Source organism: Gopherus flavomarginatus, chromosome 14 (genome assembly GCF_025201925.1).
Source record: "Gopherus flavomarginatus isolate rGopFla2 chromosome 14, rGopFla2.mat.asm, whole genome shotgun sequence".
NCBI classification, from domain to species: Eukaryota; Metazoa; Chordata; order Testudines; family Testudinidae; genus Gopherus; species Gopherus flavomarginatus.
Window position 1 is genome coordinate 27,638,116 of NC_066630.1, and position 54,329 is coordinate 27,692,444.

Below are 54,329 nucleotides of genomic sequence, written 5' to 3' on the forward strand. Positions count from 1 at the left end.
CCTGCAATTTAGCAGTGTAATATTCTGCATCGCTAATAAACTGGTTAATTTGTATGTGTTCTTCTGCAATGACTCAGAAGTTTATAGTTCACATGCCATGAAAGGGCCAGATAATTTAATTTCTACCCTCATTGCTGCTGTGTAGTCCCATTTGGCCCTGGGTTCAGATTTGTTACAGTATTTTAGGAAGTAGAAACATAGTGCTTTCAAAAACCCACCAATCTGCATGTTTTATGGAATTAATTATAACAAAGGAAAAACATATTGAAATAACTATCAAAGCACATCTTCCTGTATTACCAAACATAACATGGTTATAACTCAGTAATGAGACTGGACACTAGGAAAGTAAAAAATATTTTAAAAACTATTTTAAACATTTAAAACCACAAAATACCTTTCTCCTGTTACTAATAAGGTAATCAATTTTTCTTTGTACTATTTATGCAGTTTGTTTACTTTTTATATTTAATTCCACTTTGTTTTTAGTCGGATTCACTCTCTCATTTTCAGATACTATTGCACATAGGGCGGGGCGATATTTAAATCCAAATAAAGATCTTGATTCTGAGACTGGGCCCATGTGGCCCCATCTGTTCAAGTTGCTTCATGGAGCAAAGAACCATTTGGGCGAATTCCGCTGCAAGATTAGACACAAGAACTGTTTTCACTGCAATGAAACATTTCCTGGAGTGCTTTCTGTTCACGAAATCTGACTTGGCACCTGAACGCCCTAACAATTTCGCTGTCTCGCGTCAGGTCAGAGGATAGTGTAATTAATTTATGACTGAATATTGAGTGGCTCAAACACACGACAATGAGGGAGAGCAGGGGGCCCGGGGAGAATGGGGCGGGAGGGGGTAGCGATTGCCCTGTGAGAGGAATGGGAGGATAAATGGGGTGGAGGGGACGGGGGTAGGCGCATGAAGATGGGCAAAGCGAAGGGCACTAGAGGGGAGTTTGGGAGTGAGGGCTGGACGGTCACAGGGGCGCCAGGCGGGGGACATAGTCCGGGGTGTTAATGTGCTAGAGGGGCCGCGAATAACGCGGCTCAGGAGCGCCCCTCCCCGAGCAGCCACCGCCGCCTCCTCCCCTTTATTACGCGCGGCCCGTCGGCCAGGGGCCCGGGCGGGCCCCGCCTTGCTCGCTCGCCCGCCCGCCGTGAGGGGCGGGGCTGTGTGGAGCGCAGGCAGGCAGGCGCAGAGCTGCCTTTCCATAGGAGCCGCCATTAGCGCTGGGACCCGGTGACAGGGTCTTGGCGACGGCGGCCGGCGCGGAGCGGGAGCGGAGGCAGCCGGGGTTGGTCCCCGTTTGATGGATCCCCGGATCGCCTGGTTCCAGCCAGAGCAGCTCGGCCCCTCGAACCGCCTGTGGATGCAGATCTGGGAGACCACGCAGGGGGTCCGCAACCTGTACTTCCCGCAGCAGCGGCAGCAGAGCGCTTCCGCCGGGGTGGGCCCGGCCTCCCCGCCCGGCATGTACCGCGTCCCCCGGATCGAGCCCCAGCCCGACTTCCTGCCGCTCGAGAACGCCAACAACCAGCACAACCACAGCCGCCACCAGGCCCCGCCGCCCCCGGGGCCCACCGCCTGGGCCCGGCCTGCACGGGGGGCGCCGCCCGCCGCCTCTGCCTCGGCCGCCGGCAACAAGAGGAAACGTGACAACAAGGCCAGCACCTTCGGCTTCAACTACACCATCCTCCTGGGGCCCCCCGAGCAGAGCGGGGCCCCCGCCCCCGGGGACGGGCCGGCCGCCAGTGACCAGGCCCAGCCGCTCACCCCTTGGAAGGGGAGGAACTACAGCCCGGGAGTCGTGGGGTAAGCGCCCCGGCATGGCCGGGAGCGGGGCGGGCGTTGGTGGAGCAGGGAGAGGCCTAGGGCATCGAGAGGAGGCGGGCGCGGGAGAACACAGCCCATGCGAGGAGAAGCGACCCGTCTGGGGCCGGGACTGGCCGGCTCTTTAGGGGAATCTGCTCCCCTGGTTCCGCCTCTTCTTGCCCTGACGGGACGCACATGGGGTGGGAGGGCGAGCAGAGCATGCTCCGACCCCATGTCCCGCTGTCCCTGCACACACACGCATATGTGGGGATGGGGTGGGGCCTGATGCCCGCTCTCCTGCTGTCATTGCACAGACACCCATATTTATTGGAGGAGGGCACTGTTCGATAACCAACTTCTGCTGTCACACGTCAGGAGCATCTTTCACAGGCATCGCTCCCTGCTGCTGTTTTACAGATGTGCACTCACATGGGAGAGGGAGGGGAGGCATGTTACCTACTCTGTCATCTTCTCTTGCTGTCATTGCCCGGAGGCAGGCTCACATTTGGGGGAAGGGCGAGTTATTTCAAAGGCAACTCCTCTTCATCTGTTTTCTCTTACGTGCCAGGGCAATAGGCTTGTTAGAAATATCTGAGAGAATTATACAGGGAAAAGTGGAGGAGTATATTGCACAGCCAACATGTTATACACCAATGAGCAGGAGTAATCACTTTTTCTGCTTTTACCTTTTAGACATATATGCATCACCTTTTAGACATATATGCAGGATAGGACTGCTCGGAGGCATATTGTTCATGTGAGGTAAACAACCATAGTGGATGTAAACCTCCTAATTTGATTGTGGACATTCGCAGGGGTTAGTATTTAATTTCAGAGTACGTAAAGAAAATCTGTTACAACAAAATGTGCGCAGTTCTGGAAATGCCCAGGGAGGTGTCTGTATGAATACTAATATTGCAGACACGCCTATATGCAGGAGGGAGGAATTGCCTTGCAGATGACTCCTGTTGTCACTGCATGCACTCGTGTTGTGGGTTTCATGCTTGGTTTAATTAATGAATGTCTGCAAAGCACTTTAGAGATGGTGGGGCAGGGGAAGCTTTAGTATATATATGTTTATTTGTAGAAGCCCTTCCTAATGTCAGTGTGAATGCACATACACATGGGAGGGGTGAGGCATTTTTCTCAGACATCACCTGTCATGTGTATCGTGCATGGTGGTGGGGAAACACTGTGAAAACAACCTGCTATTGCATGTATGTACACTTGCAGACCTTTTCTTCTGGCACTGAGTACATTTCCCTAGAGAGTATATTTTCTGAGGTCTGATGGTACAGATATGAGTGCTATTTCTGCAATGCTCTCCAGCTGACGCTGTTTCCCTGAGAGGCAGAAACACACAATCTAGGGGAATATCCGTGTGAGGTTAGTTGTGGTTTGCATAGACCTCTTCTAAATCTGTGTATGTGTGCATGTGGATGTCTTGCATAAATTGCCTTCTGTGCTGTATATATATTTGGTACTATGTCTAACACAGCCCGCACCATTTGGTGATTGGTGAACATATGGAGGGGAAGGGTAGATGAACAAACATCACCTGCTGACATATTCCCATTTTCTATGTGAAGGTGACACTATTTTCATAGATCCACCTAATGTTATATGTATGGGCTTACAGTGAGAGATCTGGGGAGAACCACTTGGACGCTTTTTACTTCATGCACACATTCACATACTCTCTGGATGGAGATTGTATGATGATGGATGGCTCTTTTTTTTTTTTTAAGCTTGTATGTTGCAAAATATAATATCTAACTTTGGATAGTTGTCTTTGTAGTTGCAAGACAAGAGCATGTCAGTTGGGGAGTGTCTTTGGCTAGTTCAGCGATATCCTTACCTCAGTTCTTTGCACAAAGTGAGGTTTGGTTGCATGGTTCATGTGCTAGATGTAATGTGAATGGCCTTTCTTAAGGCCAAGGTGCACTTTAATTGAGCAGCCAGCTGTTGAGCTCAGGGTCTTCCAGGGGCTCATTGAGTTGGGCCTATATTTTCAGAAATTGCTAGTGCTTTTGGGTGGCTCTGTTTTTGTGTGCCCATCTTGAAATGTCTCAGAGGGTCCTGATTTTCAGAAAGTGGTGAGCATTTGCTTTTTCAAAATAAGGCTATTTCAGGGTGTCTCAAGTTAGGCACCTAATATTGCTGGTCACTTCAGAAAATATTAACTGTGTAACCACAGGCTTTCCACTGTGTCAATTCTTGTATTGCCCTCTGCTTCTAATCTTAGGCTACTTAGTTAAAATGTTACACTGTAAGTGATGGGATCCTGTTTAAAGTTCTGCAGTCCTTACAGAATGAAATCTTCCATAACCTTTGTGAAGAGTTTTAAGTGCTGGATAGTTTTAGTTGGGGATGGACAGTTTTTTTTTTTGTTTTGTTTTTAATATTAAATTACTTGGTCAGAACATGTCCAACACAATTTTGGGAAAAAAACTCAAAGAAAGCTAATCTTCTGTTCTGTCATATATTTACTTTGAGATGGGAGGATTTTTTTTTAAATATTTTTCTCCTTATAAATCCAATGTAATTTTTCCCACTATTGATGATCCAGAAAACAATGGATGGGCTTCAGTGAGATATAAGGAAATTATTACTTTGGTCTTATGAGTGACATCAATCATGAGAGCTGAGTTCCAGTTGGATACTCAGTGTCACCAGAACCCCCAGATGGAAGTGATGTAACTTGAACTCAGTGCAAATTGTATTTTTTTTCTATATGAATTAGGAGAGTTAGTTGGTTTACAATTTAAATGCTAATTAGATCAAAGGTGTTTTAGTTGCTGTCAGGGATTTAAAAAGATGCTGTCAGAGGTATACAGGGTCCATGTTGAAGCTGCCCTAAAAATAACTTTGTACAAAAGGGTTCCAAGATAGAAAAAATCACAGCTTCTTATCTTAGCAAAGATAACTCTGATCAAAGCCAGGCCATTGGAATTGCTCGTGATTATGGTACACAGATTATTGACATGAAAATAGAAAAGCCCTGACATTGATGTTATAAAAAAGTATGTCAGTTGAAGGTTTCTGTTTTTTCACTTTTGTGTTAGTTTCTTTGGTATGAAGTTATGGAATACATAATCTTAATTTTCAGAAAGATTTGATCTGAGTGATTTCCAGAACTCCTTTACTTACACAGTTACCACAGTTGTAATGTGATATTTACATTCCTCATGGGGTGACACCAATTGCATGCATAACTGCATAAGCAAAATGGGTGTACAGGTGCGAATACAAACATGTATGCATCTAGGGTTTCAACATTCTGAAAATCAGGTTAGTAGTTCTTACCTTCAAGGACAATATGGGTAGACACATAACATTGATCACTGAAGTTTAGAAGGCTAAATTAAATTAAATTAAACATGCATGTTGAAATATTGGCAGTACTTTGGTATACATATTTATCTCTTAGGCAGTCATCATGTTCCATCAGGTATATCTGAGTTTCTGTTTTGATGTTGGATTTGGGTTGGGAAACTTATTTCTGTTAAAATGTTTTACATACGTAATGAGTTTAAATGAATATTAAAATGATACACTTGTGATTTGTAATAAGATTCAGAAATTATTATGGTGTCTTCAGTGTACTGTTCCTTCATACAATTTTTTGCATTATCAAGGCTTAAATATTAAGCATTCAAAAGTCAGTCAATTCTAAAAGTTAATGCTGCTCCTGCCAAGTTAAACGAGCTGTCGTGTACATTCTGTGTTATATGGTATATGTTGCTAACAAACAATAATATATTATCAAAGATAAAGGGAATAGAAAATATCACATGGCCACATTCTTTTATTCCCATTTTCCATGCTCTGGAATCCTTAATTTGGCAATTTCTTAACTGATCTCGTACATTTCTTGACATTAAAGTGACCTGTGAAATTTATAAGTTGCTTTGCACCAGAGATTTAGCTTGCATGTCTTACCTGCTTTTCAGACTTTGCCAATGGTGATGTTAAAAAGAATAAAACCAAAAACCTGATCTGAAATGTTGTAATCCATATATGTGTGAGATTAGTGGCATATATTTGATACTGGCAAAAGCTACTTAAATGAATTTGCTTTGCCACAGTACCCTTAGCAGAATAGTATGTTGTTTTGAGCTATAGTGGCAAAATAGCAGTAAAGTAGTCTTAGTGATGTATTTTTTTAAAAGGTATGAAGAAAATCAGAGAGATTTTTGTAGATTTCAGTGAGTTCTAGTCAAGGCAAGCTAAATCTGGAGTTTCTGGTTTATACAGTTAAGTGCGTTTAAAAAAAAATTAGATTGAAACATATGAGAAGTGTATTTTCCTGTTAGTGTAACTGAAATGTCTGAGCCAGCATTTCAGATGCAAAAGAATGGGTGTAGGGAATTGGACTAATCATGGAATTCATTCTGAACTTCAGAGGCTGCTATCACAACTGGAGTTCAATGGAGCTGGTAAAATGTTTACAAAAATGAATCTTCTCATCCTTCTAATTCAGTATCTGATGTTATAATACAATGGCATAAGAACGAAGGCAGAGAAAGTAAATGTTGGAGTTGGGCAGAACTGTTGGAGCATATTTTTCCTGTGCTGTACTCTAGACTGACTGAAAATACACTTCTGGATGAAATACAAGTAGCTGGTCTCTGTGTATGGGCTAGGCTTAAAAAGATAGATAGTGCTCTGTTACAAACACTACTCAGTAATGTTTCTCAAGACTGACGGTTGTGAGCTGAAATTTGGACTTCCTCATTAGCTGTCCTGTTCCTTCAGAATTCACTTGTATTCAAAATACATAAAACCCCAACAGTGGCCGCATTTGAGAATGTCTTGCGAGACACATCTTTGTCCAGGTTTTCCACTATCAGTTCTGAAGTTTTGGACACTTAGCTGGCTTTTTCCTTTTATGCCGCAGAGATTTGTGGTGTATTGCAGTGTTGTTGGCCTAACCCCACCTATGACTCTTCAGTTAGGTCTCAGCTGATGCTATGAGGGTAGGGACCAGGTACTATCTTGAAAATCACCTAGTCCTCATGAAAACCAGCAAGTAACTAAATTGAGGTGGTGAATCGCAGGGTGTAGGAAGGCTCCTGCAGGTGTCCCAGGATCAAAGAATCCAGTTTATGATCCTCAGGTGGATGGCCTAAAGAGCGTAATCCTACAGAGAGCAGGCTAGGAAGGAGAATGGAGTAGAGAAGCTCATATTTACCCCCAAGCAGACAACATGCATTGTATAATCCTGTTGGGAGGAGATCCATGAGGAGATCCTGGATCAAGGGGAAAAACATGTTTGATATGCTGAATATATTGTTTGTTTTGAGCAAGTAAAATTGAAGCCGGGAAGAGAAGAGAAGTGACATTTTGTTGCTGGAGAATATTCTTAGGTGCACAGGCCAGTGAGTTAACTCACTTGGTTATATGGTGTATTTGTTCTTTGTTTGGAAATGTTATAGATTTCAATTTAAATGATGTTAAGTGCAGTCAAGTAAAATGGAGAGTGACGTGTAAATGTGAACCATAGTAACACTATCGAAAGGGAATAGCTCTAAACCATAGAAGAAGTCATGATTAGAATTCAGACCGTCCTGATTTCTTTCATAACTAGATAATCCCGTCACTGTTGTACTAAAAGATGTACCTCAAAATCCACATAGATGAAGGAATTTTGGACATCTGGTTACATAACTCGTGATCCATGATTTCAGAAGATTACTTTGGAAGTTCATTATTGTTTGTTTTTGTAGGTGTGCATTGTTTCTTTAGGAAAGGTGACCGGAAGGCTTACAAATTGTCTAGTGGAGAGGTGGCTATCATGGCATCATTGATCGTAAACAGTTCCATATCTTGTGCAACTAACTTTTTTTAACCAGATGACTTAAAAAGTTGTTGGTGATTAAACATGGTTTGATGTTGGATTAGCTTTGCATATTAGGGGTTTGGAAGTCCTTCATTTTTAGTAATAAACAAAAATTGTAATAACTTAAAAACCTGTACATTTTTAGAGGCAACTAAATTTGAGAAAAACATTTATAGCAGTTGCATTGTTTTGCTGAATAGGTGGAGAAATTGATTTCAGAATATGAAAGTTGCAGTTGAATGTACTGTATATGTTTTAATGTATAAGAATAAATTGTTTGAAAATATCCACAAACAATAATTTGTGAGCTTTGTAGGAAGGCCTCATCCAGTTTTTGGTAACCTGATGTGTATTAAAAAATGAAAGAGAGTGAGGAAAAAGAGCAAGAATATGTCTGGGTCACAAATCCTTTTCCTTTATACATCTGACAAGATCCACCATCGCTTTTGATTTTGTCACTTCGCTGCTATTGGAATTAAAGTGAATTATAGCTTGTTTTGACAGTGTAGACTTCTCAGGGTTTGTCTACACAGACAGCAGCACAGCTTCACCAGTGCAGCTGTGCTGCTGTAGCACTTCACTAAAGATACTACTGTGCCAACAGGAGAGCGTCTCCTGTTGGCCTGGTTAATCCACCTCAACGACCTAACACTGGGGGTTAGCTTGGTATAACTACGTCATTCGGGGATGTGGATTTTTCACACCCCAGTGATGTTATGCAGATGTAAGTTTTTTATAGTGTAGACCTGGCCTCGATCTATTAACTGCATTTTGTGGAAGTCAGAATCGGAGCTTTGCCCATAACCTCAAGAGGCATGTGGTGGTGGTTCCGCTGTTTCAAAAAGTGAGTTAAAGGAAATATGCTTTGGGGCATAATTCAAAATGTAATGCAAAAGGCAGTTTTGAGAGACCTTTTTGAAGTATACTGTAAATATTATGTAACCATTTTTTAGGACATGAAAAATCTTGGAGTGCGGCCAAAATGTTCAACATGTTTATGTAGATGATTAAAGGGGATTCTGAGAGGCCTGCAGGTTTCTACACATGCAAAGAAACCATGGGTTATTTTTGTTCTTGTGAAAAAGTACGTACTTTTAAATTCTGTTTTCATGACTTTGGCATTTTGTCCCCTGGAGGTGTCTTAGTTTAAAAGAACAATGAAACAACTGGCATTACGTTATTTATTCAAATCCAGCTGTTACATATTAAGCAGTGTTTTACGGTCACAGCTCTTGTGGACTTTGGTGATTTCTCAGACATGTATGTGTGGACTCTTTCCATAGCAATGTCTGGTTCAGAAAGGGGTTGTAGGACTTTCATTCCTCAAATCCCTTCACCTTGAATCCTCTATTACTGTCATATTAGGGCTGTATCTTTGTCCTAGTTTTCATATAGTTTTTGTCACATTAAGACAAAGTCCAGCTCAAACTGTGGCATATAATTTCAAGCCCAGGAAGCTAAATTAAAATGTACAAATAGCCATACTAATTGCTAAAAATTAAAATGACCTGCTCCTTTTTAAAGAAACCACTGAAAGAATTTAACCCATCATCATGTAATATTTAACTCATTTAACCCATCATCATGTAATATTTAACTCCTATTAGGTTTAGAAATAATAAGGTAAAAGTCAAACCAGAGAGTCCTAACTCTGAAGCCTTTTTTTTAAAGGTATCTAGTTTAATTTTAGGAAGATGTACATGTGATTTTTTTTTTTTACTGCCAAAACATGCAGTTTTGTAATATTTCATACTTGTTTTAAAACACTTCTTATCCTCCTAATTAACAGAACCAGAATAAATCTTGACTTTTCAACATTGGATAGTTAAGTGTGTTCAAAATTAGTGTGCCAAAAAGCTGTAGAGTTGGCTTTAACGTTTTAGCTTTTTGTTTACATATGCGCGTGATGTAGAACTCTTAGCTGTAAGAAAACAAAATGAAGACCCTCTATTATATTTATAACAACACTGCTTTCTTGTTCTTAATGTGAACATTGTCAGAGAGCATATTTTAAATGCATGATGGCTTCTTAAATAAGATAAAATCTTGTAATCTTAGATGACATGTCTCATGTAAGAGAGACAAGGTGGTGAGGTAATATCTTTTGGACTAACTTCTGTTGGTGAGAGAGACAAGTTTTCGAGCTTACACAGAGCTCTTCATCTGATCTAGGAAACATACTCAGAGTGTCACAGCTAAATACAAGATGGAACAGTCTCTCTAATATCCTGAGACCGACATGGCTGCAACAGCACTGCATACACGTCTAATGTAAGTTGGCTGCAGGGAAGGGGAATTTTGTCCTCCCTGAAAATGGCTTTCTTCTGATTTATCTGCATGTTGCTCGGATTTATTGATTTATCTGCATAGTTTAATGTCTCTCTCCTTGGGAGGGTGGGGGGATATCCTGATGACCAGGAGTGCTGCTTTGGCATCCTTTCTCAAGTTAAATAATTTTACTGGTGTAGCAACTTGACCTTTAAATCATCTTGAAACTTGAATCTACAGTAGGAATCTTTCCCAAGAATACCGTGACTTTTCTCACCTTAGAACAGGACAGATATCTAGACTGAGGCAGAGAAACTCCTACTTTTAAGGTAGCACTGAAAGCAATTTAGGAAGCATTCCTCTGGTTCGGTACAGGAATACTGGCATTTACTCCATCTGTAGTTACAGTAAAATGTTGTATATTGCTTGGCTGTGTCATGCAGAAGCCTTTACCCCCAAAAGGTACATTAACTAGATGTTAATCCTGTTGTTAGTAAATATATAGCCTGAGGGTGGATCTTTAATCATAGTTTACTGATCACTCTGACCACCCAAGACATTGCCCTTGGAGCAGCCAAGTGAGCCCTAATGCCTCTGGTACAAGAAAGCTCTTATTTTGGCAAGGTCTCTTTTTTTTTTTTTTTTTTTTTTTTTTTTAAACTGGTCACTAACTTTCTAATCCTTTGTGGAGGCTTTAGAAGCAGCCCGCGCTTTCTTGGCTGTTCCAAACAAAACAGACAGTCTATCTTTCTGAACTCTGTAGATGTGTGTGCAACAAGTTATTGTATATGTGTATCAGGACAACAATTTTGTTTTCTTTCTAAGGTTTTGGTCTAAAATTGATACATAAATTGTCTCTGAAAACTCTTTAGTTTAGTTTTTACTTGAACTTGGACCATCATGGTAGAATTATTTTATCCTTGTCGAGTCAGATATTTTTGGTAAACTGAAAATGCATGAAGCTTACTAAAGTATTGAGCTCAACCTAATGCAGTGAGGAAAACTGTCTCCAAGATGAATAATGATAGTGACTGCAAAGGCTCAAATAGAGCATTGGGTCAATATTTGAGCCAGGCTTAAAATCACTGGATATACAGCTGGATTTTTCTCTAATTGTTTCCCAGGTTTTTGACTTGGACTGTTGAATTAATGTATTTCAAGATGTCCATGCAGAAAACCTCTTATTGACTTGGCTTGATGTTTACTTGGATTGTGGTTTGGACTTCAATATCTGTTCTTCAAGTGATTGCACACGCATGTTCCACTCTTGGTGTCAGTGCACACTGTACAGAACCATCGGAAACTTTCTCCCTTGGTATACCTGTTGTGCAGCTTGGAGACCTGCTGCTGCTGAATGCCACTGCATGCAGTTATCAAGGGCAGAGCCATCCTCAGCCTCACTCTGTTCCTTCTTTCTGCCTGTGATTTTTGTTGGAACTCTTGTCTATATGAGAACAGTTACTTCTCTCAATCTTTGTGAACTGTGTGTAGTTAGTTAGTTAGTCTGGTCTTTAGTGTTCAGATAGTAAGTTTTAGCTGTATAAAAATAATTTAAATTAATTTTATTTTTTTGATTTGATTTTCTCGTTTGGAGTTTTCTATTCAAGGTATACCCTGGTCACTGGGTTTCAAGCCTTCTTGCTTCAGGTCTGTGCCAGTGAGTGACCTGTACAATAACTGCCTGAAGTGCTTGGGGGAAGCACATATGAAGGGCCAGTACCAGATTTGCAGGGCGTTCAGGACTTGGACGAAGAAGGGTAGAGAGGATAGGTTGAAATTCCAGCTGGTGGAAGTGATGCTCCAGCCACTCTTGGAGCCATCCTGGTCTGACTCTATGCCAAGTACTGTGGCTTTAGTGAGAAGTGATCTCCAACTTTAGTGGAATCCCAGTACTGTTTTTTCCCTTGTCTGAAGAGAGGAAGAAATACAAAGGTTCCAGAGAGGCACTGGCCAGGGGAAGGTCTCCACCCTCTAAGTCTGATAAGAGGGTTGAGGGAGTTGAGTAGAGTGCACCTGAAACCTAAGCACTCCTCCAAATTGGTGCCAAAGCCCAGTTGGCTCAGGTTATGCAAGGGGCACTGGCTCAAGTCCGGTGCTGGAGGCAGCACTGTCAACTTTTATGGTGCCACAGCAAGAGACCAACTTGATGCCAGTTGTCCTGGATGTATTTATGGCAAAAAGAAACCTGCTCTCCCTCTTGGTGCAGGTATATCCTTCCTTACAGGAATCTGGTCCCTCAGGACTGCTGCCACTTGTGCCTGCAGTTCAGCCTCCTGTACCACAGGAGGAGGAAGCTCCTCAGTACTATCAAAGGGAAACCTGATCACTCCCACCACCCAAGACATTACCCTTGGTCCCTTTCTGGTGGCATTGCTCCATGGACTGGATCAGCCCTGCCATGGTCAGAGGAAGGGGAATCCTCGTTGTTGGACTCAGACATGGGATCTTACGGATCACAACTCCAAAGCGGGACCCACTGGTCTCTGCACAGATTCTCTCTTCCCACTGTGATCCTTCAAGGGACTTGCCGTAGGAATGTGGCCAGAACAGTGGTGCCCTGCCCCATATCAGTGTTCATTTTGGAGCTCTTAAGGTTTTCCCCCAGCTTCCAGACCTTTCCCACAGCATGCATACTCAGTGTCCTTGTCTAGAAAGGCTTAGTCTATGCACTGAGTAGCTCTGTCCCCACAGTTTACCACACACAATTGCTACTGGCAGCACACAGACATTATCACTGCTGTTGAAGTTGCACTTGCTCAGTCCAAGTGTAAATTGTTACATCTGCCACTACTGTGCCAACTTGTTGATGTAATTGCTGGTTAAACTGCTTCAACAGTACACTTGCCCCATCCATTGCAGTCTGTCAGTGCTCTTGCTCACTCTTCAGTTACAGATTTTGAGGCTTAGAATACAGGTTCTATCCCATGTCAAGATGACTGCATGTAGGCCCATGAGCAACTGAGGTGGTATTTGGCTGATCTCTCTTCTGCTCAGCTATCTCCACTAGCTCCTGAACCCCTAGAGCAGCAGAGAGGGACATGGATGGAATAAAAATAACTTTTTAGTCTCATGGTATATCAGCTGGAGGGGAAAAAAGGTCAAAACCCAAAGGTTGGTTGGTTAGTTAGACATGTATGAGTTTCCCAAAGTGTGCATATTGCCACAGCTTTCCACTAACTACCTCAGTAGCATGTAAGACCTGAAAAAGAGAGTAGAAATAGATCACTAACTACAGTGAGTAACAAAGCTTGCATTCATCTACCGTCTTACTCATCCCCAAGAAGAAATACATCTCCCCATGTCCCACCTGCCTTAAGAGGAAAGGGAAGAGCAACCTTTAGTTCAACCATAAAACCAGAATGGAGAAAAAATAATTGTTGAATAAATGAGTGAAATTGAAAATCTTATCTTCTCAAAGCACCGGTGCCTTTGTATTGGCAGTGGTTATCAGGCCTTCAGATCCAGATGTGGTCCTGCAGTTTGAACAGAGGTGTGTGACTTGTTCCTTGTGCACCAGCAAGTGTGAGAGTGCAGGAGAGCATATCCCATGCCTTTCAGTGCACGTTTCTTCCCTTCCAGGATAGAAGTCTTGAAGCACCTGTTGGAATAAATAAAAAATGTGAACAGGTGCAAATATGTTTTAGTTTATCGCTTTGTCTGCTTTACTGAGGCTATTGTGGGAAAATACACAGATCTTGCCTACAGGTCCCAGGGTTGCTGAATGTAGATATGATGTGCATATCTATGATGTGGACATACTGCACTGGTGCAAGTTGCAAAAATACAGTTCTCTATCTGTTGTTATATGTATTTTCTAATGTGGCTATCATAGTAGCACTGAAGTGTTGTCAGATGATTAAGAAGAGGAAAATAACCTTTGCTTTGAGGTTGGATTTTAGAGAGGATAGGCTGACTTCACCTCTTGTTAACATTGTAAACTGTCTCTAGATAGAGCACTGGATGTAAATAATATATGTATGATTAAGGATTCTAGTGTAAAAAAAACAGTTCCAGTGGGGCTTGTTGGTATCAGAACTTTTGCTTGTAACTTAAATTGCATATGGTACCTTGTTAGATTTGAAACTTCTTGTAAAATCATCTGAGATAGCTTTACATCATTTTATAAAAATCTTTGACTGAACATTTTAATATAGCGAATCCAATTAGTGATTTATAGGGACTCTTTTGTAGATCACTTTAATATTTCAAAATGTAATGCAGAAAACGTTTCATAAAGCTTTGACCATTGCCTTGGTTTTCTAAGTAGCAAAACAGTACATCTGATTTTATTGGAAACATTTTCATTGGCTATCTGTACAAATAGTGGCTGTTAAAAAGACATCAACATACTGAAAATATTTTTTTTTGCAAATTAAACATGAATTACTTGTAATTTTGCCCTACATTTACTGAAGTTTAAAAAGATCAAAATTGCTGTGACAGTCTTAGTGCAAAGGCTGAGTCTAGTTTAACTTGCTCTGTGAAGTAAATGCCATCTGATGTTTTGTTTTTTTGTTGTGTAATCATAACTCAAAACAGTATTCATTAGTGAAGTTGAGACTTGCAGCCATCTTCAAATTTTTGGTCCTTATATAGCTGTAAAGCAGATCTACTACACAAGCATACATGATGCTGTTTGTTAGTATGAGACAGTATGTTCTGAGGTACGACACACTTTAGTTTGTGGTAGTAACTATCAAAGTGATAGCATTTTAATAGCTTTGGGAAACCAGCATTGGCATTTTAATTATGAACAGCCTAACCCCAAGACTGTAATCACTTATTCATTTCCAATATCCCAACAGACTAGCGCATTTTTGAACAATTTTACTACAGACTCCTGTCAGCAGAGATTTCACTGGTGCCACATTTGAGATCCCTTTCCTTGAGGATAAATGGACCTTTCAAGCTAAACCAGTCTTTTGTTCTTGTTTAGATGTGATGTAATACGTGCCAGACAGGCTTTGCAGACTCACTTGTGCCTTCATGTACACTCTTATTATCAGTAATGAAAACAGATCTATCCAGAATCTTTTTATCACTAAGTTTTGATAAATGGTTTTAAAAACCCCCCTCTGTAAATGTGGAAATGGCCACTAGAATTTACTGGCAGAGCTAGGTCATGGGAAATGGTTTGAAAGGCATTTGTTTTCAGGCATAACTGTTGCAGCATACACTGAAGTAACTGACAAAATGATCAACACATTGGGTGCCTTCCTCTTGAGCCTCCAGAACTGATGTCTGTAGCTTAGTAAGGGTTATTGTTGATTTTTTTTCTTGAAATGTGATGGTGATTTAAAATAATGTCTTTAAAGGACGCTGTCAGAAGTAATCCCACTTCATCCTCAGTCTTGATCTTTTAAAAAATGTGTATAACTCCTGATGTTCCATCCCACCATCTAAAATAGGAGCAACAAAAATAACTTCCTGAGTGATAGTTGTAATGTTACAATAGCAGTTCCTCACTTTGGTATCCCATCCTCAATAGTACAAGATATAATGGACCTGCTGTGGACAAAACCTCTATAGCCTCAAGGCGTGATAGTGAGTCCTCTTGGTCTTGTATAAGCACAAGTGCTGCTTTATCTGTACTGGTATAGTTTGAAGTATAAAGGTTTGTCTACTGATATATCTTTATACCAATATAGCTATTTTTATACTGGAAGGGAAATAAGCAATATGGGCATAAGGCACCTCCATACCAGTACAGGTGTGTCTGCACTCTGGATTCTAATGATATAACTATTTTGGTTAAAAAAAAAACCTCAATCCTAACTGACAGTTTTTATACTTGTATGGAAACTGGTGTGTAGACCAGTCTCTTGCATAGTACTGCAAAACCACCAGCTAGTCTTCAGCTAGGACTTTTAACTGTTTCAGCTCTAGATTTGGAGAGTTGATGCTTTTCAGTATCAAGGTAGATTTTTTTTTTTTAAGGGATATTGTCAACTTAATTTTTTTTTATCAGTTTCTGATAACAGCACCCTTTACATAGCAAGTCTTGGTTTAAAAACAAGTTTCTGTTCCCTTGTTGTTTATGAATACCTATTTCAGCAAGGGAGAAATTGGCACACTTCAGCAGAAACAGTGAAAATTATACAAAATGTGGAGGAAAAGAAGTATCATTTACTTCTTTCTGTTAGTAATCCTAACTGCTACCTATAGACTCATAGGCTTTAAAGTCAGAAGGGACCATTGCGATCATCTAGTGTGACCTCCTGCACAATGCAGGCCACAGAATCTCACCCACTCCTGTAACAAACCCCTAATCTATATCTGAGTTATTGAAGTCCTCCAATTGTGGTTTGAAGTATGCACAAGATTTAGATAGAAATGTTTGGGTTTTTAAATTGACTTTGTTCCTCTAAAGTGAAACTTAGTTGCTTTTAAAATGTTTGGCTTGTCAAACTTGCTCTAGTTGCTTTTTGAAGCTAATTTGAACACCAATCCTTTCCACAAATTGATCTGAAAAATTTTGTAAGCTAGCAACTTTCACTTATCCTCCCTAAAGAAGATGGAACAGGTTATTCAGAGAAGATAAAAACAATTGCCCATAATTTAAACTAATATTACAGATGTTCTAGAGCAATTATGTAGTTGATGTATTTAAATACATTGTATTTAAACGTACTGTATCTTTCACTGTTTCAGAACAGAGCAAACATAAATTTTGGCCTTCTATGGTGTCTGTACTGAAGGCATGTAAGCTAGCTTGAAAGTTTCTATGCAGCATATAGAGCCTATTCTTGCTACCTCTGACATTAGTTGCAGAATTCCCATTGCCTTCAAAGGGAGCAGGTTTAAATTTGTGACTGAGGCCCTGATTCAGCAAGGTACTAAAGCTGGTGCTTAACTAACTTTAAGCATGTGACTACAGTAGTCCCATTGGATTTGGTTTTTAAGTTAGTTTGGCATATGCGGGCAGTTAAAGGCTCTCTGTTATCTAATGTTTAAATTGCAGCCCAACTCTTCAATGGGGAGTATAGTTTACACAACATCTCTGGCTGTAGTAGCTGTGGGAAGCCAGAAGTGTCCTTTAAGGCTTAACCAAAGGCTTTTTTCCTATGACCCTGTTCCCTTCTAAATTTTTTAGCAGTGAGAAATGTCAAAATCAAAACTGTGTAATGTTAGCCTTTTAAAAAAAAGCTGTCTTAATTGTGATTATGATTGTGTATCAGTAATGCAACAATTTCCAGTGGTTAAAGCCCCCCTTTCCGTAGCCTATAGCACTTGAGTCTCCCACAACACCATAGCCACATGATCTGCTTTCTCACATTCCTATAATTTGTTTTTCTCTTCTTGTCTCACTTTTCTTGTCACTGTCTTTTGTCAGGTTAACTTACATTTTATGCTTTTGTTTCCCTTCCTCTCTCTGACCAGGTCCCCCCCTGCCCTTGCTCCTGTATCTGTTAGGAGTGTTTCCCATCGTATGTCTCCTTTTCTGTCTACAAATTATTCCCTGCTTTGTTGTTTCTCTGTTGGAGCTGTTCCTTTACCCCACTCCTGTTTATGAGCTGTTCCTTTTTATATTCCTATTCTCCTTGTTTTGGGAGAAAGCTGTTGCATATTCTCTCACTCCTCTTTTTTTTCTTTCCCCCTAACCACATCTGCTATACAGTGCTATTCCTTGCTTGGGAGAATGCAGGGCAAAGACCTGTGTAGCCCCACCTTAGTGGAGGAGGGAGAACAGAAACTGAAGATGCAGGCACAGTTTCCAGGAGACTGTAGAGAATCAGGTACACCTATATGTTTAGGCGTGTATCTCAGATTGGGAATCAAAATGCTGTGCAGTTTTCTTGTTGGCTTTGGAGAGTTAAATAGACTCATAGACTTTTAAGGTCAGAAGGGACCATTATGATCATCTAGTCTGACCTCCTGCACAGTGCAGGCCACAGAATCTCACCTACCCACTCCTGTAACAAACCCCTAACCTATGTCTGAGTTACTGAAGTCCTCAAATTGTGGTTTGAAGATCTCAAGCTGCAGAGAATCCTCCAGCAAGTGACCCGTGCCCCATGCTGCAGAGGAAGGCGAAAAACCTAAATGTGGAAAGAAGGAAGAAAATAAAAGACCAAAAAACACCTAATTATGGACTCAGCAGTGGAATATTCCACTGCTGTATTGAAAGCTGTAAAGATAAGTGAAGTTGCATGATATCTACTAAAGAATGTTAGCAGAAGTGATATTGTTTAGATTAAATTATTTTTAGATTTGCAGATCTGTTTTGTTTGAAACATCAGACTATAGAATAAGTTTTAAATTTGACTATTAACTGTTGTATAATTGTTTTCTGCGACAGAACTAGTTTTTATACCCATCAAATCTATGATTAAGGCTATGTTTTAGTCACAGGTATTTTTAGTAAAAGTCATGGATAGGTCAGGGGCAATAAAAAAAAAAATTCACAGCCTGTGACCTGTCCATGACTTGTACTATATACCCCTGACTAAATCTTGGGTGCTCTGGGGCTGGGGCTGCTACGGGTGCTGGGGAGGGTCTTGGTGGGGCTGGCAGGCTCCCTACCTGGCTCCACGCAGCTCTCCGGGAGTGACGACATGTCCCTCCATGTGCTGCCCCTGCCCCGAGTGACAGTTCTGTAGCCCCCATTGGCTGGGAACTGTGGCCAATGGGAGCTGTGGGGGCGGTGCCTGTGGGCGGAGGCAGTACACACAGCTGTCTGGCCATGCCTCTGCCTAGGATGGAGCTGAGGGCATGTCACTCCTTACGGGGAGCCCCCCGAGGTAAGCACTGCCTGAGCCGTCACCCCTTCCTGTGCCCCTACCCCAGCCCTGAGCCCGCTCCCATACCCAAACTCCTGCTGCTGGAGGGAGGGAGGGGTGTGGTCGCCTGAGACTGCCTCAGCAGCAGCCAGTGTGGCTGGCCCAGAGGCTGTCCTAGTTGCTCAGGCAGCCCCTGGGCCAGTCACACCAGCAACTGCAGAAGTCACGGATGTCCCAGAAAGTCACGGAATCTGTGACCTCCGTGACAGTCTTGCAGCCTTATCTGTGATTATTCAATATTTAATAGAGATTTTCTCTTTTCAAAAAGAAAGCAAGAAAGTAAGTTGTGACTTAACAAGTTTTTAAACTCAACTCGGAAATTTTTTCTGAATTCTTTCTAGAAGAGAAAGCAGACATCTTCGAGAATAATTTTATTCTTATCCTGTCAGTGAAAGACGAGGCTTCTTATTCACTGAAAAAGTTTGCCTGCGTTCTTGAATTAAAATCCTGAATCTACTAAATGAACACAACTTTCATCCTGATTGAGGCAAAGCTTATTCTAAAATAGTCTGAACAGTATTTCATATCTTTTTTCAAAATAAAATAGGAATAAAAATTGTCCTACAGCTCATGTTTTCTCATGAGTCTTCATTAAAACTCTGAGAATGAGTCTTTAGATCAGAAATTAATCCTCTCTCTTTGACACTTGCCAAATGCATAGCAATCAAGCAGAATTATTGCTTATTTTGTTTCTCTACCACTTAATTAGTTGATTTGAAAAATTCTAAAAAATTGTGAATAATTGGTTCATTTTTATGGTGTTTTGAGGTCATACTACTCGTATACTGGCTGTCATATGAATATTAGTGAACATGAAAACGTACCTGGTACAAATTTGTGAATGTCATGTCCCCCACCCCCTTCTGTAGCTAAGATAGAAATGTTCAGTAGAAAGCAGAAAACATACTGAATAACCAATCACAGACCATGAATAGTAAATAGTTCATCAGCTGTTCACTGACTATCTGGAATAACTTTCAAAAGGCTCCTAAATCAGTTAGGTACTCCCAAAAATTCTACTTGGTTTGAAAACTTAATCATCTTAACTGTTAATCAAATAACATTTTGAGCTGTAAGGATTGTGAATCTCTTCTCTCCCCCCCCCCCACCTCCCCGCCATACCATATTGTAGCCTCTAGCTTTCCTATGAAAAATGGGGTTCCTTTTTTGGGGCATCTGGTTTTTCACCCATGTAAATCCATAGTAAAGCCTCCTTTGATTTCAGTGAATACAGAGTTCAGCCTTTTGTAAAATCATTCTTAAAGGTAAAGCTAGTTTAAAAATTATTTTTAAAAAAATCCTCGCTTACAAATAAGTGTCCCCAGAAGGGATTTTAACAAAACTTAAAAATCTAAATGATGTCTTTAATTGAAGATAGGGTTGACGTTCAGTAACAATGTACTTCTGCTCATGAGAATGTGACATCGCCCTCTGGTTGGTTGGTTTTATTTATTTATTTTCCTTCCTATTCTGCACCCAGAGACTTTCAACTGGTCTGCCTCTGATTGAAGTCCAGAATGAGATAAGTAAATCTGAATCCAGTTACCAGATTTGCATGACTGCTTGAAGATGAAAACTGATAAGGGTATGGCTACTTTCCAAAGTCAACTTAATCTCTGAACAGGCTGGGTTGAACTTTTGCTCAGCCCCAGGATTCTGGTGAATAAAACATACTCCATCTATAATCAGTATCTTCAGTTTTTCATGAAAACAGTATAGCCCTTAATGTTTCTGCTAACTTTCACTGATCCCAGTGCTGGATTTACAGTACTGCAAGTGCATTATGTTACTTAAAATTGTCTTGATCAATTGGAGTAATAGGTGAATTTCTAATATATTTGAATGTAAATCCAATTAAAAATACAGTAAACTGTACTGTGAAGAGTGTTTTATTGTTGATATATAGCAGTTTCTTTGAAGAGAATTGTTACTAGGTGCACCACTCCTTCTCTACCCCCTGCGGGAAGCACTGGCACCTGAAGAAAGAGGAGCAATGAGTTGAAACCACTGAACAGACTATTTTTTGGTTGTGCAGTTTAAAAAGACCAGGCATCTATTTTTGAGTTGAATTTGAGTTTTACAATTAATTGTTACTGCATTAGCAAGGGACTTGCTGCACAGGACTCCTTGCTTCGATGAGTTTTGACAGTGTAACAATTATTATTGCAGTGTAACAATTTCTTTAAAGGAAAAAAAAGGCTTTGTTTTATATCCAAAGTAACTTAATAAATGCAGTGCCATTAAAAAGTAAGAAAATACTGTCATTTTGCTGGAACTAATTGGTGGATACTTTTCGTCTTCATAGATTTAGACTTCCTAGAATTTAGATTTGAGACACTTGCAAACGCATTCAGTATTCTCTTTAATAGTCTACTTAGGGTACATCTACACTGCAAACCATTGGCAGTGGTGTGTGGTGTATGCATAGCTACATGCATCTGTGAACAGCAAGCTGTGTCTATACCATAGAGTGTAGCTACACAAATCAGTGAAAGGCTTTGCTGCTGCCTTCCCCCTGCCCAGAGCCTTTCAAAGCAGGAGTAGGCTGTGGTAGTGGAGAGGCAGCAGGACACTACACAGCTAAAAATAGCAGTGTAGACAGGGAAAGCACTGCTTGGACATGTAGAGAACTGTGTAGGGTACATACCCACAGGGTTCAGGCATGGCTTTACTTCCAAAAGCAGTGCTTCACCATCTGCTATTTATACTTTTGCTGGGGGACGGTGGTGTAGCATATGTACTCTACATACCACCTTAAGGAGCGTGCAGTGTAGATGTATTAAATGGTCTTTTATTTATGCATTTACAGTAGCTCAAATATTTTCTAATGTCATTCTTCTAGAAATATCAGTTAATTAGCATATCTGGTACAGTAACTCCTCGCTTAAAGACGTCCTGTTAATATTGTTTCGTTGTTACATTGCTGATCAGTTAGGGAACATGCTCATTTACAGTTGTGCAGTGCTCCCTTCTAAGGTCATTTGATAGCTGCCTGCTTTGTGCACTGCTTGCAGGAAGAGCAGCCTGTTGCAGCCAGCTGGTTGGGGATTGGAACCAGGTTGGACTGGCAGTCCTGTCAGCTCCCCGCTCCCCTAAGTTCCCTGTGCCTCAGCTACCAGCAGGCTATCAGTTGCAGCTATCCCTCCCCCCACTGCCATGTTGCCCTTTGCCTTGAAGCTGCTCCCCAGTCTCCTGCTTGCTGTGCAGGGGAGGGGGGGGGGCTAATGTCAGGGTGTACCCCTCCCCCTACACCCCGCTTACCCCTTCTTCTCCATATAGAGCATGGTGGGGACACAGAGGGAAAGACAGAGAGAGCCTGGGGTAGCAGCTACTGGTCTCAACTTCCTGATCCACTTAAAAAGACAATGCACTTAAGAGTGGGTCAGCTTACTTAAAGAGGCAGTGTGTATTTCTCTCTCTCTCTCTCTCCTCCCCTCACAAGGTGTGTGTCTGTCTCTGTCTGCTATGCTCTCTCCCCTCCCTCCTGTTTGTGCTGCCTTGTGTGAGAGGCTGCATAAGAAGATGTTAACCTTGAGGGCTCAGCCAAGTGCTAGTTCATCACTTAGCACAGGGGTTCTCAAATGGGGATCGGGACCCCTCAGGGAGTTATGAGATTATTACATGGGGGGTCGTGAGCTGTCAGCCTCCACCCCAAACCCTGCTTTGCCTCCATCATTTATAATGGTGGTAAATATATAAAAAAGTATTGTCACTTATATTGGGGTGGGGGGTCACACTCAGGCTTGCTATGTGAAAGGGGTCATCACCAGTACAAAAATTTGAGAACTATTGATTTAGCAGCAAGGCATTCCCTGGAAAATATTCCACCCTCTAACTTCACCACCTCAACCAAGCTTTACAATCATAGCTGTGAACAATATTAAATTGGTTGTTTAAAACATATACTGTGTGTGTGTGTGTGTATATATATATATATGGGGAAATTGGATTTGCTTAACATCATTTCACTTAAAGTTGCATTTTTCAGGAACATAACTACAACATTAAGTGAGATGTTACTGTATCTGTTTTGGAAAATGAAGCTTTAACTAACTTTCTCAGAAGTCTAGTGCACTTATGACTTAATGGCTGTATATCCTTGTGTGTTTCTTAATTGCCTGTCTCTTGGCGTTGTAGCTTGCACCATTAGCAGTTAGCAAAATCAGACATGCTAAGTAAAGTATTGGGAACAGGAATGTTAACATTTTAAAGGAAAATGAGATTTTTTTTTCATAATTTTGTTGGATAAATGACAATGTCAAACAAATACAACGACTTATAGAAGGTCTCTGATCAAGGTCAGGTGATGCATCGAACAATTGTTGTATATGGATCAGTTGGTATTCTGCATCTTATTCTGTTTAATATATAGGTGTTTTTACAGAATTGTTGCAACTTGAGTTAACAGGAATGTAATGTCCATTAAGAACCATAAGAGACCAATTTGTAACAGGGTAATCTTATTTTAAAGCAGAGAATTAACCTTCAGTAAACTGAGTGACAATCAAGTAACTGTGTTAATGGACAGCTCTCTGCCTTTTCCTATAACCTCTGGAAACATTCAATTTGTAATTTTTTCTTTTTTAAATTACAAACCAGAAGAACTAAGTTATCACTGTTTTTTTTATTTGTTTTTGGTTTGAATTGTGGTAAACTGACTGTTTAACTAGCACCCTCTTCCTTTGTCACTGCAGGCTGTACTTAACCGTAAATCTGTACATTAATCTCTGTACTCCTGGCCATTAGCTTGGAATCTCAATAGTAAGTGGTAATGTGACCCAATGACTGAAAAATCAAGCCTCTCTGTTACATAAAAAGCTCTGTTGTTCCATGGAGTGTTCAGACTAGAGTTCCCCCAGCATGTGCTTCTCACATAAACTTAATTATCATGACAGGGTTGTAGTGATAGAACTTGTAAAATATTACCAACAGACTGAATTGCATCAGGATTGTTAAGAGGAAATATTAAGTGATGGACTGGGAGACCTTTTGAGAAACCAAATGATTAGGCTAGCAAATACCTCCAACTAGCAGATCACAAACAGTATATTGAGGGATATGTGTTTTGGTCTCATGTTGAAGATTTTTGAGTGACGAATATAAGTGGGGAGAGGAGGAAGGAGGAAGGCAGTAGGAAGCCAAGTTTTATAGTAACAACCAAGTAAACACTGAAAGAACAGCCATTCAGTTTTGCAGATTTGCTGTTAGAAACACTCTGTAGCAATACCCGAGGAATAGAAGGTTATGCATAAGCATGTCCTAGTGATGCTAGTGTAAGAGACTAAGAAATTAAAGTAGTTATACAAAGAGTATAGATAAATACTAAGTAAAAAATAAAGAAAATATTTGATCCTCTAATCTCTTGTCAGTTTTAGTAATCTACAATATTACTTGTAACAGGAGAATATTAAAATGTTTCAGACGGATGAACTTTAAGTTGCGTATCTCTTTAGTCATAATACTTACTGTCATGTCCCTTTCAGATGTCCTTCATCTATTTCATGACATCTGTGGTATAGCTTCCATTGTGTGTGTGTTTGGGGGGAGACAGGGACAGTGAGGGGGAGGCTAGGAATACTTTTTTCATCTCCAATCTGAGGACCTCAACTTTGTAAATCATTCTTCTTGGCAGTCCATCAGAGCTTCCAGGCAAGATGCATTTGTTTTGACAATTAACTTTTTTAAAAAAAAATTCTCTTTAAAACATCTAGCTGCTACTATAATGGCCACTGTAGGAAACAAGTGAAATAAACTCATCAATCCTATGTCAGGGATTTATTTAGTCTTGCAGGAATTCAATGACTGTTTTTAAATTTGGTGGTGGTGACAGAGAAAACCTGGTGAAAAATGGGCTTTAGTCTTCTGGTTAGTCAGGAGGATGTTGCTATGTGCTAGTGCAGATGAATACACGAATTTCCTGGACTTGTGGATCGAGACTTGTGTTAAAACAGCTACACTAAGCATAATTTATTAAAACCCCACCCAAAATATGGGAGGACTTATTTTTAAAACAATGCAGCTGATCAGCTGACTGCAGACTTCATTCTACCCTGCGTTCCACTGATGTGTGCACACAACTCCTTTTTAACACTAATAGGAGAATACAGTGCTTAGTGTGAATGTTTCTGCTTAGGAGTGGGCAAATAGGTACATATAACCTGAGATGACTCTAACTACAGACAACTGTTTATGTTAGTTCACATTTGTTTAAATGTCTCAGAATTGATTTTGTGTGGATTAACAAATCACTTGTGCTGACACAGGCGATGACTCAGTTGATGACAAGGGACTAACTGAAAAGGTTAGCTAAAAGGCTTTTGTTTAAATATTTGGATACTGTGCATACCCTGAACTCATCATTAGAGACTTCTTTGAAGATTTAAAGCTTTCTATATCATGCTGATGTTAACATATTTAGTGGTGCTATTTCTTTCACTTTTAGTGTGACCAAAAGCAGCTTTGATTAACTTCCACATTCTTCATGAACATGATATAAGAATATCCTGTTTTGCAGATTGTGTTGAAATTAAACTTCCATAAATCTGAATTTACTTTTGTTGAAGGCAGATAATAGTTTTGTTGAAAGTTAATGTTCAGTGTCCTTGAAATATTTCTAAACCATTTGAGATAATAGCAGCCATTTTAATTTTTCTCTTTTACCTACTTTTCTCTCTTCAGTCTTCATGAAGAAATCATTGATTTCTACAAGTACATGTCTCCCAGACCGGAAGAAGAAAGAATGCGAATGGAAGTGGTGAACAGAATAGAAAACGTTATTAAGGAGCTCTGGCCGAATGCAGATGTGAGTAGGACTTGGCATGCTCTAATGAAAAAGCTTTGTTTCTGCTTGTGTCTTTGTAAACAGCTTTTTTTGTTACACTACCACTTTTCCCCATTATGTCATATATAACTATATGCTCAAATTGTGATATAGAAGATAGTCACTATTTCTATGGCATCATAGTTGAGCTTGATACTTTAGACATGTACAGTAACTCCTCACTTAATGTTGTCCTGGTTAATGTTGTTTCGTTATGTTGCTGATCTATTGGGGAACAAGCTTGTTCAAAGTTGTGCAATGCTCCTTTATAACTTTGTTTAGCAGCTGCCTGCTTTGTCCACTGCTTGCAGGATTCTCTGGAAGAGCAGCCCCTTCTTGCGGGGGTTAGAATCAGGGGTGGCCAGCAGCCCCCTCCCCCATCAGTTCCCCTGATGTGCTACTCCAGACCTGCCCTCTGCCTTGGAGGTGCTCTCAGGAGCTTGCTGGGGGAGAGAGGGGTGCTAATATCAGGATGTCCCCCTGCTTCTCCCTCCTTCCCTGCTCTGTACCCCCTCTCCACAAAGCTGAGGTGAGGGTCAGAGAGGAGGAATCTGACTGGAAGCTGTTGCTTCCTGTCTGAACTGGCTGATCTGCTTAAAAGGGCAACGTACTTGAAGTAGTGTCAGTGTATTTAAAGGGGCAATGCACGTCTCTCTCTCTCTCTCTCACTCATGTATCCACCCCCAGCACTTTGGAAAGTCAGCACCTGCGCAGCCGTGTGTGTGCTGTCTGGAGGAGGGAGTGGTGTGCTCCAGCTGGATAGTGTGGGCTCATCATCATGTTTGGTTTTTGCAGGGAAGTGTTTGCAGCTACTGCCCTGCATCGGTTGTGTTTTCTTCCTCCTGTCTCAGTCCATGCTGCCTTGCAGAGTGTGAGGCTACATTAGCAACAGCCTATTAACCCTTGAGGGCTCAGCTGAGTGCTGGTTCATCATTTAGCAGCAAGGCATTCCCTGGAAAATATTCCACCCTCTTACTCCACCGCCTCAACCAAGCTTCACAATCATTCATTGCTGTATACAATATTAAACTGTTTGTTTAAAATTGTTTAAAACTTATACTGTATATAATGTCTTTTGTCTGGCAAAAAAAAAAATTCCCTGGGACCTAACTCTCCCATTTACATTAATTCTTATGGGTAAATTGGATTCACTTAACATCGTTTTGCATAAAGTTGCATTTTTCAGGAACATAATTACAATGTTAAGTGAAGACTTATTGTATATGAACACATGCCCTGGTCAGGGTAGCTAAATTAGATATACTACCAACAAAGGAAGGGTATGAGATCTAACCAGAATTATATTTGGGTGTTTGTTACCATGCATCTCATTAGTTCTTAACTTTTTTTTTAATGTTACCTAAGAGTGTGAGGTAAGGCACAAGTGTAGAAGAACATGACTGGTTGGGGAGGCCTACCTGATTGCATTGAGATGGCTTGTCCTGCTGGAAAAGAGAAGCTTATGTGCATACAGGTGTAAGGGAGGGTGTAGGAAGGAACCATGACTTAGATCAGGGTTTCTCAAGACAATTTTTTTGGTGGTCTCAGAGTGCAGCCACCAACTCTTGCTGGTGGCCGCTCTCACACTTTTCCCTAAAATACTTATTAGCTTTAGGAAAAACAAATATGCACATATTCATGTCCAAAATCATTGTACTTTATTTATTGCTAGCTTGTAAGTCCTGTTGTTAAAAATGATATTAACAAACATACAAATATCACTTTTCACAGCATACTTACTCAGCCCCAGTAAACCTGGGGACAAATTAAGCCCTGGATGCAGGGGTCAGGGTAGACAGCAGAAGCCAGGGGTGATTCAGGTGGGCGGTTGGGAGAGACAGTTGTGGGCCAGAGCCTGATGCCCCGTAGCCAGAGCCCAAAGTCCCGTGGCTGGGGGATGGAGCCCGAAACTGCATGGCCACAGCCTCGGCCTGTCATTGCACAGTCAGAGGTGTAGATAGAACAGGAGTACTTGTGGCACCTTAGAGACTAACAGATTTATTTCAGCATAAGCTTTCGTGGGCTACAGCTCACTTCTTCAGATGCACAGAATGGAACACGCAGACAGGAGATATTAGCTCATGACTCAAATTATTGTTATAGTTATCTTGTAAAATCTTTGCATGTGCTTTCAAATTTAAACTGTTGACTCTGTTGTTAATTTTAAATAAAGCATTACTACAATAAATTAACTCCATAGAATGTAATTTAGAAATACGATATCATTTCACTTGCCCCAAGGATATTAGTTGCTTGGTGTTTTACTGGGGGAAGCTTGAGTGGTGCCTGGTCTCTGTCTATGGCTCTAGCCAGTGCTATTCACATTAACTTCACATGCAAGTTTTTGTTTGTTTTTTTTTTAAATCCTGTAAGTCTCAGATGTGACAAATCTAGATACAGTGTAACTTGAATTTGAAATTAACTAAGATTAAGTGTTCTTGTATACTTTGACACCAAAACACACAACCAGTAAGATGTAAACACTATGAACAAGCAGGTTGAAACCATTTATGAGCACAGACAATAAAATAACGTGTCACCATGAATGAAACTTTAAAACAAGATATGGCACATACATTGTATGCATCCCCCACAGCATTTAAGAAAGGGATAAAAAGTTGATTGGGTAAAACTGTTACTTGATTTATAGACTTCAGCAATTGCATTTGCTCTCTTAATTGAGGAGGATGTGCTTAGAAGGAAACATTCCTAATAAGTGAGAATTGTTCTTGGCATCAGCTGGGGTTCCACCATAAGAAAGGCTTTAATTACACTGAAACTGAACAACATTTAGTGATTTTTTTTTAAATGTGAAGGCATTTAAAATAAAATAAAAGAATTTGACGACGTGAACATTAAATCTTGCTAGTATTGTATAAACAAAAGTTGTCATACAATGAAATTCAGAGGAAAGCTTGTCACATTATCGTTAACTGTACTTAGATATTACACAGTCCTCCACGTTGTCAGAGAACAGTTGATGTTGCATACCTTGTGCAGTTATGACAATACCATAGTTGGACACAAGATGGGCATTAGTGAGCTTAAGTCTATTTAAATTGGCAAACATAAAATTCACTGTTTTAAACATTGTGGTGGGAGGGGAGAGGAATATAAACTGGCTTGCAAAGAGTTCCTATTTTTCATTAATTGTGGATGTTGTCAGGATTTGTGTTAGAATGAATACCTCTGGGTACATTGCATGGTAAAGGTTCTCTTAGAAACATTAGCATTGTGTTAATGTCTGCAAAATCCAAGAAAGAAGGAAGATGTCAGTAAGGCTTGGTCTATGCTAGCAACTTATGTAAAACTGTGTTGTTCAGGGAGGTGGAAAGTCTATACCCCCTGAACAGTGCAGTTAGACCAACCTAACTTCCAGTGTAGACAGTGCTATGTTGATGGAAGGGTTTTGCCCTTCAACATACCTATCACCTCTCAGGGAGGTGGAGTATCTATGCCGCTGACTGGAGAGGCCTTCTTATCAGTGTAGGTAGTGTCTTTGCTGAAGTGTTACAATGGTGCAGCTGCATCAGTTCATCCGTGCCACTGGAGGATTTTAAGTGTAGACATGCACTAAGATTGTAAAGATGTTAGCAAAAATGTAAATAGTTTACATGCAAGCGAAAAAATGCACCTGCACCAACACAATAAGAATGCTGAAGTATAGTATTAATAGCACTCCTAGCACACTCCAAAAAGTTAGTGCTTGCAACACTTCTGTGAAGTAGATGGTAATATATATTTGTGGTAATACAAAGGTATAAATGGCTTGAGAGTTAGAACACAAACTCTTTTACCTGGATGTTGTATGAAACTCTTTGATGCTTTTCTCTAGTATTATTTTTAAAAATAGTTTCTTACACACTTAAGTACTTTTTTAAAATGAGGGATTTGTAATGGAAAAGCTGATGGAGGTAGAACTCTATTGTCACGAGTAGCACTTTAATTAGAAATAATATTTATTCTGATAGTCTTCTATCTGTACAGCTGCTTACTGTCATGAATATTTTTAGGCCTATTGCTACATTGCTCTATTTCTAATCTTTTAAAGTTAAAGATGTAAATACTTGAGTTTGCCAGACTCCTCTGTTTTATGGTCATGTTAAATATTTCAGTAATACCTAAAACTACCAGTGGAGGGTAGCAATAGTCAAACTTTTCTAGTGACTCAATTAAATAATTGTTCAGAAATTTAAAAGGTGCATTCTAATGCCCTATTTTTCTGTTGCAGGTGCAGATATTTGGAAGTTTTAAAACTGGTTTATATCTACCTACTAGGTTAGTACCTTTTCAGTAACTTCTTATACATTGTTTAGGCATATTGTGAAGTCTCTTCCTCTGCTGTTTACCTTTATCCCCCATTGCTGTATATTGAATTTGTGTGCACTGAGATAGAATAATGTTCCTGGGGTGGAATATGCACTTGTTATCTTACTGTTTTCCTAACTACTGACTTATCTCATGTGTTTTTTATCAATATATGTATATTCAAAGCTGACTTTTATATACGGGCATTTTTATAGAGTACCTGTTTCAGTGATGTTTAAGATATTGTCTTTTTTAAAAGATTGCCTCATGCTTTAAAATGTCTGACTATCCCTGAAAACTGCTCAAGCCTGAAAGTAAATATTATTATACTTTTATTCAGCCCTCTCAATAAATACATTGTAAAATATAAAGAATGATTGATGGATTATATGAAATAGGACACATCCACCTGTTTAGATCCTGCTTGCATTAATTTAAAATGTGACCCCTTTGATCATATTATCAAGTATAAACTTAGTTTTGTAATTCAGCCTAATTACAAGATTAAATAAAGTAAAATTTTAGATTTCTCCCACTTCACTGATTTTTCCAGCATGTGATATCCTTTAAACCTGACATTTGAGGTCAAGTATTAAGCTATTTATCATATTAAAAGAAGCTGAATCCAATTTCTAGAAGAAGAAATTCAAACATTAGCATATTACATAGACAGTTTGGTTGACATAAATGATTGTAGATGTCTTTGTCCGCAAAGATAGGAGAATAAAGCCTGTTTAAGAATCCACGTAAACCAAAAGAATTCTTAAAGCTATCAACATATGAAGATGAAGTGTGTCTTATTTAGTCCCGCTCAAGCGTCTATCACTGAGAAATCTAAAATAGCTAACTGCGGACTTAGCTAAATCCATTACTAATTTCCATCAAAACAAAGTTCATCGCAAGATCGCATTAAGATCTTGTATGTAGGAATTTGAAATAATTTTGCCAATTAAAAAGGAAAATATAAGTAATCTTCAAACCCTAATGGTTACAGGATAAAGTCCTGTAAGCAATTCAAAGGCTATAGTTTATGCTTTAAAGACCTTTTAAAAACATTTTTTGCCGGGGAACATTTCAGAATGAGTAATTAGTTGATTCCCAAACCTGACTACAATATTATTCTCTGTTCACATTTATTGTTTCTCATCTCTTCTTAGGAGGAAAATGCTTCTTAAAATTAGGAACTAAATTAAAGAAACTTCTTCATATAATTGGCTTTGACTTATGAAGCAACAAGAAAGAAATCAAACTGAGTTGCTAAATTTCCGACAAGTAAGCCTCTCAGAAGCACAGATTTCCACCCCCTCCCCGCCTCCCCAAGAAAACATTTTGCCTGCTTAAATTTGGCCTTGTTCTTCTTCAGATTATTTGGATTAATCAAAAATAGATTAGTGCTGATAGTGCAAGAAATGTATGCATCATTATTCACATGTCCAATAGACTTTAATCCCCTTGCTGCTCCAGTCTTGATGCTTGGCATTTGTTTTGAGCCCTTCAGTGGTTCAGATTTTGATTACAATTTGTAAAATTAGTTTTTATTCACTACCAGAACTCAATTGTGAGAATTTAATTGAAATCTTTCAGAACTCTTGGTGCAGTGGTCAGAGGCACTTCTGTCTTGCCTGCCTTTCTTTCCTGTTTGTTGTTGTTGCTCTGGAGCTTGCCTACTTTGCTATTCAGAAGAATTCCAATGCTTGGAGTATTTGATTTTAATAAAACAGAATTTAGGACAGCGTGGTATACTGTGCCTCTTCAGTCTACTTTGTTGTTAGTCTCTAACATGAACACAATTTTCTAGTGTTTCTTTAATTTTTTTATTCATCTCTAGTTACACAGTTAGTCTAGATCTGAGGTTTATTCATCTCTAGTTACACAGTTAGTCTAGATCTGAGGTTTTCCCATTAAAACACCGTTTGCTGGCCTTTTTTGATTCTGTTGTTCTAAAATAGAATCCCTTGACTATCCAATTACTTCAGTGCTGAGGACTAATTAGATAATGATTGTTCATCTGATGGGGATCAAGTAGTGTTGTCCTTCAGGTAATATGTAGACTTAGGGTGTTAATGTATATGCTCTCTCTGGCCTGGTGCACACTAGAAACATTCTTTGCTGCTTCCAAAACTGTGTGAGCAATGAGCTGAGCCTGATTTAGCTGCGTAGATCAGAACAAAATAGTGTTCAGCACCATTTCAGAAGAGAAGGTTTTAACCACAGTTGTCTGAAATGTGCTGAACGGTGCTTGTTCCTGGTCAGCTAAACAGTATATAGTGGCACTGATGTTAAATCTGTCTGTTGCTAACACTGATTAGAATTTGCACACAGGCAGACAAAGTTCCTAATGTGGTTTTTGTAAAAGTACAAAATTCTAAAATCTGCATGAAAATAACTTCTGAAATAAGGTAGATTCCCTAGTATTTCTCTCTTCTCTCTCTTCCGCCCCCCCCCCCCCCCCCCCCCGTTTACTTTGGCAAGCCAATTTATTGGTGAAAAATAATCTCTCTAGGCCTAAATCCCTCCCTCTTTACCCAAGTCAGATTGGTCTAGTGCCTGATTGGAAAGCAGACCTTAAACTACAAACCAGAAAAGAAGTTTGGAAAAATATATAGCTCAGCTTCTTCAAAGCCTCCAAAAAAGTTTTCACTGTTTTTTAAATTTTAAAGACTTTACTGGACCCTAATAAAATTGTAGTGTCATCTAGGCATCTTTAAAATTACTATTAGAATGCTCATCAAGGCTGTAATTACCATTAGATGGATGCTATCCTTATTGATTTCTGAAATCTGTTCTGTCTGAAGACACTGCTAGTTCATGCACATAAAGAAATAATTGTTTTTTCTTGAAACTTGTAGTGTAATACTGGATAGTTAATTAGTTCTATCAGTTTGATCCACTCCTTTCATGCACACATCAGAGGAAAAAAATCCTCTGCAAATCTCCTCTACAGCCCAAACTGGGCTCCTATGGATCTCTCTCTCCTGCAGCTAAAGATACTCTGTTTAATTCTAATTAGGACTTGCTATTTTCATATTCAAAGGAAAACTACTGAGACTTAGTTAAAACAACTTAAATAACTAAATGCCTACTTAACCTTTTTCAAAACTCTGCTTCAGTATTTATTTAGTGAACAGGTGTGTAATCTCTCTTGGTGAAGGGTTCCATCTTTGATATTTCTCAGTTCATTGGTGGGGGGAAGAAAGGGAGCCAGTTTGCACAGTAGGCTGGAAAGTAGTTAAAACCCAAGGGTTTCAAGGTTGTTCTATATACTTAGAAATTACTCTGATTAGTGTAGTCATTACATCAACTGTTTTCATACATAACAGCTCATAGTTCTTCTGAACACTATTTCCATTGTTTTTTTTAATGGAAAGGTGGATTCATTTATCCCTCTTCACATTATCAAATTGTCAGGATGGTAGCTTGCTATCTGATTTAGTACATTTACAGTGTGGTAACTGTTGGTCCTAGGCTTTGGGAGCTGCAAGGGTGGCTGAGGTAATATCTTTTATTGAACCAGCTTCTCTTGGTGAAAGAGAACTTTTGAGTTCCATCTGAAGGCTAAGGTGACCTGAAGAAGAGCTCTGTGGAGCTCAAAAGCTTGTTTCTTTCACCAACAGAAATTGGTCTAGTAAAGGATGTTACCACCTTGTCTCCCTTAGTATATTTTAGACATTTAAAAAATGATTAATCTGATGTTATTGTATTTTAATTTTTATCTTCCTCCTGCTTAAGAGAATTCAGTGAGCTGTTTTCCTTATTTTACTTTTTATTGGGGTTTTTCCAATCATATACTTTTAAACGCCCACCAAACCAAGCGTCAGTACATATTTTAACTTTCTGTTTTTATATTCTCTTGCAATTACAGTGATATTGACTTAGTTGTGTTTGGAAAATGGGAGACTTTGCCTCTGTGGACCCTGGAAGAGGCTCTTAGAAAGCACAATGTAGCAGATGAAGGTTCAGTAAAGGTTCTAGACAAAGCAACTGTAAGTCTTTTTCCGGTTTAATATCTTCAAGTATACTTCTGCTTTGTAAAATAGTATAGTTTTACTCAGATTTTGCTTTGTGATGTTCAGAATCAAATCTGCTTATTTAGTGACAATTTTATTACTCATAATGTGTCTTGTAATTTGTTTAATCTATGGACAGATTTGCTGTGATATTTGTGGATTTGTCTAAACTGCACTGCAAACCTGGGTTTGTGGACCCAACCTTGAGGAGTTGGTGTTTGAGCCTGGTCTTAAACTTCCATGCTGAATTGTAAACCTGGGCTTACAGTTACTAGACTTGGGTCTCGCATCCATACTTCACTATACAGACCTTCTGACTCTGTCTGTGACTTGAGCTGCATCCACACTGCAGAACGACAGAGCTTGGACCCCAAACCACAGCAAAACTTGGGCTCTGACCCATCCCCTTAGCAGGGTCCTAGAACCTGGCTTCTGAGTGCTTGCTGGCCCAAGTCAGACTGATTTCTATGTGGATGTAAAGGGGTCTTGGGCTCAGACCTGAGTGGGAGCCCAGAATTAGTGTGCAGTGTAAACCTACACAGTGTGTCTCTTTCCTCTTCTCAGGGCTGGTCTACACTAGCGGAGGGGATTGATCTAAGATGCACAACTTCAGCTATGTGAATAACGTAGCTGAAGTCGAAGTATCTTAGATCGAATTACCTACCTTCCTTACGGTGCGGGATCGACGTCCACAGCTCCCCCTGTGGACTCCGCTACCGCCACTCGCTCTGGTGGAGTTCCGGAGTCGACAGGAGCGCGTTCGGGGATCGATATATCGCGTCTAGATGAGACGCGATATAGCGATCCCCGAGAAATTGATTGCTACCTGCCGATACGGCGGGTAGTGAAGACGTAGCCTCATGAAGAATGTTTGCTTGAAATCAGAGATCCTTAATTGTTGTGCATTTGTCGCCCTCTTCTCACAAAAAATTTATACTGTTTTGACTTCAAACTACTGTATATACTTGTTCATAAGTCGACATTTTTAGTAAAAAAGGGAAGCCCCAGAGAAGGGGGTCGGCTTTTGAACGGGTATAGAGAGGGAGAGGTGGGACCCAACCCCTCCCCACAACAGAGCCAGCAAAGCCAGAAGGGAAGAGGCAGGGCCAGAGTCTCTCCGCTTCTGGCCATGCTGCTCTTCCTTCAGCCTCCAAAGCAGCTGCAGCTCCTGGGCTGGCAGGCTGCAGCCATGCCGCTCTGCCCTCTCTTTCCCCCCAGCCCCCCACCAGGCTAAGCAGAGAGAGCAAGGAGAGGCAGCAGAGCCAGAAGGGAAGAGGCGGGGCAAGTGTGTCTCTGCTTCTGGCCACGCTTCTCTTCCTCCCCAGCCTCCAAAGCAGCTGCAGCTTTGCGGCTGGCAGGCTGTAACCATGCTGCTCGTACTTCCCCCTCCCCCCAGAGCAGGCTGTGGCTGTGCCGCCTGACCCACCAGAGTACGCTGCCAGAGCAACTCCAGCCAGGCCACAGACATCCTCCCCTGGTCCTCTCCAGATAAGGTGGGAAGGGATGGGATGGGGAAGGTGCGGGGGTCCCAGGCTAGAGGTGGGGTCATAGGGGGTGGGTCATAGGGGGTTACTCCCCTGACTACCAGCTTCTCCCCCCAAAAAGATTTCCCCACCAGTTGCTGTATCCGCCCATCAGGGTAAGCAGCTGGCACGCCAGGACACTTTGTTTACTTAGGTTTACATCTGTGCCTGCAGATGCTCGAGGTAAACAAACCATCTTGGCCTGCCAGCGGCTAATCCTGATGGCCCAGGAGCCAAAGTTTGCCGACCTCTGAATTATAGGGTAGGCTTATGAATGGGTCATAATAAATTTTCCCTTTTTACTTATCCATCTTGGGAGGGTTGGCTTATAAACAAACCGGCTTATGATTTGAGTATATACGATACTCACTTTTCAGCATTTTAAAATGTTTCAGAACAGTGTTATGCATAACAGATTTTAAATTGAAATAGTTTCAATATGAGTTAAAAATCATTCCCAATTCAATTAAATGTGTAAAAAAGGGGTAGATCTATAAATTCACAGCGCTCCTGCAATCTTTCTCTCCTCTTTCTCTCTCCCTCCCTGCCTTCACAAATCTATAAAACAGTTCAAATTTGCTAGTGTAGGTATTTGCACATCATCTTTTAGTAATGAAGCTAAATATATCTTGGAAACTTTTCCCTTTCAAATAGTTAAATATTAACTTTATTTCTTGCTCTTTTGTCAGGTACCTATTATTAAACTGACAGATTCCTTCACTGAAGTAAAAGTCGATATCAGCTTTAATGTACAGAATGGGGTTAAAGCAGCCCAACTCATCAGAGATTTTATCAAGGTTAGATAATGCTTTATGCTAGCATTATGGAGTTGTAATTGATAGTTCACTTTATAATAAGGGGGTAAAGTAAAATTCAGAATCAAATATTCAAACACCCTACTTCTTTATCCTTTGTCCGTCTGGAACCAAAATATTGCCACTCTTAAGGCTCAAAAAAAGTGATGAACATGTTGTTATCTAAACAATCTGAAATTAAATATTCATGGAAAGTATACAGAGAAATTCTAACTATATGTTTGCAAGAGAAGGTGCATTAGCATCAGTAATTAAATGTTGTCTTACTGAGTTCAGTTTCTTTATTGCTCATACAGCAGATAACCAGACTCTATTAATCAAAGATAGATCAGCATAATATAGAGAAGTTTATACATTACCAATTGCAGCAGTTACATCTTCACTCTGTTCTAAATTATGAGCTTAACTGTGCTCATATTTGTTTCCCTTTGTTTACAACAGATTGGAGACACCTTTTTCTTTTTCTAGGTTTGTACGTATTTCAGATATTGGTAGACAGTGGAGTACAAGTAGCTTTAGACCACTGAGACATTGACAGTAACTGTACCCAGTACACTGTTCATGCTCAACAAAATTTACCAGAGCACATTTCTTGCTTCTGATGGATTCTGCATGTACAAAGAAAAAAGTTTACAACAATTTGACTGGTAGTGAATTTCCACAGTAAAGCTTAGCATGAGTACAAGGCATTCTGGTAATATAGTTCATAATTATATAGCGTCACCTACATAAAAAGTATTCTGGAAATTATGATATTGGCTAACTATCTTTACTACTTTAGTTATTCATGCCTGCAATGATTAGTACCAGAGGTTGGTGCAGAAAGCTAAAATAATTGTCAGGCTTGTATAGTATTTAATTGAAAAATGACATATTAAGTCATGAAAATGATGAGAACAAATCTATTGCAGTTATTTTTGTATTTTGACTTAGTCTACAGAATCTAACTGTCTGGTAGGTTTAATAGCTTTGTGTATTAAAACCTTGTGCAGAATCTTTGAACTTACTTCCTTTCCCCTTTCTCTTATTCAGACCTTTAGACATACATGGTAAGCCTCTTTTGGTAAAGCCAAAAATATATATACTATATCTGTTCTATGTAGATACACAGAGAGATACATTTCAGTCTCATTTAGTGTTGGCTATTCCTTCTCTAATGGTAACTGCTTTATTATATTTTCTTTATTTTATCAAAACTTGTTAACCATGGTCAACAGTTGAAATGGATACTTCTACAGAGACTGACTTGTATGCAGTGTTGTAGCCATGCTGGTCCCAGGATATTAGGGAGACAAGGTGGGTGAGGTAATATCTTTTATTGGACCTACTACTGTTGTTGAGAAAGACAAGCTTTTGAGCTTATTCCTGTGTAAGCTCCTAAGATTCTCTCTCTGTCACCAACAGAAGTTGGTCCAATAATAGACATTACCTCACCCACCTAGTCTCTTAACTATTTGAATAGTTATAACCTTAGAGCAAAATTCTCAGACCTTTTGACTCAGTAAAGCTTTTTACATGAGTAAGGCAAGCAGGATTTAACCCTTAATGTTAAAAATTGATAGTATAGTTCTGCTGTAGTAACGTCAGGTTGTGAGCCAAATTTTCAGACGTCAGGGGTTTCAATAGCTGATGAGAATGTTAGCATTATTTTTCGCTTGCGAAGGCTCCAATTTTGCGCTTAACTCTGAGGCATTTGAGTAGCCCCATTGGCTTCCACGAGACTATTCCACTTACTGAAGTTGTGCATATGTGTTACAAGATAGGGTCCTTGTCTTTAAATACATTTCTGTGCTCTTCCTCTAGTTTAAATACCTGTTCCAAAACTGTTCATGATCTTCCACCAGAAGAATTATTCTTTGAGTACAGTATTTGTCCACATGGATCACACTCTTAAGGGTGCATGTGCCCCAGGAGACCAAGATTGGATTATTTTGGCCAACTGTGTCAACTGGGGTTGTACCTGTCTCCTACACATCCTCATACTCCACCCCACTCAAGGGCCTAGCTGCCTCTCAGATTTTTCTTAATTCCTGTGACAGAATGATGGATCTTAGCTGTGTCCATTTAGAACCCTGTAGCTCTCCTCTATTAGAGTTAGGATTAATGTGTTTAGTTTAGTACTATTTAGCCTGTTGGCAAAAAAATTAAATAATAATTAGAAAATATGAGCATCCTCTGTACTGAGGCATTGACTTCATGGATGAAGCAAAATCTGGGCTTTAAGTCCTGCCCTTCCTGTGAGTTGGCTATGTCTAAATGAATAGGCATCCTAAATACTTCTTTTTGCCTTAGAGAAGACCACGTTCCTGACAAGTGTTCCATCTATAGATCTTTCTTCAAATTAGAATCCTGAGATGCTCACCTGAAATTATTTCTACCAGAGCAATCAATGAAGGCATTCCTGACGCAGAGAATCGTGAGTCAGATTGTGGTTCTGTGCTCATAAATAGCATTTGACCTGTTCTCCAGTAAGCCAGGGTGACATCTCAGGTAACTGGGTCTCCACAGCTACCAGAAGACCTCCTGCCTTGTCTCTAGGGACCAAACAATCAGTATAGGCCTCAAGGAGTCAGTCAGATTCTCCCACTGATCATGGCAGAAAGGGGCATAGTTCTAAGGCCACAGCACAGATCACTTTCCCTGGTACTGTCAAAGAGGAAACGAGAGAGTCGGCATAGTTGTCACTCTGCCACTGCTCTTCCTTCAAAGCCTGATCCACACTGCAGATCAGATTTACTGCCTGGTGTATGCTCTTTTGCATGCGACTCATCAGTGTGAATCTTCACAGTATCACTTTCCTCCATACGTGCAGTCTCGGTACTGTGTACATTTATAGTTTCTAGAGACTTAGCTGTTAGGGTGTAACTACAATTTTCTGTTCTCAGCCTGACTCAGATAACATCTATAAGGCCTATATCTGGGCTGTAAGTTGAAGATTATGGAACATCAGCCTCTTTTGTACAGATAACCATATCTCATGAAAGATCATCCCAGGCTCTTCAAAATCCTACTCTTCAGAGGTTAGCCCCTCTATTCATCTGCTTCCTCTTCATCAGGATATATCAGCAGCCCTTTTCCTGGGGTTAAGATTCTCTTCCCTGGATTAGTTCATGAGTGGGAGCTAGAGGAGGAGATTTCAGGACATGCTTCTACCCACTGTAAGAAACATGAATGAAGAAGGGTTCAGTTCCCTAAATCTCTCCAACTTGGCCTCACATGCTATACTACTGTGGTGTGCAGATCTGGCCCTATTGGCCACCATAGAATTATCAGACTCAGTTTTTGGGACCCTGATCATCAAGACCCCTTTCACCTAGAAATAAACTGCCTCATTCTGCTGGGCCTCCTAGAACAACAACCAGTACTTCAACGGGGTCAAGTTCACAAGCTGGAGCAAGACATTCGGAGTAGTGGTGATCATCAAGAGGAATAGGCAGACCCTTCTGTACCTGTGTTGATTTATTCATCCTTACTGGATGAAGCAGTTGATCCCTTTGTCCCATCCACTGTTGATGATTTTAAGGCCTAATGTAGTGTGTTGCAGACACCTTGTTGTCAGAAGTTGTCCAAGAAAGGTCACAAACTGTTTGGTATCTTGCACTCTGTGGCTCCAGGTAGACTAGTGATGCCCATGAATGAGGGCATCCTTGAAATGGCCAAGGAACTGTGGCAGGCCTCAGCCACTTCTAAAAGACAAATGGCCTTTATCAAGTCCCTTCAAAGGGATTCAAGTATTTTTACACCCATCCAATTCCAGGATCTTTGGTAATGGCTGCAGAAAAACAAAACATGGCTGTCCTAATTTATTTGAGTAATGAAGATCCAAGAAACTGGACCTGGTTGGAAGAAAGATCTACTTTTTTGCTAGCCTCCAAGTTAGAAAGCAATTGGGTCAGATCTTCCGGTTCCTGGACAGATTTCCACAGGATTCCATATACATGGACTTCATTTTTTGAGGGTCAGCTGATTGCCAAGTTTGTGTTGCAAACAGCACTAGATGTTTTAGACGCAGCTGCAAGGACCGTGACTCTTTCTATCACCATGCACGGGTCGCTATGACTGCAATCATTGGGCATATCAAATGAAGTTGAGCCCTCACAATTGAGGACCTGCCATTGGAAGATCATGGCCTTTTTTAATGTCAAGACAGAGGAAGCACTCCACTCATTCAAAGACTTTAGAACAACACTTCAGTCCCTGCGTCTCTAGATTCCAGCTCAGAGAAGGAGACAAGGTAGACATCAAACCTTACCTATGCCTTACCAGCCTCCTTGTACTATTACCAGGAACAATCCTCAGACTCTCCTAAGAAAAGACCATGCTACTGACCTCCTCTACTATTACAGGCCACACAGTATCTAGCCAGAAGCTGCAAGTTTGACACCATAGTCAAGAGTTTTTTGGACTGATCTATATGAGGTATACTTCTCTGTCCTCCATTTGGCAACCATCTTTCTTTATTTTTGGAGGCTTGGGATGAAATCACTACAGACTGCTGGATCCTGGAACTCATCAAAAGCTATTGGTTCCAGTCTCAGTCCTTAACATCTTTTCACCCTCTAGCCCTGTCCCTCCTTGGGGACCCCTCTCATGAGATACTGCTGAAAGAAAAGGTGGACTACTTTCTACAGATTGGTGCAATGGAGAAGGTACCTCCTTATGCTGACAAAGGAAGGAGAATGATGCCTCACTTAGACTTCAGGCGGATGACTGTATTCATCCGTTTGGTTGAGGATGATCATTCTAGCTTCTGTAACACATACCAGTCTGAAAGATCTAGACAGGGTGAGATTTGACCTGCAAGATGCCTACTTCCATGTGTCTATTCAGCCCACAGAAAGTACCTCTAATTCACGGTTGGAATTGGGCACTACAGGTGCAGAATACTATCATTTGGACTTTCCACAGCACCGACAATCGTTACCAAATGCCTCTAGCTAGTGGCAGCCTATTTATGAAGACAGAGCCTCCACATTTATCCAGAACTTGATAATTGGCTGATTTGGTCCAGTAGATCATCAGAGAGTACAAATTCTCTACTTCTCATTAGTCCTCAAGATCAATTAGTGTGTTCTCATGCCCACTCAAACAATGACATTCATAGGAGCAGTATTTTACTCCACATCAGTGAGAGCTTATCTCCTGCTGGGGAGATTTTGCACCATAGTGTATTTCATTTCAAATTTATACAGTCAGCTGAGAACTATAGAGAAGGACTCTTGGGTTGTTGAACCACATGGCGTCCTCACACTTGTGATACTGTATTCCAGATTTTGCCCTCTGTCTCATCAACGGTAGTTATAATCAACCTGGCACTTACAGCATGAATGTTCAGGTTGTAGGTCCCTTAGAAGTCCTGTCCTCTCTGCACTCTGCAAAAAGCCTAGGAAGGCATCATATTCATGTTCCCATCTCCCACCAAAATTCTGTTAACAGATGGTTCTAAACAAGACTGGAGGAACTTCTTGACAGACTTCAGACACAAGGTTGGTGATCTCCAACACACTCATCTATACATGGACTGGAATTCGATATCTTTAGCATGCAGATCTTTCCTGCTACCATTCAAGTCCTGATGGACTACAGTGACACAGTATGTCAACAGAGGGTAGAGTGACATCATCTGTTCTCTAACAGGCAGTTTCATCTACAGGACTAGTGCATACAACACTACATCAGTCGCAAAGCTCTACACTACAAGGTATTCAGAGCAATCTGGCGGACTGTTTTACAAGTCATGAGTAGACTTTCAAAGACCTGGTCTTCAATCAAGTTTTCCTCAAATGAGGTTTCCAACCACAGACCTGTTTGCCACCAACTTGAATAAGAAATGCTTCGCATTTTTTCTCCCAAGGACGCATGAACCCAGGGTCCCTTTTGGATGCATTCCTGATCCAGTGGAACGGACACTTGATGTATGCCTTCCTGCTAATCCCATTAGTCTCCAGAAGAGTAAGATGGGACAATAGCTGGCTAATACTGATAGTACCAGCATAAGTACATCAGTTCTGGTACTTCGATCATACACATGGACCCCTGGTCTGTACATCTGACAGAACGGAGCTCTACTCCATAGAGGTACAAGATATTTTGATTCAAAGCATAAAGGCTTCTACAAGACAAATGTATAGTTCCAAATGGAAACTCTTTTCACTCTGGGATGTTCAGCGTGATCTTCAATCCCCATCTATTCCTGTTATGGACTAGTTACCCTTGAAACATTTGGGACATTCAGTCAGTTTGGTTAGGGTTCATATCTGCTTGTCACTCTCCAGTATATTCTGATACCCATCTATGTCTAAGTTCTTAAAAAGATGTGATCCACACATTTCCCCCAGTAATGGCTTTTCCCCTTCCTGGGACCTAAATATTGTATTCCTGGACCTAATTAATTGCCCCCTGACCCCTTTGAACCTTTAGCTTCATACTCTTTATGCCACCCTTCTATGAAGACAGCATTTTTAGTAGCTGTTGCCTCTGCTCAAAGGTTGAGTGAGATTCAGGTGTTAATGGTAGAACCTCCTTATACTATATTTCACAAAGACAAGGTAACTCTCAGACCTCACCAAATGTGGTCTCAGACTTACATTTGAATCAATATATGAACCTTCCAGTGTGTCTCCCCTCCCAGCTAAAAAAACAAAAACTCATTAAACTCATGAAGGTGCAAAACTTGATGTGCTCTGTCTTGAGGGCCCTCTCCAACTACCTTTGTAGAACAAAGCCTTTCTGCAAGTCACCTAGACTATTTGTAGCACTGGGAGACAAGACTGGAGGGTGGACTGTTATGACCCAGAGACTTTCATGAAATAGGTATTGGATGGCATTAACATCTCCTATGAACTAAATTAATTAGCTCCATCCTCTCATATTAAAGTAAACTCTACTAGGACCCATATTATCTTGTTGGCACGCTTGAGGAATGTCCTTATATCAAAAATTTTCAGGGCAGCAATTTGGAACTTCAGTATATACTTCTGTCCAGCACTACTCACTAGTTGCAGGTACTAGATTTGATGCCTGCTGTGCTGGGGGGAGCCCTGCAGTCCATTTAGATAAGACCCTTGAAACGCAGATCTGTAGAGAGAGAACTGGTAGCCAGAAACCAGAGTGGGATCCCTGCAGAAGAACACATTCTAAGAACCAGTCACTGTTAAGGTAAGTCACTGTACTTTCTGAAATAGTTTGTAGATTTAATGACTCTGTATTTAATAGGTACTTCAGTGGCTACTCCAAAGGTGTTAAGTTATAAGTGTCTGCAGGATCGAGGCTTCAGTTTGTTTTGGATATCACTGAGAAGTGGGGAGTGTGTTACCTGTTAAGTGTCCTGCTACACGTCGGCCAGACTTTCCCTTAGTTCTCAGTGCAAATTTGTCTAATCTTGTAAGAAAAGTAGCATGGCTGTGTGTTTTGATTCAAACAAAACCAGCTCATTTCCTCTTTACTGCTGTAGTTATTGAAATAGATATTAGTAATGGAAGACCACTGCCCCTCATTAATTTAAATGCAAAAACTGTTTTGTCCATAAGCAAACTACGTTAAGTCCACCTCTTCTCTGTTATATGTCCAAAAAATGCCAGTAGATGTCTTTTGGCCGTCACTTTACCATTTTATATAGTGAGTCACTGTTTATATGTTTATCTTGGTCTCAATGTTTATGAACAGCCAATTTCAGTGTAGTTTTCACAGCAAATATGTACATATGTATAATATTAGCCTAACATCTGTGTTACTCTTTTCCAGAAATATCCTGTATTACCATATCTAGTTTTAGTATTAAAACAGTTCCTGTTACAGAGGGACCTTAATGAAGTATTCACAGGTGGAATTGGTTCTTATAGTCTTTTTTTAATGGCTGTCAGCTTCCTCCAGGTAAGTTAAATGAAAAACTATTGGTGCTATTAGGGCAAAAAGGATTTGTTTCTTGTTTTAAGTTACTTAAGCATTTTAACTTAAAATTAATTTTTGTTTTACATTTTCCCTCAAATTTATAGTATGGTTCTACTCTGAAAAGTGACTATAAAAATGGCATCATGCATTGCAGATCTGCCACTCGGTGACTTGCAGATTAAATTTGCTCAGTTTAGAAGTAGGGAGCTGCCAGAGCCTCTCTCTGCTGCCGGAGTCTTTAGCTGCAAGCAGGGGAAGACTCTGACAGATCCACCCTGCTGGAGTCTGTCCCTGCTGCAGGGAGCTGACAGATCCTTTCCCCGCTCCTGGAGTCTTTCCTTGTGATGGAGAAAGACTCTAGCAGTGGGGAGACAGTGGGACAATATGCTGCTAAAAATAGCAGTGTGGCCATAGGAGTTGCTGTGTGGGCATATAGAGAATCATATGGGCTATAAACCCTAAGGTTCTGGTGTGTGTATATGCTACTGACTTAAGCAGTGCCTCACAGTCTCCCCTGCTGTTTATACCCATGCTAGGGAGGCATGCAGTGTATGTACTCTACACACCGCTGTAAGGAGTGTGCAGCATAGACATACCCTGAGACTGAGACAGTAGCTTAAGTGTTGACCATTTCATTTCTCTCTCGAGACTCAAAAGGGAGACAGTTCAGATGGTGGGTTTTTTTGGCATGGAATGCAACCATAAATTTCATTAACATCCATCAAAGGCAAACCATATATCTCACTACAACCCAAAACAAATGACATGGAGAGGGGAAAAACTGTCTTCAGTGGTTTAACATCCTTGATAACTATGAACCTGAATCAGTCTGTGGTTCATGCAGATTTATGCTTTAAATTAGATGAAAACTCCTAAGGAATAAAGACTACTGTGCCCACCAGCAATGCACACTAAATCTGTATTCCATTAAGAGGTTTTGACCATATCACAGCCATGAGTAAAGCACAAGTGGTTTGTCCATGTTAAAACCCCCAAGATCCAATAAAAGTATTAATTGTAAATACTTTAAGTATTTGCAGGATTTATTCTCTTGTCCCCTTCTCTTCCTTTCCTCTATCTTGTCTTCTCTGTACACGACTTGTGCATTTGTCAGCTGTACATAAAATATGCAGTTATCTAGGATAATCTTGTGCTAATGCTTGCATAATGTTATCAAGAGGTTTCAGGTGGCATTTTAATGCTTTGAGTAGAGGAATATTATAATGTCCCAGAATCCCAAAATGGCAATATAGTATTGCTTTTCTAAGTTGCTTCTATATTCCTTTTATTAAAAATAATAATCTCCCCCTTCTGTTATGATTTAATTTCCTATTTATTCCTCCCATTTTTCAATCCTGGGAAGATGTGTTCTTATATTGCAGTGATGATGATGTATCTTCAATTTCCTATAGCCCAAATACTTTTAATCAGATTGAAACTAAAGAATAACATCTTCAAGACTTTAACATTTGATTTCACACCCACAGATAGAAGCACTTTGGTATAGCCATATCAGATATATCATTTATGGTAAACTAGGCTTACCTCCATAAGTTTTATCACTTTTTTTTATTTAATTAGAACAGGGTACATAATCAGGTTAACATTTAGCTACAGATATCTTTATAATACCTGTTCATTTTGGGTTATACTTACTCATTATAGAAAATATACAGCATGACACACACATGGTTTTGTTTCCGTTGTCTTTGGTTAGTTATCCCAAACACAATTACATGGGATCACCTGTGAGACTAATTTCTAGAGGATTCAGCTAATTGTAATAAAATATTTTTGGCTAATTATATAATGCATAAATATCTGTATAGCAATGTTATGGTACTTCTGAGAAATAGTGCAGAAATTTGGAACAGTTAATACAGTATATCACGGTCTTGCTTTCCCATATATGTTTTAACTTTGAACAAATAATATGCTTTAATAGTAAATATATTTTCATATATTCATAGTAGTAGAATAGCTTGATGATCAGGCATTTTCCCAGCAGCTGTGAAATAGTGGTCAACTAAAAGAATATTCTGGATATTAAGCAAATGAGCCGAGCAAGCATATATCGTTTTTAAGAACATTTAGTTACTCTCAACCCAGATCTCTCTTTTGGTGACTAATGGAATTTTTCTGATCAGTAAAATGCATTGATATCCACTTACGTTTTTACATATTCTAACAGGCAGCTTCAGCCAGTTACTCGTACTTCAGAATCTGTATACAGTAGTGAATGTCCCATGTTTAGACAGCTGGCCAGGCTAAATTATGCCTGTGTTCCAAGCACAGGTCTGGGAATGAACTCCAGAGTTGTAATCCATGCTCTGACACACACTTTTCTGGTTGCCCTGGAAATTCACATAGTTTCTGCATTTGTAAAGTTTGGGGAATGCTTGCTTGCCTCACAAGGATGCTGTAAAATGCTTTGATACTGTCAACTATTAAATACTTTAGTCAAGGGACATGATTGTATATAGATAGGAATATGAAAAACATTTGAAGTCTGGAATCATTAAGACAAGAGAAAACAAATTTATTTTTCCTTGTTTAATAGCTACATCCCAGGGAAGATGCCTGCATCCGCAGTGCCAACTATGGTGTCCTTTTAATAGAATTTTTTGAATTATATGGACGACACTTCAATTACCTGAAGACTGGAATCCGAATAAAGGATGGTGGTTCATATGTGGCTAAAGATGAAGTGCAAAAGAGTATGCTGGATGGCTATAGACCATCGATGCTATATATTGAAGATCCACTACAGCCAGGTATCATAGCTTAATATGCAAAATGTCAAATATGGCATACTGACTAGTGTCAAAAAGGAGTCAAACAGGAAAAGTAATTTCTTTAACTATTTTTTTAAAAAATCCTCATTCAGTTTTTGAAGACTGTGTTTATGAATTCCAAGAGAAAATGCTCATTTTATTTACAAAGTATTCCAGAAATAGGGGTTAGCCTGTCATCTCTATAGAACCAACAGAACACTATGCATGAGTTAAAGTGACCCAAATACCTAGTGATTTCACTGTGTATTGTTACCACACTGATTTTCCATTAATAGAGTTCAGTTTCTGGTATAATTGACAGTGACTAAAGGGTGCTCATTGCTATTACAAAGGCTTATTTATCTGAAACCTCATGTGGAAGATGACATAAAAATAGGTGTATGTATGCTTTATATAGTATATGCTTTCTTTTTCACGTGTGTGGATTTTCCAATTTTGACATCTACTTGTATCATAGATTCCAGTTACTTCTGGGCTTTTAGATTCTTTTGAGTGTTTTTCTCAGTTCATTAATGTTTGAATTTTATCCCCCACAAGATACGATTTAAGGTGGGTCAGTATTTCAAAGAAAGCAAATCCTTTTTTCTAAAAGCTCATTTTTCTGTGAGCTCCTTACTCCAGTATTTCAAAGTCAGTAAGCATTGCATAGAATTAATGGATTATCTATGTATTTATTTTTTAAGGTAATGATGTTGGGAGGAGTTCATATGGTGCCATGCAAGTGAAACAGGCCTTTGATTATGCATATGTTGTTTTGAGCCATGCTGTATCACCAATAGCTAAATATTATCCCAACAATGAAACTGAAAGGTAAAAGTTTAAATGTCAAGTCAAACTATTAGTTTTAAATACACAGGAATATATGTAACTAATCCGTGCTTTGTTTTTGTTTTGTTTCATAGTATATTAGGTAGAATAATTAGAGTAACGCAAGAAGTGGCCTCATACAGAGAGTGGATATCTAAGCATTGGGGAATGCAGAGTAGGACTGAGTCTTCATGCAATGGTAAGATATGGCTACCCAGTGTGATGCTTGCTTTGCAAGCTTTTTGCATGGTCGGCAATCTAAACATTTTTTTGCTGCCTTTGACCCAGATCAGTTAAAGGGCATAGGTCTGAATATGACTAAAGAAGTGGCTTCTGTCTATATGTAAGAAACAGGAACAGTTTAGTTTTATACAACAGTGACAATTGCCTTAACACAATCTACCCTGTTTTGACATGACTGATTCTCCCTCTACTCTTGCTCCTTATTTTACCACTTTTCACAAAAACACCCAGGGCAAGATTTTCAGAAGAGCTCTGCACCCAATAATTCCCATTAGGAAGCCAAATAAAGAAGCCAGAATTTTTTTGACTGTTGAGTACCCAAGGGATCCCACTGAGGGGAAAATGGGAGCTAATGGGTGATGAGCACTTTATAAAACAGCAAAGAATCCTGTGGCACCTTATAGACTAACAGACGTTTTGGAGCATGAGCTTTCGTGGGTGACATGCATCTGAGGAAGTGGGTATTCACCCACGAAAGCTCATGCTCCAAAACGTCTGTTAGTCTATAAGGTGCCACAGGATTCTTTGCTGCTTTTACAGATCCAGACTAACACGGCTACCCCTCTGATACTTTATAAAACAGGTCATTTTATTTAGACTCATAGATAGCTGAGCACTCTTGAAAATCTATCCCAAAACAATCCTATCCAAGACAAGGAGAGGTAATTGATAGACCACAGAAATGTGTTTTTCCCTTTTGAACTTTCATGTAGTTGGGCTATGCATAGTTGGTGTCAGTTTTTCATCACATCACATTTTGAGTATGGGTCCAGTTCTGAAGCTCTTACTCATATGTGCAGTTAATTGACTTCAGTGGGACTCCTGAGGAAATGCTGTACTATTTTTACAAAATGCAGCGCTTAATAGAAATTAATACTCTTTCTTCCATTTACTCTTTTATTCCAGGTAATGGAGTAACGTTGATAGTAGATACTCAGCAGCTGGACAAGTGTAACAATAATCTCTCTGAAGTGAATGAAACACTGGGAAAATCTAGAAGTAAAACTTCAGAAACACTCAGTAAACATTCTTCAAATTCTTCATCAGGTCCATTGTCTTCCTCATCTTCTACATTGTCCAGCTCTAGTGATGTAGTAAGTATTAAAAGTTTTTGTTTGAAATTTGATTAGATTTTTTTTCTCTTTTTGTATATGTACAGAGTGTAGCGATATAGGCATAACCAATCATTTATTACATATCTCAGGTTTGTGAAAGGGGAAGCTCTTCATAGAATTCCTATTTATTCTAATGAATTGTTTTGCCAGAAAACACACAACTGGCATAATGTACCTCTATATTTGTATGAAAAGTGCTCTCCCTTATAGGAGTACAATCACATTCCTTTGCCTCCTTTTCATGTGTAAAATACCTGTGTTTCAAAAGAGATAGGTAGAAATAAATATGATGTAAGAAAAATTTCAAAAATGCCTGAAACTCTTGTTTGAATAGACACTCTTCATTTTTATTTTTTAAATTTGATTTGATTATACTAATGTAAAGATCTCATGGAATCAGCCATGCATCAGTGTATTTGCAAGCCAGCGCCCATTTGTTGGTTGTTTTTAGAGTCCTGGATTAAGAGAATTAATATTTAGCAGGACCAGCATGTTTATCTCCTCAATTTTGTCCACTTTAGTTTTATTTTAAATATATAAATTTACTAACACCTATATTTGCATGAAGGATTCTGACGGAACACCATGCAAAACCTCTAAACAGTTGAGTTGCCATCAATCTACTACAAACAGAGTGGGGTCACAAGAAATAGCACTGGAATCCTCCCAGTCCAGTGGGAAAAGGCAAGGCAGCCAAACAGCTAATTCATCCAACAGCACAAACAAATCTCAGGTTTGTGAAATGTTTAAAAGAAATCTTGAATGTTTTAATTACTTTAATGGTATCTGTTCTCCTGAAAGTATAAAGGCCTTATGGAAGGGACAGCTTGTGGTGAAAATGTGGAGCCTTTGTTTTTTTTTTTCCTGCTGATGTTCATTTCTACTTTTAAACCACAATAGGGTAAGAGGGCTGTTTTCCTTGTGAGGTATTGCACAAATACAGTTGTGCGATTACCCCTAGAGAAAATGAGCCTGACATGTTAGCTATCACCTGCTTTTAGCTGTACTATAAGGATTTATATTCAAATTTAAGACGTGCCTCCCAAATTAAGAGTTTCAGTTTTTATTGGAGAAATGCATATTTAATTAATTTAGCATAAAGATCAAACTCCTCTCACCCCTGCCTCCCCCAAAAAATTATGATAAAAAATAATTTGACTGACAGTCTCAAACACCAAAAGTCTAATAAGTCCCTCTTGTTAGTCCTGTGACAATACAGTAGTCTGGAAAGTCATTTTTTCAAAGCAGTGTTCGATTTGCACAACTTCAGTTTATGGTGACGTGTCATTTTTTACAGGAATATTGTTAGAACAGATTAAATATTAAAAATAGTCTGGAACTTCATTCCTGAATGGTGGAGTTTCAGAACTATTTTTCTACTTATTTAGATATAAATATTTTTACAGACATCTGTTAAAGATTTCCAGCGAATAGTAAATTAGACACTTTGCAAACTAGGCCCTGTGTATCTCAAAGGGTGCACCATAAAGCACTTTCTGTGCATTGTGATGTGGGTGAATGTTGCCCTCTCCTTGTGCAAGAAATACCATTGGGTGTTCCTCATCTCTCCCTTTTTCTTGACTCTGAATCTGTTTTAATAAGATTTAGTGCAACTGTTACCATTCTGGCTTGCATGTAGCACACAAGTAAAACCAGTCTTATCCTTTTTAAAACACAGGACTAACACTTTACTTTGTACCTTGAATTAAGTTATGTAATCCTGCCTCTCCTTTAATTGTATTATTTAAGGGTGGAGCCCAGCATCTTGTTTGTGTCTCTTCTGAGGTTGCTGATGTGAAAGAGAACTACTTGTGCTGTGGGCTAAGCACAGACATGCTTCTTCCTTTCATGTCAAGTTCTTTTCAAATGCACTGCCTCTTGAAGTTGTAGTGTTTTCATTTTTTTTTTTAACCAGTAATACAAGTGTTGTAACAGCCATATTCTATTTACTCTAATGTTGATTTACCATGTCCTTTTTCTTTTGCAGCATGGATCAGCAAGGTTATTTCGCTCTTCTTCCAGCAAAGGCTTCTCGGGTCCAACAAACTCAAACCACGGTATCTCTGTGACAAACAAACAACATCAAGGCAGCAAATCACATCAGTGTTTCACTGTCAAAAAGAGGAAACACAAGAGAGACGTGCCCCTTTCTGACCTTTGTAGATAGTTGCCTATTTTATGACTGTTCTTCTGTGTGCAATGATCTCATGCTACAGGATAGTTTGACAGTGACTCCTTGGATCTCTTGTGGAGCTTCAGACTGTTCAGACATTGATTAGCAAATGCATTTTTTTTCCCAGCTCGCCACGGAATGGATCATGAAGATTGATCACTGCAAAAAGAGGAAAAAAAGCTGATCATTTGATGTCATATGCTACAACAGGGTCATTTAGCATATAAAATCTTGAATGTAAAATAAATTTATCTCCCATCAGCTCATGCTGATCTGTAGAGGTAGTATTCAGTGTGTTTGGCAGATTACAAACAAAACACAAAAAAAGGAAAAAAAGGTGAAAAATTGTATTTTGAGGGAAATCCAGCCTTTAAAGATGAAAAAGTAATTTGTGCATGATTTTTTATTATTTTTGCATATACCATTTTATTGTGTGTGTGTATATATAGATGACCATATAGGAAAACTGACATTTGTAATAGTGGATTTGTTAATACTTTTTACATAACATTACTGTTTAAATTGTAAACAGAATTTTTCTCAGGATTAGTTTGGAAAATAATCTGAATTGTCATCTTAACATCTATATAGACACTACTAGTTATATTGCTCAGAATTGCTTTTCCTTCACACTGAAATGATTTAATAGAACATTTATGATCTTCAGAAGTTATTCCTCTAGAAAGAAAAAGATTTATCGTGGCAAATGAAGTCTCATTTGTATAAAGTGTACATGTCCTTTTGTGTAAACACTGACCTACTGGTCAACTCTGACAAATAACTTTCACCTTATTTTCTAGAGTTCCATCGTCTTAGGCAGTGGGGGGTTTTCAGTTTGTCTGTCATCCTCTTCCCACCACCCCACCAGCAGTCTCCCATTTTTAAAGAAGAAAAGCCACTTCAGGATTTTTGTCTTTTTTGTTGCAGTAAAAGTCAACTCCATTTGTTACACATGTTTGCATTCTTGGGCTGCTCCCATCCCACGCCTTTTTGTTTGTGCCTTTTTTCCCCTCAAAGTCACTTTTTTTTTTTTTTAAATACATTTTTGCTAAACTCATGGGGGAGGGAATAACTGTTAAAGCTCTAAGTAAATTTTCCTATTAAAATATTTTTCTCATTCCCCTTTTATGCATTTTTATATTGACACTAATAAAAATTAGTCTTAAAATAATAGAAATATAGTTTGTATTGCCTTAAAGACCCAAACCTTTCATAGCCTCCTAGTGCTACTTCATTGAATTTGTTACCTTTAATCAAAAGTTTTAACACTGTCTAGTTCAGTTACACTTTAAATTTTGGTTGCAATAAATGTAATGCCATGAAAGCAAATTAAATGTATGATTACATTCACATGTATACTTTGGAAAATAAGTTGGGGGCACTTTAATGATAGAATGTTAAGTGGCATTTACTTTAACATTTTTTTTCTTTAAAGAGGAAAAAGTTTGTGTTCAGCATACTTGCATGCATTTAATGCAGCTGTCTTGGAGATGATGTTTTTATAAAAAGTACTGTTGGCTTTTAGAACTACTTTTTTTATACGTATACAAAACATTGCAGACCAACCTGACCTTTGATGGGCAGTGATCAGTGCAATGACTTTTTAAATAAAATAATGCTAAAACAAGACCCAAACTAATGTCATCACTGAAATAAACGTTTTCAACAACCTATTGGTGTTTTACTTCAACAAGGAAAATATATATTCCAAAAGATGGAAATTCATAACATTTACTCGTACAAACATTAAGAGCTTAAAAAGTGATGTTAATCTGACAATGTTTTAAATTTTAGATTCACATTTTTATTCTGATCAGATAATTTTTTATTAAAAAGATGTTGCGCTTTTGTTCATAGAAACTAGTACACATTGTACCACATTATGCATAATCACAGTATTTATTTTGTTTTAGATTATTGTGAATGTGTAGATTTATGTTCACCGCTTAGGGAACAATTATTTATAAATTATATTAATCCAGTATTGTTAGCTGCTATTAGCAAAACTGTTCCAAACACTTAATACATGCAAAGATCTGTATTGCATTTACCACACTGAAGTGTTTTTAAAAAGAATCACCCTCATTGTTGAAAGCAGATGAACTCTTAGGGTTCAGATATTAGTGTTCCAATAGCATGTGATAATTTTAAGGTGGTGGTAGCGGGAAGATAATCTTGATTCCGTTGGGAATTTTAGGATTGCCTCAATTTATGGTTTTCATAAATTTAATGGAAAATAGCTTTTCCAGGACTGCAAGTTTCTTTTTGGTAAACAGTATCTTTCTAAAAGAGAAAAGAAGCATGAAGGAAAAATTGAGGTGTATTTTACATTGCCTCAAATGACCAGCATTGTATTCATAAAATACTGTATATCTTGCAAATCTTTATTTAAACAGAACAGTTGAACTGTTCATTTTTCAATCTGAAGTAAAATACTTTCAAGACCTTTTAGTTTGCCTGCTCATTTGTCTTGTATATTTCATCTCTGTATTTGATTCAAGTCTAGTTCCTTTTTGAGTTCCAGTACTTTTGTGAAGATTTTGTGACTATATGAAAAAATAAATGTTTAATCTAAATACTCTAGTTTATCAGCATTCTTGACATTCACACAGTTTTTTCTTCTGCAATATTGTAGCTAGAACAGGATATTTAAAAGCTCCTGTTCATAGTATGATTTTTTTTCCTCCTTCATTTTTCCTGATGTACTACTACTTTGTATGACTGCTTCTTCTTTGAGTGATTGTATATGTCCATTCCACTTCAGGCGTGTGTATGCCCAGTGCACTAGCATCGGAGACTTTTCTGTCTGCAGTACCTGACTGTGGCACACGCAACCTCTGCTGCCTCATGCTTGTGTGTGATTGTTTAAAGGGCAGAGCCAACCCCCTTTAGTTCATGTTTACTGCCCAGGACTACTGTTGGAGCATTCCACCTTACTGCTGCAAGTTTTACCTTGTTCTTAGTTGATCGTTGAGTATGAAGATATTTTTAATACTAGGTTTTCTTTTACTAGTACATGCATCCAACGAAGTGGGTATTCACCCACGAAAGCTCATGCTCCAATACGTCTGTTAGTCTATAAGGTGCCACAGGACTCTCTGCTGCTTTTACTGGAGTACTTTGTGT

General features: G+C 39.4%; 1 protein-coding gene across 2 annotated transcripts; it reads left to right on the top strand.

Annotated features, from left to right (window-relative positions):
- The first annotated feature begins 1,210 nt into the window (after positions 1-1,210).
- On the top strand, positions 1,211-53,654 carry TENT4B (terminal nucleotidyltransferase 4B). Of its 2 annotated transcripts, XM_050922544.1 has the most exons (13): positions 1,765-1,817; positions 9,832-9,930; positions 25,386-25,509; positions 29,759-29,805; positions 33,698-33,818; positions 36,055-36,162; positions 43,924-44,052; positions 46,631-46,844; positions 47,549-47,675; positions 47,768-47,871; positions 48,822-49,009; positions 49,599-49,763; positions 51,018-53,654. In XM_050922544.1, exons 2-13 carry the CDS (start codon positions 9,899-9,901, stop codon positions 51,195-51,197), a joined length of 1,539 nt encoding a protein of 512 aa, XP_050778501.1. In that variant the 5' UTR covers positions 1,765-1,817; positions 9,832-9,898; the 3' UTR covers positions 51,198-53,654. The 2 variants fall into 2 exon arrangements, with proteins under 2 accessions (XP_050778500.1, XP_050778501.1); XM_050922543.1 differs by lacking the exon at positions 9,832-9,930 and having other exon boundaries at positions 1,211-1,817.
- Positions 53,655-54,329: the final 675 nt, after the last annotated feature.

Coding starts and splice junctions, on each gene's coding strand:
- TENT4B (XM_050922543.1), top strand. CDS start 1,315: ATGGATCCCCGGATCGCCTGGTTCCAGCCAGAGCAGCTCGGCCCCTCG. Junction 25,510..29,758: donor AGCTCTGGCCGAATGCAGAT/GTGAGTAGGACT, acceptor TTTCTGTTGCAG/GTGCAGATATTTGGAAGTTT. Junction 29,806..33,697: donor GGTTTATATCTACCTACTAG/GTTAGTACCTTT, acceptor TTGCAATTACAG/TGATATTGACTTAGTTGTGT.